Source organism: Arachis ipaensis, chromosome B10 (assembly GCF_059453495.1).
Source record: "Arachis ipaensis isolate K30076 ecotype BB chromosome B10, ASM5945349v1, whole genome shotgun sequence".
In the NCBI taxonomy this organism is placed as follows: Eukaryota; Viridiplantae; Streptophyta; class Magnoliopsida; order Fabales; family Fabaceae; genus Arachis; species Arachis ipaensis.
In genome coordinates, this window is record NC_142435.1 from 123,156,989 (window position 1) to 123,229,077 (window position 72,089).

Consider the following 72,089-nt stretch of genomic DNA (forward strand, 5'->3'; position numbering starts at 1 on the left):
AGACAAATTATTTAATAATAAAATTTAATTTTAATATACTAACGATCCAAAACATTTTATATTGTCATATAATTACAATTAAATTTTTATATAATTATTTACACAATTAATATAAAATATAATTATTTTTATTAATATAATATTATATAATTAAATATAAATATAAAATTATTTTATATCAATTATACATCAAAATTAAATTTTTAATAATATTTTAAAAACAATCAAAGTTTTAATTTCTTTCGATATAGTCAAAACTCAAAACCTGTCATATCTTTTTGTTTTATGCCAAAAGCATGAAACTGATGCTGAAGACCCCCTACTAAGTAGAACGTGTCCACTTGCCAAGTGGTCTTCACAGATTTGCTGATATTTGCATACAATAATAATAGGCAAATTCATTTCTTTAATGTTAAAAACTTTTATATAAAAAATATAAAAATATTATTTATACACTAAAATTAATCACTAAAATCAATTACTAATATATTTATGTATAAATATATGTGTAATTTAATTTATTTTTAATGTATATTTATATTTTAATATATATTTTATACTAATAACTGATTTTGGTGGTTAATTTTAGCATATACTTAGTATAACCCTAAAAAATAATAATTGAGATTTTAACTTTGAAAGGAAAAAATAAGAAAAATTGTTGTCCATTATTGTTTGCATTCGGTGGGCTTTGAAGCACAAGGAATTCAGATACCAGCTGCTCCAATAGTAAGGAGACAACCCATTCCCATAACCTGTAACCTCCCGCTCTTTCTTCTCACTAGCTCATAGCCACACCCATCACTCTCCTATATCTACACCCCCCAAACCCAAACAATTCTTTTTTAACACCTTTCTCATCTAAGGAAACAAAACAACACACTCCCTTCCCTCCTCCAGTCTTCCCTAAACCCAATCCAATTACCCTTTCCCCCTAAAAACAAAGACACCATGTCCATATACAGCATACACTAGTACTACCATCTCGGAAGTTGTAACTAACTCCAACAAAAAGGTTAGTTAGTTGGTGTGTTAACCGCTAATTGAATGGAGGAGTGCCAGTGCCACACGGTATTTGGCAAGTATGAAATGGGGAGGCTTCTCGGGAAAGGCACGTTTGCCAAGGTGTACTACGGGAAGCAAATAGCCACGGGTGAAAGTGTGGCGATTAAGGTGATCAACAAGGAGCAGGTGAAGAGAGAAGGCATGATGGAACAGATCAAGCGCGAGATTTCGGTGATGGGCCTCGTCAAGCACCCGAATATCGTGGAGTTGAAGGAGGTCATGGCCACCAAGACCAAGATCTTCTTCGTCATGGAGTACGTTCGCGGCGGTGAACTCTTCGCTAAGATCTCCAAAGGAAAGCTCAAAGAAGATGTCGCTAGAAAGTACTTCCAGCAATTGATCAGCGCCATTGATTTCTGCCACAGCAGAGGCGTTTCTCACCGCGACCTCAAGCCGGAAAATCTCCTCCTCGACGACGACGAGAATCTTAAGATATCCGATTTCGGACTTTCCGCCTTGCCGGAGCAGTTGCGCTATGACGGCCTCCTCCACACGCAATGCGGAACTCCTGCTTACGTGGCACCGGAGGTGCTCCGGAAGAGAGGCTACGACGGATCCAAGGCTGACACGTGGTCCTGCGGCGTCATCCTCTACGTGCTGCTCGCAGGGTTCCTTCCGTTCCGCGATGAGAATCTCATGACCATGTACAATAAGGTTCTCAGAGCGGAGTTTCAGTTTCCACCGTGGTTTTCCCCGGAAGCGCGAAGGCTAATTTCGAAGATCATGGTGGCCGATCCGGAGAGGAGAACCACGATTCCAGCGATCATGCGATCGCCATGGTTCCGGAAAGGTTTTCCGGTACCTTCCGCGTTGGAATTGGAAGAAAAGGAGAAGAAGGTTGAAGAAATTTTGGAAGATTCGAGAACAAATGACAAAGTTTCGTCGCCGAAATTCTTCAACGCGTTCGAGTTTATCTCGTCGATGTCGTCCGGATTTGATTTGTCTGGACTGTTTGAGAGCAAGAGGCGGAGCGGATCGATGTTCACTTCGCGGTGTTCGGCGCCGGCGATCGTGGCGAAGATCATTGCAGCGGCGAAGGGGATGAGGTTCAGGGTGGCGGAGGTGAAGAACTTCAGGATAAAGCTGCACGGGCCATCGGAGGGGAGGAAGGGGAGGCTGGCAGTGACAGCGGAGGTGTTCGAGGTGGCGCCGGAGGTTGCCATCGTGGAGCTCTCGAAATCCGCCGGCGACACCTTGGAGTACGTTAAGTTCTGCGAGGAGGACGTTAGGCCCGCGTTGAAGGACATTGTTTGGACTTGGCAAGGTGACGCCACGTGTAACGGTAACCTCACCGCTGGTCACGGTGGGGAATGTCAACAGCAAGAGGTCGTTGCGTAATTAATACATAGTTAGTTAGGATAATAACCGATATACCATAAGATAGAGTTTCTCTTTCAAGTTTTGGCCATTTTCCTTCACCTTTTTTATTTGTTTTTTCACTTTCGTCTTAATGCCCTCCTGCCTACCTGCCTGATTTTTTTTGGAAAGATTGGGCAGTTTGCTTCCCATCAACGTGAGGATGTACATAAATTGTAAGTAATATTGTGCAAAGTTAAATACGGAATAGTAGTTGATTTCGTCTGCACCACTATAGTGTTTTGAAGATGGGAGTGAAACAATTTGTTAAACCATCTTTATATTTGAATGTGTGACTAGTGAGGTAGTGTTCCCTACAAAGAAGAGTCTAATTATCGGGTTGCTATGGAATGGATTTTATTGGGGGGTTATTTTCGTAGATAATTGGTTTTCTTAAAAACTTCTTTTGATAAATTCTTATTACTTTTTATTTTAAATCATTTAACATTATTAATTTGTGTATTTGTTGAATGATCCATGGCGTTGCTGAAACCCCAAGTTAAATTAATTAGCCTTTTCTGCATTATGATTTATCTATTTTGGATGATCAAAATGAATGGAAGAAAGCCACGTAAAACTTAAATCCAGTTTTATTTAAGTTGTTATATTGTTATTCTTGTTGTACAGGGTGTTTTGTACAGTTAGTTTTGTATAGAATAGAATGCCAAAATTTAAAAGTAATAATATTATTTGTTTAGAGTAGGGTGTTTTTTTTTTTTTTTTTTTTTGGTGACCGTTTAGAGTAGGGTTAGGGGAATGCAGGTTAGGCCCCGAAGCATCAAATTCAAAGGAACCTGAAATAATAGTGTTAACTAATTAAGACGTAACTAATTAACCAAAAGTGGCCCACAAACCAGAAAAACCGGCGGAAGGGTCGAGACAGATAGCAAGAAATGGTAACATTACTTACATTAGGGTGTGATTTTTGTTTTTTTGTGACACATTAGAGTGTGTTTGTCACTATGGTTTGTGTTTTTATTTTGTTAGTATCTTGTCTTGTAATAAAGAAAATAAGAACACAACCAATGGAAAAATAAGAAACACTTAAAATAATAATAATAAAAATTTCCCCTTAAACTAAAATAGATTCTTAAGGGCACATTCACCTCGTTAGCTGGCTGTAGGTACCAGCAAGCATGTCGTTGCCGTCAACTCCTTCCTAAATTTAAGCATCTTCAATGAATATTCAAATTTGCATTTCTCTATTTGACCCTTTCTTTCTAAGGTTTTCTGTTCTATTCAAATCAGCTGGTGAGGAGCGCCAACCAACCCATTAATTATCAGTAATTTACTATCATTATTAATTTATTAATTATAGTTTATGAATAACCTGCGAATTGAATATGAATTGTGTGGGCCGTGGGGGGACGAGAAATTAGTAGAAGAGAGACTAGGTTGAATAATTAGATTTAGCCTAAAGTCTGATACAAAACTAATTGCAATAAGCAGACCCCACAAGACTAATTAACATAATCCCCTTCTTACACTTGGAACCATAACGTTAGAAAAAAATTTCCAGTATACCACACGTAACAAACTCTTATTTCCCACTCTCTCTCTATTATTGCTCTTTTCGGTTCTTCATTTTCATTCAATAATCAAGATATACACAAACTCCCTTCAATAATCAAGATGCAATCATTGAATTAAAATTTCTTGGTTAAACAGATTTTATCATCTGATCTGATATTTTAACACAGATAAAAAAAGATAATAAAACCTAAGAAATAAAGAGTAGTAAATATATTTTGAATGAGATGACTTAGACGAGTATGACTTAATTATATTACAAGAGAGTTTAATGATATATGTGAAAAATTACTCTGATTAATTAAGACGATTCCGTGTTTCTCTTTTTCAACTAGCAATTGCTTTTGGAACTACATGCTAAATGCTAATATACTAGTTAGGCATGATATACCATTATTATTACTTCTTTTCTTCTTTCTCACGTATACTGATTTTGATTTTGATTTTGTTTTTGTTTTGTCTGTTAACCGTATGTCTCATACTCATAGAGTCAAGCTTCCCTGAGTGGATCTTCGTTTTGAGTATAATATCACTCTACACATAATTTTTTTTTTCAAAAAAATGTCATTTTTTATTTTTGGTTATTTATTCAAAAAATAAAATATTTTTTAAAAATTTAAAAATTTTTAATCAGACCCAACTATTTAAATAATTTATTTAAACGATTTATATTATCGGTCTAAACAATCCCAATTTATTGTAATGTAACCGTTTACATGGATTATTTAGACAAATTATAATCGATTATAGATTTTTAAATTATTAAAAAGTATTTTGTCTTTATACAAATAGTTAAAGATCGAAAATAACATTAATTTTTTATATTATATGTTTGTATTAATTTGTAAAAAAAATAAATGATATTATCAAAGAGATGTGACAATATAATTTATTTTTAGTGTTAATACATTGTTGAAAAGAAAAGTAGTGTTGAATGTCAATGTATCTATTTAAATGGAGTTAATATTTAAAGTGGTTTTTGAACTTGTAATCGGATTTCAATGTCGTCTATGAATTTAAAATTGTCTTAAATTTATTTCTCAACTTAACAACGGTCGTCCTTGAAATATTTTTTGGTGACGAAATGATGACGTGATTGGACGAAGGCCAACTTAGAAGCCACGCTAGACTGATAAAATATTATCGTTTCATTTTTGGTATCCAAATAGAACATAAACGACATTTGTTTAAGGTATTTTGAGGGGTTTTAATATGTTGGAGTCAAAACCTTTCAAAATACTCTAAAAGACGTCGTTTATGTTCTATTTGGGCGCAGGTCTTTCTATTACCCATATGAACCTCACTAGCGGGTCTCATTCTGTACCTAGGTAAACGATCTATCTAATTAAGGTTAGTATATGCCTAAGTATAAAATCGGACTGAGGATGAGAGGAACATTTGTCAATCTGAGGTCAACTCCTTTCGGGTCGGAAGGCGGCGGGGGGAGGGCACTGGGCGGAATCTATCAGCGGGGGCCTGCACAAGTGGTGGAGCATGTGGTTTAATTCGATACAACGCGCAAAATCTTACCAGCCCTTGGGTGCCAAAAATAAAACAGCGATATTTTATCAGTCCAGTGTAGCTTTCATTTCAACGTAGTTTTTGTCTAACCACATCATTATTTTATCACTAAAAAATATCTCAGACATAATGATTGTTAAATTGAAGGACAAATTTAGAATAATTTTAAATTTAAGAACAATATTAAGACTCGACTACAAATTAAAAAACTACCTTGAATATTAATTCATTTAAATAATGTCAATAATTAGATAACATACGAATAATATAAAATATTATCTACGAAAAATCCGGTACCTTCTTTAATCATATAAACTATTTTTTTTATCAATTATATTACCTTAACATAATTGCATCTTTTTATGGTCCAAGTGACTTAATTAGTATTTTGATTGATTATATTGTGTTTTAGATTCTTTCATCATTAAGCATGCTACTTGTCTTTAGCAGTGCGAAAATTTAAATATATAGGATGTTGTATTCTATGTTAAAATTTTTTGTCATCAATATAAAAAGAAAAAGATTAAAAAAAGATTCCCTCAACAAGAGACACATCAACTTTGTCTTCATTCTAAGAAGATTATTCATTTCTTTAGGATGTGTTTTGAGTTTGGTTTTGAAGAGGTTGGAGAGAAGAAAAATATTTTGAAGAGTTAACTATGTTCACAGTTTTATTATTCATAAATGGTGAGAATTTTTGTTAGTCTTTTAAATTCCTCCAAAACCCCATTTTAAAGTTCTTTTAAAATTGGGATGTTTTCATTTGATTTTTATTAAATTTACTATTTTATCTTTAATTGTTGATGTTATAAAAATATTAAATCCAATATGTCATTATACAAATTAAAGAATAAATTGTGAAAATATAAGACCCAATTTGAATAAACAGTTCAATTAAGTTACTCTTGAAAAAATAGCTTAAACAATAAATAATTATATTAAAAGTAGTTTGTAAATAAGTTATTTTGTATTTAGATTTTTAATTCTAAAAGTGCTTATTTTATAGAAATATGATAAAAAAAAAAGTAATAGTATTATGAGAGAAGTTATTTTTTTAACTTCCTTATAAATTCCTAAATAACTTTTTAGAAAGTTACAATTTGATTTTGAAAATTGAACCATACATTAGTACTGGTTGATGTTACAATACTTCCCTAATGTTTAGAGTTTTAAAACTCTTTTACATTATTAATATTGTAATGTGTGTTGGTACAATATTCTAACAGGCATTTTATTAATAGAGTTTTTATTATATATTAATAACATCATTAAACAATTAATGCCAAAAAATTTTATTTTTTTAAAAATTTAATATTTAAAAAATTAACACTAACTTAAAATTATACTTTTAAATAAAAACCATAAAATAATCATAAAATATTAATCTCCCATCTTTACTTATTAAGCAACTTTTTTTTAAATTAATGTTTTATTAGTGTTAATTTTTTTTACTGAAATAAAATAAAAAAAATTATTGTTTTCCATAACAATTTTTTTTATCTTTTAAGATTTATTTTATTTTAGAATTTTATAAACTCATTACAGTACAATCTAGATCGTACTGGTATATTTTTATTTTTATTTAATCTAATTTTATTCACATAATTTAAAATTTTAAATTATAAAATTTTTAAATTTAAATTTAAATAAATATAATTAATTAATAACTTAATTTAATTTAATAAAAATAAACATATTCGTATTATTATATTTATATGATTAATTATATTTATTCAATTTAAAAAAAATAATTGTTTAAAATCGTTAATTATAAATTAAAAAATTAATATACTCATATTATTTTTAATACGATTACGTTTATAATACTCCTTAATAGTTTGGTGAATCAACGATCAATAAAATTTTTAATTATTTAATGAATCAATACTCTATATATTTTTATTTTTAAATTAGTTTTTTGCGGTTAAAATTTTTATTATTTTTTTTATATTTATTTTACCTCTTCTGCTTTAAATTAAAAAATCCTTTATCTTTATTTTACCTCATAACTCTCTTTCTCCAATCTCACTTCTAACCAAATTCATCACCGCCGTTCACCACCATCACCGATGTCTCGTTCAACGTTACATCTCCTTCATCATTTCTATCGTCGCGTCACCGTCTCGGAGCCACTTCGCCTCACTGGCTTAGTGTCCCGTAGGCCGCAACCGTACCCGCGTCATAGCTGTCTTCTCTTCACCATGGTTACTCTTTTGGTTGGATCTATTCTTTTATTCTGAATAAATTCTTAATCCTATTCTTCAAATTTTTGTTTCAAATAGAATGTTTTTAGGGTATTTTAGAATTTTTATCCCCTATTTCTATTTTTCTATTCTTCTATTCTAGATATGTTTCATTGTTTCTAAACTATCTTCAATTTTTGTCCCTATTTTAATTGTTCTGATCTTCTATTTTTGTTTCTATTTTAGTGTTTTAAATTAAAATTTAAAATTTTACTTTTTAACTCATTTAGTAATCTAATCCTAAAAGAACATCTTAATATTTAAACTTAATACTAAATAATATATTTGGTTCTATTAATTAAATTCAAATTCAAATTTTCGTGTTTTAGTTACCCAAGAAAAAAAAATTCAAATTCAAAATTTTATTTTTTAACTTAATAAAACAACTTTAATTATTTAAAGAATAAAGTATTGTTTTTGTTGTCTAACGTTTGGGATAAGTCTCAAAGTTGTCCCTAACGTTTAAATTATCATATTTAAGTGCCTAATATTTTAAAATTGGCTCAATGTTGTCCAGCGCTTAAAAATCTGTTAACAGAATTGACGACGAGACAAAATTGAAACGATTTTGAAACGTTAGGGACGTAAATAGAACGAAAACGTTGGAGACAAATATAATACATAAAAATAAATTTTAATTTTATCCTTCAATAATATCAAATTTTTACAGTATATAGTTGTTCAATTATATATTTATGTTTATTTTTATGAATTAGTGTTTAAATAAGAAGATACAAAACATAGAAAAAAATCACAATATAAGTGTGCTTTAGTATGTATAGTATAATAAAAATGAATTTTGAGTATAATGGAATGAACTAAGTATAAATAATTAAAATTAAGATACAAAATAATTAATGTAATTAATTTTTAAAATTAGAAAGAAGAACAATAATTAAATTTATTCTCTTATACGAAGTATTTATTTTACGTTATATAGTATACATATAAATTTAAATTTTTAAAATTAAAGTTAAATTCATAAATATTTTTAAGTAATTAATGGCATAGAATTTTTTTCCCTTTTAATATGATTACACAAAATAAATGATATTTTGGTCTTTTTATTTTAATACATTTAAATAATATTAATACTAAAAAAATATTTTTGTCTTTTTAATTAAATAAAATTTAAATTAAATAATTTTAATATTAAAGAGTATTTTTTTTAGTCTTTTAAAATTAATACTAAAAATATGTTTTGATTTTTTAATTTTTTAAACATTTTATTTTTTTTAATTATAATGTTATAATAATTTTTTTAAATGTTATAATAATCTAATATGAGTAATATTAATAAAAAAGTGTAATAAGCCCAAACTGACCTATAAGTCTATCGGATCCAATGTAAAATATTAATCCTAGCCCAAACAAATTTTAAATAAAAAAATATAAAATAATCATAAATGCTAACTTTTTTCTAACTTTTTAACAGGAGTTTTAGTACTCTAAAATTTTAAGAAATATAGAATCGCGTCCCATTAATACTATTACATTTTATAAGTCAAAAATTTAAAAAAAATTACTTTTAAAACTTTTCAAATGGACCTAAACCTTTTAAATCATTTTTCCTTATTTATTTTAAACTTGTGAATAAAAAAATATTTAAAAATCTTAAACCCTTTTTCTTTTCTTTTTATTTCCCCCTCCAAAACCTTTTCTCTCGCAATTTAAGAACACATCCTTAAAAATACTTTAAAAAAATAATCTGATAGATTGGTAATAAATTTGAATCCACAGAAAACAAGACTTATGAAAGATTTTATGTCCTTTTTTATTTTGAGTTCATAGTCAAACCAAAAGCTACTCGTCTTACGAGTTTTTTAAAACATGAATAACAGAGATTTAGTGGTAATATTGAGTAGTCAATACTCAATATATTATTTTTGAAATATTAAATGTAAATTTTTTTCTAAGTGATAAATTCATGGTTCAAAATAACCATTGTTTAGTGAAAGTATTATTATATTTAAAATTAGGGTAATGTACTCAAATAAATAAAAGGAGAGAAAGTTTTACGTTAGTGCAATAATTGAAACTTTCTTATCTGCGTGTCTTTTTTTGTTATTATGTAATCCGTGGAAGCTAACCACGGTTTTCTATTTACATGTAAACTGTGGCAGCCTGCAACGGTTTAACAAGGAGAAGTGTTGAACGTAAATCGTGGTAGGTCACAACGGTTTAGCAAGCAACGAAATATATCCAAAAAACTTTATAGCCAGCCACAGTTTATGAAAAAAATTATTAATGTTCAACAAATTAAATAGTGATGAGCAGAAGAATTTTGAAAAAACTTGAACACCATTTGATGTCAACTGCAATGTTATGATTTAACTGTAACTATTAGATTGAATAAACCTTATTAGTAGCGCTATAATTTAAAGCTATTTTGACCAGCATACAAAAATTAAATTGACTTCAATTAAGAGTAATAATAAATATAGCTGTTAAATATCAAATTCATTGGTTAAATATCAAATTCTTCAATAAAATTCAGATCCATGCTTGATTCGTCATACTCGAATGTACTAAAACATAGGTAAGAAATAAATAAAAATACTAAATTCTAAATTCTTAAAAAATAAGTTTAAAAAATAATTTAACAGTCAAAATAATTGTAAAATGTTATTTAATTAAACATTGGTTCTTCCTTACTAACTAAATATTGTAAATTTAACTATTTAGTTTTATTAATGAAACTTTGTTTCTTAAAATATATTGTTAGGATTTTTCTAACAGCTATATTTATTATTACTCTTAATTGAAGTCAATTTAATTTTTGTATGCTAGTTAAAATAGCTTTAAATTATGAGGAATGTTAGGGGCCAACAACTTTTGTGATTTGTAGCCATCAAATAATCATCAATGATAGTTTTAATGGTGTGAGATTGATGTGAGATTTCATACAATGATTCACTTTTCTTTGCTGGTTACATGCTGGCCAGAATTTAACAAAGTTGCTGGCCTATTACAATACAAAAGTGAAAGAATTGTATTGTGTATTGGTACTTAGTTTACAGGTACACACACACACATATATATATATATATATATATATATATATATATACTGGAGTACGACAGTAATACATAACAAATTACATCAGGTATAATATTCCCCTCAAGTTGGCAGATAAATGTTTATCATGCCAAACTTGGGAAATGAAATTATTTAACTGAGCTAGAGTTACAGGCTTAGTAAACACATCAGCTAGTTGGTATTGTGTCCGAACGTGAATGAGATTCAGACATCCTGCCATCACTCGCTCTCGAACAAAGTGGCAATCGATCTCGATATGCTTTGTTTTCTCATGAAATGTGGGATTCGTTGCAATGTGGATGGCTGATTGTGAGTAACAAAAGAGCATAGAAGATGGGATGTCAACTTGAAGTCAGAGAGAAGACCTTTCAACCAGGTTAATTCAGCTGCCACTGTTGTCATAGCCCAGTATTCAGATTCAGCGGAAGACCTTGAGACAGTGTGTTGCTTCTTTGATCTCCAAGAGATAAGGAAATCACCAATGAAAACGCAGTAACCAGTGACACTTCTTCTAGTGTCCGAGCAACCTGCCCAATCAGCATCAGCGTATGCCATAAGTCGCAGTTCTGACTTGGCAGAGAAGAGAAGGCCTTGTCCCACACTCCCTTTTAAGTACCTCAGTAAGTGGTGGAGAGCAGTAAGATGAATGGTGGTTAGTTTGGATACAAATTGACTCAATGTGGAGACAGCATATGTGATGTCAGGGCGTGATATTATAAGGTACATTAGCCTCCCAATTATACGCCTATAAGTGGAAGGATCGTGCAATGGGTCCCCATCAAAGGCACTCATCCTCAGATTTGTCTCCATAGGTAAGGAACTCGGCTTAGCATCAAGAAAGTTGGTGTCTTCCAATATGCTCAAGGTGTACTTTCTTTGGCTAAGGACAATGCCTTCGGATGATCTTGCAAGTTTCAGCCCCAGAAAGTATTTTAAATCACCTAAAACCTTGAGTTTAAACATAGATTCTAACAAGTGTTGTATCTTGCACATCATTTTCTTGGAGGAGCTTGCCAAGATGATGTCGTCCACGTATACAAGTAAGTAGACTATGCTGTCACCTGTGCCAAAGGTGAAAAGGGAGTAGTCTCTCTTGGATTGTTTGAAATTGTGGCTCAATAATGCTGAGGAGAATTTAAAGAACCATTGTCTGGATGCTTGCTTTAGGCCATAGATGGACTTATTCAATTTGCACACAAGATTCGACTCCTTGGTCTTGTATCCAAGAGGCAAATCCATATAGACTTTCTCAAAGAGGTCACCATTAAGGAACGCATTATTCACGTCCATTTGTAACAAAAACCAGTTATTGATGGCTGCTAGTGATAGAAGAACCCGAACAGTAGTTAATTTGGCCATTGGAGAAAAGGTATCTTTGTAATCTATCCCAGCTTTTTGCGTATATCCCTTTGCGACCAACTTCGCCTTGTATCTCTCTACTGATCCATCAGCCTTACACTTTACCTTGTATACCCATCTGCAGCCTATGGTGTGTTTTCCTTGTGGAAGAGGCACCAAGGTCCATGTGTTAGTTTCTTCCATTACTCGAAGCTCTTCATTCATGGCTTGTCGCCACTCTGGGTATTTCATAGCTTGGTGGTAGAAAGCAGGTTCAGGTATAGTGTTCACATTGGCTACAAAGTTCATGTATGGTTTGGTTAAATATTTGAAATTGGTTATGGTGGCAACATTATGGCATTGGTAATCATGAAGGTATTGTGGAGGGTTAGTTAGTCTAGTAGATCTTCTAAGGATAGGTTGAGATGGTTGAGGTTCAGGGATAACATCATGATTGTGATCAGGTGTTAAAGGTATTGTTGGCTGATGAGGGTTGAAAGAATTGGTCAATGATTGCTGAACTGGTGCTGAGCCATGAAGAGAAATGTCTTGGAGCACTGTAGGCATCACCACATCTGGGAAATTATCCACAAAAGGAGACTGATTAGCTGGTAACTCATTAAAGAGAAATACACTTTCATTGAATGTGACGTCTCTGGATATGAAGAACTTCTTTGCCTCTAAATCATATAACTTGTATCCTTTATACCCTGAAGGATATCCAACAAAAACTGCTTTTACAACCCTTAGAGAGAATTTGTTCCTCTGAGATATTAACGTGGATGCATGAACCAGACATCCGAAAACCCGCAGTGCATAATAATCTGGTTGCTTGAGGAATAATTTCTCATATGGTGAAATGTGCTGCAGGGCTGGACTAGGCAACCTATTCACCAAGAAGGTAGCAGTCAGAATACATTCTCCCTAGAATTTGATGGGCACCTTGGACTGAAAAAAGAGGGCTCTTGCAACATTAAGTAAGTGTTGATGCTTTCTTTATACAACTGAATTCTGCTTGGGTCTCTCTACACATGAAAATTGGTGAATTATGCCCTTCAATTACAGAAAATCAGTGAGTAATAACTCCTTGGCATTGTCAGATCGAATCTGTTTTACTTTAACACTAAATTAAGTTTCCACCATGTTAACAAAATTCATAAGAATGTTAGTAGCATCGAATTTTTGTTTCAAAAGATAAGTCCAAATAAATCTTGAATTATCATCTACAATTATGAAAAAATATCTCATATTATTGTATGTGAAAGTACCATAAGGGCCCCAAATGTCACAGTGAATCAATTCAAAGGCATTATTACAGAAATTATTTTGTGACTGGAAAGAAAGACGCTTAAGTTTTGCTAATGGACATACAGGATAATTTAAATGATTATGTTTGATGGATTTTAATGACAAAATAGGACTCAATTTATTCAAAATCTTTTCAGATGTGTGACCCATACGAGCATGCCAAATATCACTACTAACAAAGGACGCTTGATGACAAGAACCAGTAATATGTGTGGAAGGTGCTATGGAAGGTGATTGCAGCACAAACAAATCATCTAACTCATCACCTTTGCCAATCACCTTCTTGGAGATCTTGTCCTGTAAATAAAAGAGAGGTCAGAGAAGGTAACCATGCAACAAGACAATTTTAGTAAAGAACTTACAGAAATTAAATTCACTCGAAAAGAAGGAATAAAAATGACATTGTAGAGAGTTTGATGGGGTTAAGAATGACACTGCCAGTGGTTAAGGCCTTAATTCTAGTTTGATCTGGTAGGGCTACAAAATGATTACGTAATGGTTGTGGGTTGATAAGAGCAGAGAAGGAGTTGGTTATGTGTGTGGTTACCCCTGAATCAATGATCCAGGAGCTGGACATTGCCTTTTGATTCATGTAACATGAAGAAAATATTTCACATGCATAGATTTCAGGTTCTATGGCTTGCATTGCTTGCTGAGTCTGAAGCAACGCCATTAACTGATTGTATTGTGATGCTGTAAGTGAGAATCTGTTGCTTGTCTGAGAATCTTGATTTTCTTGACTTGGTTTGAGCTTGTCGACATGATTCACCTGAGTGACTTGGCGAGTATTTCTGCTCTGTGAGTAGCCCGGTGGATAGCCATGCAGTTTGTAGCACTTTTCTACTGTGTGGCCGAGATAGCCACAGTATGCACATTGAGGACGGTCTTTCTTGCCTTTCATCTTAGATCCAGAAGTTGCCATGAGTCTTGGAGCTTGCTTCACGGCAAAAGCCATGTGTTGAGGTGGTTGAGATGAAGTGAGTGCTTTCTGTTTCTCCTCTTGCAACACTAACGAGAAAACTTTTTCAATTGGAGGTAGGGGATCTGAGAGCAGAATTTAGCTCCTCACATTTGCCAAATTTTCATTCAATCCCATGAGGAATAGCATGACGTACTCTTGATCTAGATATGCTTGGATGACCTTCACTCCACTGCAAGAACAAGCAACAAGAGGCTTAAAGGTGTTGAGTTCTTCCCAAAGAATTTTCAGTTTTGTGAAGTACTGTGAAACAGTGAGAGATCCTTGAGTTAGTGTCATCAGTGATTTCTTTAACTCAAAAATTCGAGGCGCGTTGCTTTGGGAGAACCTAGCTTCCAGATCTTGCCATAAAAGTGCAGCTGAGCCAGCGTAAATCACGCTTGCTGCGATATCTTTTGAAATCGAATTTAGCAACCTAGTGACTATATCATTGGTGCATTGCCATGTTTCTGCAAGCACTGGATCAAGAGCAGGGTCTGGTTTTGGGAGGGAGCCATCAATGAACCCGATTTTGCGCTTTCCACTGAGTGCGAGACGCATCGATCGACACCAAGAAGCATAGTTATCTTCTTGAAGTGGTTGAGACACCAGTATGAGCCCTGGATGATCACTTGAATGAAGTGTATAAGCTTCAGGAACTGACGAATGTAGCATCGAAGCCGGAGGAGCGGCCTGTGACGGACCTTCATTTGAAAGGGTCGACATCATTGCTCAGAAATTAGTCAAGAAGAAATCAAAGAATAGAAAGAATCGAAAGAATCGATTGAGGAAAAGGAGAAATCTAAGTGGTTATGATGTTCATGATGAGTACGAGAGAGGATCGTGGCAAGAAAATTAGGAAATTTTCTCGGAAAGGGTTACCAAAGAGGAAAAAAGGGAAAAAGCGTGAAATTTCTGATCTGATACCATATTACAATACAAAAGTGAAAGAATTGTAATGTGTATTGGTATTTTTTTTTTTGGTGACTAAACAAGGAAAGAAACAAAGCAAAAACTATTCTAAATCCGAGCGGATGATTCGTTGGAGATCAACACCAGGCTCAGACCAAATAACATGATTAGAGTTACTCTTGGCACCATATTTAGCTATCCAATCCGCAGCTCTATTTGCTTCTCGGGACACCCATTCAACGTGAACAAGCCAAGGACGAGATAAAAGCTCCTGAATCTTGTGAACCAAATCTGTTACTTCAGATGGATACCCACTTGTAAGCTCATGCATGATGGGCAGAATGTCAAGGCAATCTGTTTCACATATAATATCCCTCAAACCGCAATCCCAAGCTAAAACCAGCCCCCTCCAAGCAGCAAATAATTCACATCTGATTATAGACCAAGGGGGAATGTTTCCAGAGCAGCCCGAGATCCAATCTCCCTTAGAATCTCTAATAATACACCCAAATCCCGCTAAATTTGAATCCATATACAAGCTTGCATCACAATTAACTTTAAAACTATTGCCTACCGGTGGTTCCCAACACATGCAATTTCGGAGAGACCTAAAGGCATTGCTTCGATTCCTGTAAACCTGTAAGTCCTTGGCGATAATTCTGGCCAAGGCAACAACCTTATGGTCTGTCCAAGGGTTGTCAGTGTTGAATATGTCATTGCACCTATGTCTCCATACCCACCAAAGCCCTGCACCAAAGGACGCCTCATTGTTAGCCAAGGCCTTCCGAAACCACTCTTCAAGAGCAGTACCAGCCGTCGAGTCCAGGATACTAGGATCCAACATATACCAAATTGCCTTTGATCGTTCACAGTCTCTAAGGCAATGCTCCATAGTCTCCTGCGCCTTGTTACATCTCTTACACATATCTGAAGAAGCTAAATGCCGCTTGAATCGAAATGTCTCAGTTGGTAGAGCATCATGTAAGCTAAGCCACATAGTAAATTTGAACTTCTCTGGAATGTTTGTGTTCCACAACCAGTTCCAATTACTGTTGGCATTCCAATTTAATGTTTTCTTTAATAACCATCTGTAACCCTCCCTTGCACTATACTTTTTTGTTGCTGCAGGCCACCACTCCTACTGTGGCTCCGACTCAGTCAAACTAGGATATCTCAGACCACAAATAAACTGCTTAATCTCATGCGGAATAGGCGTGGTAAGACTATCAACCTCCCAAGACACCCCTTTCCACAAGTCAGCCACCATGAAATCTGATTCAGAAATATGTACATAAGGAACAAGGTTGCAAAGCTTACCAAAAGGAGTCCACTCATCATACCAAACTGATTTGTGGACATCTTCAATATTCCAATGAAGCCCTTCCTTGAGATGCTCATAGGCACTAACAATGTTCTTCCAGGTAGCCGATGAAGAATTTCTACTGTTTCCGGTCATACCAGATTGATTCCTGAGATATTTATGCTTCAGAACCTGCACCCATAACTTCTCACTATTATTTAGACAATCCCATACCAACTTTCCCAGAAGCGCCATGTTAGCACAGGAAGTATCCCTAATACCCAATCCTCCTGCCTTTTTAGGAGTTATGGCGACCTCCCACCTGACCAGAGGCAGCCCTTTTCCAGTCGCTTGGCCTTTCCACAAGAATTGTCTCATCAAGGAATCAATTTTATTACATGCATACTTCGGGAGAAGAGAAATTTGCATTTCATAAACTGGGATAGAGGCCATAACTGATTTAACAAGACAAAGCCTCCCTGCCTTATTCAGTAGGCATCCTTTCCAACTGGAGAGCTTTCTCGAAATTTTTTCAATAATCTCCTGAGCCGTCTTCCTGGAAGCTCTGGCATGACCGATGTTAATTCCCAGGTATTTACCCAAATCATTGCAGAACCGGATGTTAGAAACCCCTGAGAGAACCTCTTTTCTCCTCTCCGACACCCTCTTGGAACACTGGGCCTTTGACTTATGAAGATTTACCTTTAAACCTGACGCTCTAGAAAACAAGTCCAAACAATGCATGACCTCTATTACTTGAGTTTTTGATGCCTTACAGAAAAGCAAAAGATCATCTACAAACATCAAATGAGAGAGTCGTGGTCCATTCCTAGAAACCGCAACTGGGTTCCACAAACCTTGGGAAACTCTATGAGAGATAAAGCAGGCAAGCATTTCCATACAGAGTACAAATAGATAAGGAGACATAGGATCTCCTTGCCTCAACCCTCTCTTCGGATTGAAATTTTGGAGCCTGTTCCCATTCCACAAAACTGCCAACGAAGAGGAAGTCACACAATTCAATATAAGATTAATGGTAGCCTTTGGAAACCCAAACCGGACCAAAGTAGCTTCCAGAAAACGCCAGTCTACCCTGTCATAAGCTTTTTCCAAATCAATCTTGAATGCCATGGTCCCTTTTCGAGACTTGGTGTTCCTCATGAAGTGCATAATCTCTTGAGCAATGATAATATTCCCTGTGGTTCCTCTTCCTGAAATGAACCCTCCTTGCAAAGGACCAATGATCTCCGACAGGAAAGGTCTGAACCTGTTAACTAGAACCTTTGTGACAATTTTATAAATTACATTACATAAGCTAATAGGCCGAAACTCCCGTAAGGAAGAGGGAACTTCCACTTTAGGAATTAGAACAATGAGAGTATCGAAAATAGCCGCATTCAGTGGCTCACCCTCAAAGGCTCGCTTGACCAGTCTACACACATCGTTGCTAAGAGAGTCCCAGAACTCTTTGTAGAAAATTGCTTGAAATCCATCTGGCCCTGGGGCTTTAAATGAACTCATGGTCATAACAGCTCTTTTAACCTCTTCAGACGTCACCGATTCCACTAACTTTTGACAAGCCTCAGTACTAAGAGACGGGCAAGGAAAAGGCCCCATGGTGTCCAGGTCAATATCCTCCCTTGTAGAAAAGAGCTTTTGAAAGAAAGAATTTGCCGCCATTTCTAGAGTCGTAGTCTCCGTGGCCCAAGACCCATCCTCCAAAAATAACCCATGAATTTTGTTCCTCTTTCTCCTGATAACTGTCTGCAGATGAAAAAATTTTGTATTTCTGTCTCCACATCTCACCCATTGTTCTCTAGATTTTTGATACCACAACAACTCTTCTTGAAGAAGGACAGCATTCAGTTCCTGATGCAAAAATTGCTCTTTGATCCTAAGCTGTTGATCCTCCCGACTTTCCAGAGTAATCTGAACGTCATTCAAAAGCCTCTCCAACTCCCTTTTCTTAACAAAAATATTGCCAAAAACCTTTTTATTGAAGCTCGTTGCATCTTTTTGAACCTCCAACAAACATTTGACTACATCCGGAGCTCCTCTATTCCAAGCTGTATCAACAACATTCCTAAAAAGAGGATGAGTCATCCACGCAGCCTGGAATCTGAACGGACGATGGCCTTTGGTAGCCCTCTTTGCCATCTTGCACCTAGTGAATAATGGGCAATGATCAGAGTGAAGGCGCGCCAGCACCTCAGTATAAGCCTCCGGAAACATTAGTCGCCAGTCCTGGTTGATGACTGCTCTATCAAGCTTCTTGGCCACCTGCACCCCACCTTTCACCTTCCTGTACCAAGTGAATCTTCTCCCAATAGCCCCCATATCAAACAGCCCACAATCCTCCAATGTTTCCGCAAATTGTTCTGCTCTGGCAAGTCTAAATTGCCCCCCTCTAACTTCACTCTGCAACAAAACATCATTAAAGTCCCCTAACACAATCCAAGGTCCGTGGATCATATTAGCAATCCTTGTCAAGTCACCCCCACAGTTCTTTACGCCGATGTATATGCGGATTAGCATACACCGCACTGCAGTAACTAGATGTATTGCCCATAGTGATTTCAAAACTGATACATTGATCAACTACATCCAATACTCTCACAGAAATATTTGAATTAGAACATAGAACCCAGATACCCCCACTATGACCATTAGCCTCAACAATACCAACACCCTGGTAACCTAGATTATTCCAAAAAGATTTCATCCTCTCGAAAGCAATATGGGTTTCAAACAGAATGAAAAAAGTAGGATGAAATTTATTCGCTAACTCCTTACTATGAACCCGGGCCAATTTATTAGAGGCACCTCTAATATTCCAAAATAGAAAGCTTAAATCTAAATAATCCATAAAATAATTTGTATTGTAAAAAGGACCAACCTCAGCTGAAGTCCCTAACGAGATGATGAAGATCCACCATCATATCCCCCTAAGCCTTGCTTGTCCTTGTCCGGTTGTTGCCCAGTTTGTCTGTGTCCCTCCACTGACAACCCTTCTAATTTGCCGATTTGCTGCTTGCTGGTGTCGCCAAGGCAGTCTGGAGTTGACGGCGAATTCTGCAAAGAAGAAGCGCGCAACCTCTTGTGTCCGTTTTTGATAATGGCAGTGAAAGTCGGCACCGCAACGGAGACAGATTTGCCCTTCACCCCTTGCTGTTTGGAAGATGCCATGCGTGCCTTAGATCCGCTAACCGACCCGGTCTTCACCCCTGATTCGGCTCCTCTCATACGTAGCCCAAAGTCACGGTTCTGGTCCAATTTCTGATTTGAGCGCACCGGCATTTTATCTTTAGATGTTTGTTGGGCTTTGTTTGATTGACTCAATTTTCCTCTCCTTTTACCGCTGACTTTGGTCCAGCCAGCCTCATTTTCCAAATGTTGGGACCCCACTTCCTTCCCATGCAACGTATCATCTAATTCCTCCCCAATTTCTGCAACTATCACTGACTCTTTGGGATTGCATCCAAATTCAAAAATTTTCTCTTTTAAAGCTTCTTGTGGCTGCACCACCTGGGCTGCCGTCTCGGTCACTGATGTTTCCTTTCGATCCACCCTTTCCGAATCTATTGGGGTCATTCTGCAGTCAGTTGCTGGATGCCCGAAACAATTGCACTTGTCACAAATAAGGTGTAAGCATTCATACTCCACCTTATATTCAAACTCATCGACAATCACACTCCGGACCACCGGCAAACCAAGATTAATTTGCACGCAAGCCCGAGCAAATTTTCCTCTTTCTGCCAACTTAGTAGCCAGATCCACCTTGACTGGTCTTCCCACAGCAGAAGCGATTCTCATCATGGCTTTATCCTGATAGTACCATATGCTCAAACCAGAGATTCGAATCCAAACCATAGTCTCCCCGAAAGTGTCCTCACAAGGTTTAAAATCCGGTGTCCATGGCTTGACCGCAATATAGTGACCGAAGATCATCCATGGCCCCTAGTAAAACCTTCTCTCGATCGTCCATGCGATCAAATTTAACGAGGAAGTACCCAAAACCCACATCCAATATTTCATATCCACCGGTGATCCTCCATACCCCTTTTAATTTGTGAAACATGGCCGTGTAACTAAGGTTTTTTCCAAGAACCTTAATCACAATTGCTTCCTTGTATGGTTCAGAAAGGATGTTCCTAGCCTCTTCGGAGAAGCAAACTCTTGGAGGCATAGGATCTCCTTGTTTTCCAGTGACCACTGCCATGGAATCCTCATCTAGAGCTTCAGCCCGATTTATCCCTGTGGCTACCGTAGAACCAATAACCTTGTCACGGAACGAAATCTTGGAAGTCAGCCTGGAACTAAGGTCGCCCTTACTTGATCCCTCCTTCACACCTGATGCAAACCCTCCCACACTCTCCCCCTTATCTCTTTCGATGGCATGGCCATCTTCTTCACCGTGTTTCACCCTCAAACGCTCTCTCCCGCTCTCTCCTTCTCTCATTCTCTCTGAGTACGGAGTACGTACTCTTTCTCTGCTAGGGTTTAATTCTTGATTGGTAGACTGTGTATTGGTATTTGGTTTACAAGTACATATATATATACACTGGAGTACGAGAGTAATACATAACAAATTACATCAGGTATAATATGGCCTTCTAGCCACTAATAAGGTTTAATCATAGTATTGCAGTTGACATCAAATGGTGTTTAAGCTTTTTCAAAACCCTTCTGCTCATTACTATTTAATTTGTTGAACATTAATAATTTTTCTCATAAACGGTGGCAGCCTACAGGAGTTTATGAGTTTAAAAAACCCTTCATAAGCCGTGGCTGGCTATAGAGTTTTTTAGGTATATTTCGTTGCTTGCTAAACCGTTGTGACCTACCACGGTTTACTTTCAACACTTCTCCTTATTAAACCGTTGCAGACTACCACGATTTACATGTAAATAGGAAACCGTGGTTAACTTTCACAGATTACATAATAACAAAAAAAAAAAAGACATACAGATAAAAAAGTTCCAATTATTACAATCACGTAAAACTTTCTCTCCTTTTATTTATTTGAGTACATTGCCCTTAAAATGAGATGATTATTATAATGTCTAAGAAGTAGTAGTTAATTTGCTAAAAAAAATTTAAAACGTAATATAAAAATAAATAATTTTTAAATATTTAATATTTATTTTAAAAAATAAGTTCGTCCAATACCAAATTAAAAATTACCATAGAATTTGCCTTAAAACTATTATAATGACTAATGAAATTAGTTTGAATGAGTATAATTATAATATTTTCTTCAATTTCACAGGAGGAATAGCATTGTAATTTTCTCAGACCTTATGGCTCACATTATTTTCAGAACAATAAAATAACTGAACAATACTGTTATATTAATTTATCTATTAAAAAAAAAAAAGTTACTGCCAAGTCATACTCTCTTCTGTTTTCATTTTTTACATTTTTTACAGAAATAAAACTAAACCATGTCAGCCTCCATGTCAATAAAAAATTAAGATTAAAGTCAATGTTGATGAAATTGATAGACATGACTAAGTTTTTAGTTGGAAAAACTAAGATTATAACGACACAACAATTATTAAGATACAGATTTACGAAAATTAGTAAAGAAAATATATCCCTTTTTTTTAGGAAATTTCGGTTTTTAAATGGTCTAAAATATTCTCTATAAACTTAGAATTAATATTTAAATTGACTCTGAAATTTATTTTAATTTTTAAATAATTATTAAAATTTTAATTGTCTCAATTTAAATACTCTAATGTTATCGATCTCCTCAAATTATTTATATTAACATCTTAACATTAATCATATAAAATAAAATAATATTGTATTTGTTAGTAATACGCGGTATATTGATATAAATGATAGTATTATATGTCATAATACGATTTGTCGACATGTTTTTGGTATGTTATTATTTTAATGGATTTAAATTGGCTTATAATTTTTTACTCATGACTCAAATTAAAATTTTTTTATTTAGATTAAATAAATATATAAATTATAAAAATATATAAAATATAAAGTAATTACATAAATGTATAACGTTACATATTTCAGATGCTAAAAGGTGAATTGAAAAATAAGTATATTTCGGTGACTGAAATTCTGTGCTGTGACAGTTGTACCATCATAACACAAGGTGTCAAAATCTATAATGTTACGCATTTATGTAATTCCTTCCTCTTTTATGTGTTTCCGTAATTTATGTATTTATTTAACTTAAATAAAAAACTCCACAAATTGGCCTATAAATTTTTTTGAAAGATTAAAGTGATTCATGAGTGAAATTTAAAGAATCCATTTGAGTATTAGCTCGTAATAATCATAAGAACGTAGACGTATAGGCTTACTGTTTCTTCTTGAAAGGATTTTGGGCCTTGAAAGGATAACTTATCTCTATAAAAAGAAAAGAGGATTTGTGCAAGACAATGTCAAATATGGCTCATAGCTCATATCCGATTGTCTTTCTTTTCCAGTTTTTGGTATAATTTTTTGTTTATGGTCTATATTATGTCATATATCTTAAACTGATTATCACAGTTCGGATTTCAGTTTTAGGCCCATTAACCCAATATGTATCTGAGAACCATATTCAACTACCCTCCAAATTGAAAAGAAAGAAAAAACCATCTAGGGGGTAGGGGCCGGGTAGTACGTCCTCTTTTTTTTTTTTTTTAAATTAAAATAAAAAAAAAAAGTAGATGAGCGGATTGAGAAATACTTACATATTTGTAATTATACTTAATGAAAAATTTTAAAAATATTTTTAATATTGTTATAAATAAATAAGTAAATAATTAATTAATTACAAATATAATTTTATTTTATATATTTCACCAATACTGCCACCGGTGAGTAATTTACAAAGTTGTCTCTATGCTGGACAAAAAATTAGATGAATGATTTTATTTATATCGGACAAACAGTCCCAGGTTATATATAGGTGTATGTTATGGTGTCTATATATATTTGTCTAACTTACTACAAAGAGATAAAAATTAATATTTAAATTAAAAAATATAAAAATAAATAATTTTTTAATATTTAAAATTTATTATAAAAAATAATTTCGACAATTTCGGTACCAAAATTAAAGAGATAGGAGAATTCACCTTATATATATAGTTTCATCTATGCCACTGTATTTTTGTGGCATTTCAGTCTTTCATGACTTAGGACCAATCAGATATATTGTAAGAAATTTGAACGAGTGATATTAAGGAATAGGGTGTGGTTGTAAAACTGTACGGAAGGGGTGCACGGTGGACACGCGCGAGTTTGTCCGTATTGGAGATGTCTCTTGTGTCTTAAGAACTTGTTTGGGTGAGTTTTTAGAAAAAGATTTTTTTTGAGTTATCTTTTTTTAAAAGATCTCATAAAAAAGTAAAAGTAATTTTTATGTTTAGTATCTCATGTAAAAAATTCTTTTTATCTATTAATTATATTTGGATATAACAATATAAAAATACTTTTTTGTTTATTTATTACATGAAAAATATCTTTTTTTTAAGAAAAAAAATCTTTAAAAAAAAAGATGTAAATTACAGCTTCTCAAAAAAGATATTTTTTTTTCTAATACTTTTACTTTTACTATTAGAAATTTGCTAAACACGCTAAAAAATAAAAAATAAATTTTTTATTGAAATTTTTTTTATCAAAATAATGACGCCTAAACAAACACTGAGACTCCTAACATGCCAAGTATTTTCTTTGGTATCCTTTGTGTGGACGCTCCCTATTTTGTTTCTTTTTTTTTTTTTTTAATTTGTAAGATTGATTAAATTAAAGATCACCAATTAAGATAATAACATACTTAGCATCAAGTCCATGTTATTAATAATTTTACTGAGTAATTGTAACGCATCAAAACTCTCAATATACTTAACGAATGAAGTGTTGAATTAGCCTTCTAAAACTTTTCATAGAAATAATAGAAATTATGTGAACTCCATCTTGAATTGCTTGATTAAGTGCTTCAAGCACAACTTCAATTTCTTTAATGTTTCATGGCCTTCCTTGCCTTCAATGCTAATGAATTTTCCTCCAATAATTTTACCAAGACGCCCACAATGACAGCACCAGTGAAGAACCTCTCCTACTCCAACAACAGTGTAATGTGAGAGTGAATTTTCTCTGATAGAAAAAAAATTGACACTGTCCAGTCTTTGATTTCAAACCTTGATAAAATCAACGATCCTAATTATAATTATAGTTATGACTATTATTTTCTCAAATTTTACAAACTCTTCTTCTCTTCGATTTCATTCTCCACGAGCCCCATTTTCTTCTGGTGCACTAACAACAACAAGAAGAAGCTCTCTCTTCTCAAATTCTTCAAACCCTTCTTCTTCTCTTTAATTTCACACTCTACTCGTCCTATTCTTTTCCCCAACAGTAACAACAAGAAGAAGAACTTTCATTTCTCGTCTTCTTTCTCCTGCATTAGCAACTCTATGAGTAGAATCTTAGCTATTGAAGACGAATACGAATCTCGCATCGAAATCGGAGGCCAGAATCTGAAAGCTCTATCTCCCGAAGTATGGCTACACAACACGACGAGCAAGAAGAGAGAGCTTTTGAGACCTAAAGTGGAATTTAAGGTTTGAGACATTTTCAAGTTCTTCTTTCTCTATCTCAATCACTAAATCCCTAAATTAATAATCCTTGTTGATAATAATTGGTTTAAATTTGTGTGGTTGGTTTTGCAATTAGACAGGTACCTAAAGTATTTGGGATATGAAATATCTTATTACTGATGTGGATGACAAGATGAGAAAAATTAGTTATTTTTTTCTTTCTCTTTGAATTGCCATAGTTTGGTTGTCTAAATTTTGGATAATGATGTGATATATATAATATTTTTCTTTCATTGCGATTAGATATTGAGAAAGGAACACAGCAATAGATAAAAAAAAATTCATTTGATTGTGAAAATGCTGTATTTTTCTTTCAATTCTTTTGATTTTTTTTCTTATTTGTGTTTGCTTCTGAAAATACTGTATTTTTTTTTAAACAAAATTATTTTTAAGATTATGTTTTTTGAATTAGGTATTTGGTGTCACTTTAAAATAAGTAGAGGAGAACAATGAGGTTCTGGAAGACATGTGCTGCAAGTTCTGCCTGCCTAAACAGTTTTATTGTTCCTGCAATCATCTTAAGGTTTAAGAATGTAATTTATAATGAAATTTGATGACTTTACTTGTTTGTAATGTTGGCCATTCAAGTAGTACTCTGTTTTTATTATTTAGACCTTAATAATATTTAGTAGTGATTAAATTTTGATTATATTCTCTTGTTATGCAAAGTAGCCACTACAGGAGTTTGGTATGACAGAATCTGAGTCTGCAATTTTTAAATTCTGTAGATAATTGTCAATTTTGTAGATCATTGCCAGAGCAAATGAGTTAGCGAAGATTCAATCAGTTTAACCGAACGCTTTTATGAAGAGTTCCACCAAGACATGAGACGCTTTGCGATTTTTTTTCTTTTTTAACTTTTCTATTTGCTTGTTGTTGTTCTTGCTCCACTTATTGTGTTGAGCTCTCCTATTAAAAAAAAAAACACTTATTTGTCTGACTTCTATGAAAATTCTGATGTTAAAGATGAGAAGCACATCTGTTCAAAATTGTAATAGGATATTGAGTATGAATTGGTGTAGGAATAAATTTATTGTGCATGAATTTATTGTTCAAAGTAATTATATATGTTCTGTAATTTGTGATATGGTATTATAAACATACTAATTGAAATAGAGAAAAAAGATTGTACACAAGTTTTAATCAATCAAAATAGTAAAATTACAATATGAAATTTCAAAATAAATATCCCAAAAAACAAATTATAAATAACAGATTCTTCTCCTCTTTTACACCATTCAATAATTTCATCAAATATTTTTCAAGATCAATAGCAATCCAAGTATATTTGGCATCAAAAAAGCTCTTTTAGTATGTATCTAAGATTCTACAAAAAAAAAAATTAATATAAAATTGTTATTAAGTGAAAGAAATAAATAAAGTATTACTATGCTAATTTGTTTACAATAATGTAAGTAATTATTTATTGAGATATTTTATAACTAAAAATTACCTTAAATTTTATAAACTCTCTTGACTGTTCACAAATATATTTGGTTGAAGAAATACATTCAACAGTTCCTATTAGATATAAATAATCATAATAATGTTAAACACCAATAAAAAAAAAGTATTACTATGCTAGTGATCAGTGCTTCTAACCTTATTATCTGTCATTCTTTCCTTAACTTTTTGTATGCTTTATTATGATCTTTATATTTTACTTGCATGTTTAATCTCTACCTTTTAGAAATTGGCCGACCTCTTTACCAACAATTTTGCAGCATCTAAGATATACGTCCATGATTCTGACTATCTTAGCACAATAAAAAAAAGGTCAACCCAAAAGTCTTTGTGACTACATAACGAGGTTCAATAAAATAGCGATGGAATTCTCCAACCTCAACTTTGTCGACAAATCGAAGACTTTAGTTGAATTCTGAAAAAAAAAAAAAAGTTGGATAGATGGTAATTGAAGAACTCAGACAAACTCGTCAGAGCAATAAACTAACTCATTAAAAAGAGGACAATCAAAAAGACCTTTCCGAAGATGTACTCTTTTTTCCATTCACAAAATTTTTTTCATACTAGGTTTTTCTTAAAAGGGTTTTAACGAGACACTTCATCCTGCACCTCCTGTGCTAGGATTGTAACTCTCAATAAATAATACATTATTTTCAACTTCATCATTCTTTATTTTTAATTATTATTATTCTTACCTTTAATTCGACTACTGTTTTTCCTACACACTACACATATTATGACAAACCAACATCAAATGTGGCATACAAAAACAAACCGACAATTATAAGTTGGAATCAGTTTAAACAAGCTGACACCTTAAGTTGGAATCAATGCAAATAAATCGGCAATCATAAGTTGGAATCAGTCAAAACAAACCAACACCTATAAGTTGGCGTCAGTCCAATAAACAATCACCTATATGCTCGTCCAAAAATATACTAATATAAGCAGCACCTTTTCAAATGACAAGCTTATCCAACTTTATTTTCAAGATTACCAAGTTGATCTTGGACTAATCCTCATACCTCCAAATTATTACATAATCACATCTTTGTTATATCTTATCAAGTCATAACTTGATTTTCATAAAGCTCAATCTACTTCTCTTAAAAATAAATAGGTTAAATTTGGGTTATAAACTAGAATTTTTATGGCTCATGAACAACCACCATTCACGTTGTTGCGTATAACTGGACCGTTATACCTATAAATTATTCATTATAATCTGGTCCATCCCATACTATTCGATAACTGCCACACTTATAATTTGGAGAACAAGTCAAATAAATATATATAATCATTCAAGTAAAATAGAAAAATAACTTCCTCATATATCATTTTTAATAGTTTGGAGAAGTAGTCAAAATAAATGTTGGTATTTCAAACATAACCACACTATAATTCACACACAGCTCACTAATATCTCGACAATAATTGAAGATATTTAAAAATGATTATATTTTTGTAAGTCTATATAAGGTAAAGCAAAATAAAAAATAAAAAATATCTGAAAATTTAATACTCATTTACATCACATTTATTCGTTTCTTTGAATTATTACTAAATTGAATATAAGATTCATCCTATTTAATATTTTTTGAAGTTCGACGTATACTTCATTTGTAGAAAAGATATAATAACATCTTTCTTTCTATGATAAACTATATCTCAAATAGACTAACAATAAGAACATATATATCTCATTAATTCTACAAAATATTTATGTTTATACTCTAATAATTTATTGCCCTAAATAACACCAAATAAATCAAGCCACACTGCATATTTTGATTGAATTGCGTGTTTAAATATATATAACCCCACCACTATAACGTACTTGACCTACGTTGACCTATAAAGATATGAAATTATGCCCTGGCCTATCAGGTAACCTCGAATTCGAAAGGCATTTGCTTTCCATAATATTGATGTTATCGTTATCATGTTAGGTTGCATACGGCATTACCAAACAAGTCAATAACGCAAGTTACCTAACAATGATCTTTTTATATATATATAGAGTATGGATTCATCTTATAAGAATTTGTTTGGGTGAAGTTTTAAAATTTTTTTTTGAATTATATTTTAAAATTTTTTAAAAATAATAAAATTAATTTTATATTTAAATATTTTATATAATTTTTTTTATTTATTAATTATATTTGAGTTACAATAAGATAAAATATTTTTTTATTTATTTATTATGTGAAAAATATTTTTTATTAAAAAAATTATTAAAAAATATAAATTGTAACTTTTTAAAAAAAATATTTTTAATTTTTTTATTATTTTTATTTTTACTATTAAAAATTTGTCAAATATATTAAAAAATAAAAAAATATTTTTTATTAAAAAAAGTTTTTTTTATTGATTTAATGGCGTCCAAACAAACACTAAGAATGAAATTTTTATACGAAAATATGAGAATGTATTTATAATTTGATTAATTTAAATGGTTAAAATTAAATATAGCTAAAAATAGTATACAAACAACGTATTTAATATAGTTATTGATTTCATGAGAGAAAATATATTTAATAGCCATTATATTTATGAATTATTCTCCACATACAAGCGTTTTTGCTATACAAGTCTTATAAGTCCATATACTCAATTACACATAACACGCGCCTCTTTTGGCACGTCTAATCCACGCGCCTCTTAACAGATTTTTCAATCAACGCGTGAATATATAACTTCCTTTTTCGAAAGGATTTTGTTTTCTTTTTCGAATTTCTTCTGCGTTTTCGTGCCTTCTCTCTGCGATCTCTTTCGTGCGTTTCTCTCTGCGTTCCCTTTTGGCGTTTACGTGCGTTCTCTTTGTTTGTTTTCTCGATTTCCATTGTTTCTGAAATCAAGCTCTGAAATCATTTTGAAATCAAGCTCTACTCTGAAATTGTTTTGAAATCAAGCTCTGAAATTCTTTTGAAGATAATGGATGATTTAACTTCAGATTGTCAGCTAAACCAGAGCGAAGTGAATTTTGATCCAATGAAGTCTCTGAGGTGTGGTTTAATTCCAGTTAATATTTTTGTTAGTAGTTTATGATTGTGGAGCTGATTAATGTTGTGAACCTTGCCTATGAAATTTTTTGTTCATTGTTCATTGTTTGAATTGAATGTAATGTACTAGTTCTGATGAATCTTCTGCATTTTATATCAGACTTTCGGGTGTAAATGAGGAATATTTGGGTGTAACCTGAGAAAGTTTGGGTGTATTTACAGGTTCTGACTTTTCAATTGACTGAGGGTGAATTGTCTTATTGTTTTAGTTGAATTGTTTTAGTTTCTGTTTGATGATGACTCATGAATATGAGTTTTGTTATTTTTTATGATGGTTTTATAGTTGTATTTGAAATCTATAGTTTTTGCTTGTTTTAATATTGCGTATTGTGGACTATTTTGGGTGTATTTTGTAGTTCCTCCGTGATGTTGATAAGCAGTTTGTTCCCAAGGTTGGGATGACTTTTAACACCCTTGAAGATGCTGCAAAATTCTACAAGAATTATTCGAAAGTTGTAGGTATTTCTACAAGAGTTCGGAGCATAAATAAGAAGGAAAACGAAATTAAGAATCAATTGATTAAATGTAGCAGAGTGGGGAAATGGAAATAAAAAATATCTCCGACAGAGAAGACAAACCCCTCAGCAGGATTAAATTGTCCCGCAATAATTTATATACACATATTGAAGAACATCGATATTTGGATCATTTCCAAGGTCGTGTTGCATCATTCACATCCTTGCTGTGCAAATCAAGCAGAGATGCTTAAACAATACAGAGAACTAAGCATGTCCGTGCGTCGTACAATAGAGAAGAACGAGGAAGCCGGAATCAGACCAAGCAAAATTTACCAATCATTTGTGACAGTAGCGGAGGGTTACCGCGAGTTAAATTTTATCGAAAAGATGTGAGAAATTACATCACGAGAGAAGTGCGGAATGTCATCAGAACTAGAGGATGCAAAAGAATTTGGGAAATACTTATTAAAACTGAAAGAGAAGAATCAGAATTTCTTTTTCGAGCTCGAACTCGAGGATGATCAGTCGATTAAGCTTGCTTTTTGGGTGGACGCAAGGAGCAGGGCCGCCTGTGAGTATTTCGGAGATGGTATTTCATTCGACACCACCTACAATACAAATAGGTAATATGCTGTTTTGGTTTATGATGTTGAATTAATGTTGTTTTATAAATCTGCACACTACAAGAAAAAAGGCCTATCGGCACACATTTTTCTTGCCACGCTTTTAAAGTGTGGCCAAAAGTGGTCAATGGGCACGCTTTTATGAGGGTGGCAGCTAATTTGTGATTTGGCCACTTTTTTTTGCCACACTTAAAAAGCGTGGCCATAGAGAGAAACAGGCATGCTTTAAAAGCGTGGCTAATTTGTCTTAACCCTGCAAAAGTGTACCGATAAAGTTCACCCCAAAATTTTATTTCCCACATTTTTTTCTAAGTTATCTTTTAACCTAGCTATAGAAGTGATATGATAACAGCTGATACACTTCACTGTTATTCCCAAATTCACTTTTAACCTAGAAGCAAGCTGCCGTCACACCCAGGAAGCTGCCGTTGCACCAAGTCGATCGCCATGACCCTCACACCCAGCATGCTCGCCTTCATGTTCATCTAACCCTCACACCCAGCCCTTTATCTAACCCTCACACCCAACCCACTCTCTGTCGCACCCAAACCCTAAATCACTTTCTCATTCACCACTCTCATCACTACTCCGTGATTAACTGTGCCTGGAGCTCCGCCGTCTTTATTTCACCGCGCCTCGAGCTCTGCAGTGCACGATTCACTGCGTCTCAAGCTCTGTTGTCTCTCCGTCTTGAGCATCACCTCCTTCGTCAGACCAGGGTCGCAGCCGAGCTGCCATCCCCTTCTCTATCGCTCCTAGGCATCGGCATGCCCTCCTACTCCCTCAGTGGTCTCTGTCTCGCAAACCCTCGTTGGATTCGGAATCCTCTGTCTTTGTCTCAATCGGCACCGTAAGCACTGGTAAGTCTTTCTTCCCTGATTCTCTGTGTCTCTATTTTGGACTAATTAACAGAAAGAGAAATCTTTCCCCAATTAGGCACTCCTGCCTAAAGTTCTTGGAAGTAGCAGAAGATAATTCGCTGAAAGTGAACGTTTGTGCAGCAATGTTATTGCTCCCTGTGTCTTTGTTTCCATCTTTGTTTAATATTTTAGGTTTTGTTTGTTGGCCTCCCTTTGACTTGTTCTGATAATTATTATTTAGTTAGTTAAATCCATGTTAAATTTGTAGATGAATCTTAAACTTATGTTACATTGGCATGTATTTTTTAGATGAATTTTGCAAAGGGAGTTGGAGGCGGTGGGAAGAGGTTGGTGGTGCTTGATGAAATGTACAAGAGGGATATTTTGATCCCTACAGCTGGTGGAGCCTCCATCACCATTAGAGGGGTCTCTGAGGACATTCGTTGTGATAAAGGGGATAGAATAAGGTTCAAATCCGATGTGCTTGAGTTCAACCAGGTCCTCCTTTTTCTCTATATCTTCTTCTCTGTTTCATTTGTAAGATGCCAATTAGTTAGAAAGCTTTGTTATATCACTATGTTTGGGTTTTAAGATCTTTATCTGAATCTTTTTTAAACTTTCAGATGTCTGAGTTGTTAAATCAGAAATCGGCAGTGCAAGGGAAAATACCTTCTGGCTATTTCAATGCTCTTTTTGATTTAAGTGGTAACTGGTTGAGGGATGCTGCTGACATCAAGTATCTTGCTATTGATGGTTATTTCATTTCGCTTGACTATTTACATCTAACAGCTTCTCCACTTGTGCTGCAAGAGGAAGTTAAGAAGTCTGTTCCTGCTCAATGGGACCTGGCGACATTGGCTAGGTAAACACCACGCCCCTACTATGTTTAGTAAGTAGAGTGGCGAATTCACTAAATTAATCTTTGTATTCCTGGTGTAAATATTGAGTGTCTTGAATTCAATTCGTTGTTGGTTGTTATACATTCATCATTTTGGCGATCCTACAAAATTTAGCCTAGTTGTTGTCTTATTGATGAACCGAACAGACTAATGAAAGAGTTTCGACATTGATAGCACCCATCTCATTTGATGTGGAGTGATCTTGACAGTTTGATATGGTGTTTAAGTTTGGGTTTCTATGTTGATTCGTATGTGATGCTGATGAATTTTGTTAGGCAGGTTCATTCAGACATATGGTACACACATAGTAGTAGGTATGGCTATTGGTGGTCAAGATGTAATCTGTGTCAAACAGAAGCATTCTTCAAAGATTTCTCCTGGTGATCTCAGAAGACATTTAGAAGATCTTGGAGATTTTCTGTTTTCAAATGTAAGGAGTCCTTCTTTACTACAGAGGCAGACAACCGATGACAAACAGAAGGTATTTTGCTTTATCATCTACAAATTTACCAGTTTCACTAGTTTGTTACTTTTAGAGCAAATAGTTATCAGAACAAAGCCTTAGAGCAAATAGTTACATTGGCATGTATTTTTTAGATGAATATTAAACTTATGTTAGTATTATAGAATACATTGGCATGTATATATTGTAGTGCACCAGCATATGACTATACAAGACAGGTTATGAAAGGGTAATAGGTTCTAGGGTATTTTACACCAACCTCACCTATGGTTAAATGATATTGTATAATGTACCGCTTGATTTTCATGCCTACACTAAACCTCCTAAGGTTACTGTAATTTGTTGTAAAGCACCACTACTAGATTATTGCATACAATTATAAAGTAAGTATATGGTATGAAGTTGATTATTATCTTCTGGGGTGACCAAATGTTTGCATCCAACTCCTCTGTAGGCCATCCATTATTTTGGTTTGAAAGGAACAAGCATGTTTGATGTTGATAACTTTCCTGGCTTTCAAATTGGTGAGTTTTCTTTTCAAATCCTAAATATAGTTCCAAGGAGCTTGGACTTCGGAGTTCGATGATAGCAGGCCCTACCAAGAAGGTTTTGAACGTGCTTAAGAAGAATGGTACATATTGCTCTTCTAAAACAGAAATCTGTTAACTTGATGTCTTAGTTTTAACTTGGTTCAACCGAAATCTCCTAAGTGGTCGAGAATTTCTCTATTTGCATGGCATGGTCGAGAGTTTCTATTTAGCTTGTTTGTTTCATATTTTCGATTTAGCTATTCATACAATTCCTTCATACTTGGTCGGGGCATATATGCCAAAACATTAAAACCTAATGATTTGTGATCAATTAAAATTCTTCTGCTTCTACTTAATGGAGCACCTCATATCAATACTTTTACTTCTGCTTCTACTTACTGCTATTATTATTATTTTTATCAGTGCACAAAGTGATGGCAAATCTGATCATGTAGGAGTTGAAAGCTAGAGGAATTAACAATGAGCACACTCTTGCTTATCAGGTTAGTTTGAACCTCATTTAACTTGCTTTTTAATTGCTGAATTGTTGGCTTACCTTTTTGAGCCTCTGTTTCTTATGGAATTGTTGGGTGAATTTCCAAAGTCGAGTGGGCCCGGTACAGTGGTTGAAATCATATACAGATGAAACTCTCGTTGAGCTTGGTCAGAAAGGTGTGAGGAGTCTTTTAGCTGTTCCAGTGAGGTACATTATTTTTGGACTTTTACCCCTGTTTTTAATTTTTAATCGTGTTTTTCATTAGACACTGTTGAAAGTTGTGAAATATCCTTAAGAGTAAAAGACGCTCCTCCTCCTTGTATCTCAGCTTTGTGAGTGAGCACATAGAGACCCCTGAAGAAATTGACATGGAGTACAGGAAGTTGGCTCCTGAATCTGGCATCAAGAAATCTGGCATCAATGACTCTTCCCCATACAAAGCTTCTGTGATCCCTTTCATTGACTCCAGACACATCCTTATAAGTAATCCACAGGTTCCCATAAAATTTTTGAACCATTAATTGCCTCACTTGTGTGTACGAATTGCACAGATACTGCCATCCTTTTCTCTGAATCTCACGCTGAATTTTTGGATATTCATCTAGTTGGAGATTAAACCGCACTTCTGGTAGAACCGGCCTCTTGCCAGTAACATCATAAAAGTGCTCTTCATGTAGTTTAGAGCGGAATCTTCTTGAATCATAGAAATAACAGAATAAAACAACAAAGTGACAACACCAAACTTAAAACTGTTGCTCGTCCTCGATCAAAATAAAGAAATACAAAGGGGAAGAAGAAAGGAGAGAAGAATTTTAAATAGAAGAAAATAAAAATCAATGCTAAAAGTTTTTTTTGAACGGAAATAATTAAACAGAAGAAGTAGGAGAAAAGAAGGGGGTTATGGACATAGGAGGAGGGCGTGAAGGGTTGCGGTCTTGAAAGGGAAGGGACTGGCTTGTGTGGTTGGAGAGGGAAGAAGATGTGTGTTTATAAGGTAGAGGGGGGCTGTGTCTATAACGGATGAGAGAAAGGAGGAATAGAGGAAGCTGGGAATGTAGTGAATTTATGTGTTTGTTATGAGGACGGGTTGAAGGTTGGTGGTAGGAATGGAAGGAGTGGGGTCGGTTTTTTATAGAAGAAGGGTTAGGTGAGGGATGGATCACGGGCGAAAATCTTGGTCAAAGGGGGGGGGGGGGGCGTTGGGGGTCACGTTATTTGGGAAAGGCTGAGGGGGATCACATGTGGGTATTGGGAAAGCAAGAGGGGAGGGTTGCAGTGTATGGGAAGTTGGGTTGTGGAATGGAATATATTGGGAAGGGGGGTGAGATTCGGTTAAGGGGGAAGAGAAGTCAGGAGGGGTTCAGGGGTTGGTGGGGTAGGCTTAGTAGAAAGTGCATGAAGGAATAAATAAATAGGTAAGGTAAAAAGGGAAAGGATCAATCAGAGGGAAGCCATGTGATATGGTTGGGATATGTGGGATCACGTTTGGCAAAAAATTAGGAACAATGAATCAGCTGGTGTCGAACTTGGGGATAGTGGCGTACGGCGTCGTGACTCACACAGTGGATATCTCCTCCCCACGCCAAACTTGAGGAAGCTCAAGTTTGGCGCCAACCCTTACTTTTTTTTTTCCGTTGAATTTCCTACGCCGAATGCCAGGGGAGCCAAGTTCGGCGTCCCCCTGGCAGAGAACTTTTCCTTTTTATGCGCAACAATGGCGCCAAACTTGAAGAACCTGAAGTTCGGCGCTATCTCTTCCCCTTTTTCTCTCCTTTATGTCATTCTCCACGCCAGACTTGGGATTTTCCAAGTTCGGCGTGGGCCTTCCAGAGCCTAATTCCTCTTGTGCACGCACACACGTCGCCGAACTTGAGTGGCCCAAGTTTGGCATCAAGATTACAGACCCAAATTACCCTGATTCATGTAGCACTCGGTGCCAACTTGGAAATCCCAAGTTTGGCGCCAACCAATCCAAATTAGCTGTCTCCAGAGCTAGCAAAAATTCTTCTAAGTGTCTAGTTCTTGTTCTAAAATTTCTGCATGATCAAAATATACGTAAAACAAGGGAAAAACAGTAAAAACTCAATAAATGTCAAACAAATAATAAAATCAACGCAACGAAAAATAAACCAAGGATACGAAATTATCGGGTTGCCTCCAGACAAGCGCTTCTTTAACGTCACTAGTTTGACGGTCAGTTCCACTAATTCAGTAGATGAGCGGACCTTTGGCGATCAATCTCGCCTCCAAGATAGTGCTTCAACCTCTGGCCATTCACTGTAAACTTCCTGTCAGAATTCTCTTCCTGAATCTCCACATGACAATACGGTGAAACTCTGGTAACCAAAAACGGTCCTGACCACCGGGATTTCAGCTTCCCGGGAAAGAGTTTGATCTTTGAATTGAACAGAAGCACCCTCTGACCTGGCTCAAAAACTCTAATGACAATCTTCTTATCATGTCATATCTTAGTTCTCTCCTTATAGAGCTTGGCATTCTCATAGGCTAAATATCTGAATTCATCAAGCTCATTCAATTGAAGCATTCTTTTAATTCTTGCAGCCTGAGCATCAAGGTTCAGATACTTGATTGCCCAGTAAGCTTTATGCTCCAGCTCAACTGGCAAGTGACAGGCTTTACCATAGACCAGCTGATAAGAGGATATGCCAATAGGAGTCTTATAAGCTGTCCAGTAAGCCCAGAGAGCATCATCAAGCTTACTAGACCAGTCCTTTCTTGAGACGCTGACGGTCTTCTCTAGAATCTTCTTTAGTTCCCTGTTGGAAACCTTAACCTGTCCACTTGTCTGAGGGTGATAAGGGGTTGCCACTTTATGACGGACTCCATATCTCTGCAGAAGTGAGTCTAGCTGTCTGTCATAGAAGTGACTTCCACCATCACTAATGAGTGTCCTCGGGATACCAAACCGGCTGAAAATATATCTTTGAAGAAAGCTCATCATCACTTTGGCATCATTGGTGGGTAGAGCCACAGCTTCCACCCACTTGGACACATAATCAACTGCCACTAGGATATAGTTGTTGGAATATGATGGTGGAAAAGGTCCCAGGAAATCAATACCCCACACATCAAATAACTCAACCTTAAGAATCCCCTGCTGTGGCATCTCATGGTTGGCAGGAAGATTCTTAGCTCTTTCACACCTATCACAGTGCTTCACAAATTCTCTTGAATCTTTGAAGAGAGTTGGCCAGTAAAAATCGCTCTGAAGGACCTTTGTAGCTGTCCTTTCACCACCAAAGTGGCCCCATAATCAGAGCCATGATAGTGCCAAAGAATTTGTTGTGTCTTCTCATCTGAAACACATCTCCGGATTATACCATCTGAGCATCTTCTAAAAAGGTATGGCTCCTCCCAAAAGTAGTACTTTGCATCAGTTAGTAGCTTTTTCACCTGTTGTCTTCCGTACTCCTTTGGAATGAAATTCATGGCTTTATAATTTGCAATGTCTGAAAACCATGGAGCCTGCTAAATGAGGAATAGTTGCTCATCTGGAAATGTCTCAGTCACAGCTGTGGGTGATTGTACTCCTTCTTCAGGCTCAATTCTGGAAAGGTGGTCAGCCACTTGATTTTCTGACCCTTTCCTTTCTTTTATCTCAATATCAAACTCTTGAAGGAGTAGCACTCATCTGATTAATCTTGGTTTAGAATCTTGTTTGGTTAGAAGGTACTTCAAAGCAACATGATCAATAAACAATAACCTTAGAACCAATTAAATAGGTCCTAAAGTTATAAAAAACATACAGCATCATTTAACACACGGCTAGCATAGTAAATGACATGTATAAGCTTGCCATGCCTCTGTCCTAAAACAGCTCCTATAGCAAAATCACTAGCATCACACATTAATTCAAATGGTAAATCCCAGTCAGGGGGAGCTATAATGGGAGCAGAGATAAGGTTTGCCTTCAGAGTTTCAAAATCATGCAGGCATTCAGCATCAAACACAAAAGGAACATCAACAACTAATAGGTTGCTCAATGGTTTAGCAATTTTTGAAAAATCCTTTATAAATCTTCTATAAAACCCTGCATGACCCAAGAAACTCCTGACTGCCTTAACATTAAATGGTGGTGGTAATTTTTCAATTACCTATACCTTTGCTCTATCAACCTCAATCCCCTTGTTTGAAATCCAGTGTCCAAGAATAATACCTTCTGTAACCATAAAATGACATTTTTCCAATTTAAAACAAGGTTTGATTCTTGACACCGTTTCAAGACCAGAGATAAGTTCTTAAGGCAGGATTCAAAAGAATTACCAAAGACAGAAAAATCATCCATAAATACCTCAATGAACTTTTCAACCATATCAGAAAAAATGGAAAGCATACACCTCTGAAAAGTTGTTGGAGCATTACAAAGTCCAAATGGCATTCTTCTGTAAGCAAATACTCCAAAAGGGTATGTGAATGCTGTCTTCTCTTGAATTTGAGGGTCTACTGCAATTTGGTTATATCCAGAATATCCATCTAGAAAACAATAAAAAGCATGACCAGCTAACCTCTCAAGTATCTGATCAATGAAAGGTAGGGGAAAGTGATCTTTCCTTGTAGCAGTGTTGAGCCTCCTGTAGTCTATGCACATTCTCCATCCTGTGACTGTCCTTATAGGAATAAGCTCATTCTTTTCATTCTTGATCACTGTCATCCATCCTTTCTTGGGAACTACCTACACAGGGCTTACCCAAGGACTGTCAGAAATAGGATAAATAATGCCGGCTTCCCATAGTTTTATTACCTCTTTTTGGACCACCTCTTTCATAGTTGGGTTGAGTCTCCTTTGTGGTTGCACAAACGGTTTAGCATCATCTTCAAGAAGGATTTTGTGCATACACTTGGTTGGACTAATCCCCTTTAAATCACCAATGGTCCACCCAAGAGCTGTTTTATGGCTCCTGAGCACTGTAATAAGTGCCTCTTCCTCTCCAGGCTTCAGGGAAGAGATAATAATCACTGGATATAACTCATTTTCACCCAAGAACACATATTTCAGAGAAGGAGGCAATGGTTTGAGCTCAAGCTTGGGGACTTCCTCCCCCCTTTTAGGCGTGTTCACCATTGTTTTTTGGGGTGGTGAATCATCAATTTCCACTAATTCATACTCAGAAATAGGATCCAGAACATCATCAAGTACCTCAGCTTCCAGTACCTCTTGAACAAGTGGTTCAACAACATCAACTCTCATACACCCTTCAGAATCATTAGGGTGTTTGAGTGCTTTAAATACATTAAGGACCACCTGTTCTTCATTGACCCTCAGGGTTAATTCACCCTTTTGCACATCAATCAAAGCTCTACCTGTAGCTAAAAAGGGTCTAGCAAGAATAATAGAGGATTTTGCATCTTCTTCCATATCCAATATAACAAAATCAGCAGGAAAAATAAATTGTCCTACTTTCACAAGTAAATCCTCAACAATACCCATAAAAAATTTAATAGAAAGATCAGCAAGTTGAAGAGAAATACGAGTGGATTTTACCTCCTCAATTTGAAGCTTTTTCATCACTGAAAGTAGCATGAGATTGATGCTAGCTCCAAGATCACATAAAACTCTCTGAATAGTGACATCTCTGATGGTACAAGGAATGACAAAGCTTCCTGGATCTTGCATCTTCTCAGGAAGGTTATGTTGAATAATAGCACTGCATTCCTTGGTCAACACCACTGTCTCTTGTTCCTTCCAATTCCTTTTGTTAGTCAACAATTCTTTCACGAATTTAGCATAGAGAGGCATTTGCACAAGAGCCTCTGCAAAAAGAATGTTGATTTGCAGCTTCTTGAAGACTTCTAAAAATCTAGAGAATTGCTTGTCCTTGGAAGCCTTCTGAAGCCTTTGAGGGTATGGCATTTTAGGCTTGTACTCAGGAGCCTTAGGTAATGAGGGATAAGTGTCAAGAGAGTCTGGGAATGGGTTGTCTGCACGCTTTGGAGGGACGTGCTCTACTTCTTCCTTCTTCTCCTCTAGAGCTTCTTTTTCAACTAGCTCCTCATTGAACTTGGTCTCAGAACCAGCTACTTTACCACTTCTCAATTGAATAGCATTGCAATCTTTTCTTGGGTTAACCACTGTGTCACCAAGAAATGTACTTGAAGACCTCTAAGGTATTTGCTTGCTCAACTGCCCCATTTGCACCTCCAGGTTTCTAATGGAAGCTCTGGTTTTCTGCATAAAACTATTCATCATGGTCTCCCAGTTAGAATTCTGCTGGGGTTGAGAATTTTCCTGCTGAGGTGGTTGTTGTTGATGAGACTAAAATTTGCAATTATTATGATTATTCTGCTGAAAACTGCCTTGAGAATTATTGTTGAAATTCTGAGATCTCTGAGGTTGGTCTCTCCACCCAAAATTTGGGTGATTTCTTCATCTCTGATTGTAGGTCTTAGAGTATGGATCATTATTGGGGTTTCTAGGACCATTCCCCATGTAGTTGACCTGTTCAGAAGAAGATTGAGCATAATCATAATTCTCATTTTGCATAAAATTACTTGTCATGTCATAAGAGGCTTCTTGAGGTGCATTCTGAGTGTTGACAGCTGAAACTTGCATTCCACTCAAATGTTGAGTAATTAGACTTATTTGCTGAGACAAAAGTTTGTTCTGAGCAAGAAGAGCATCAACAGCTTCCACTTCCAAAACGGCTCTCTTCTGAGGGGTCTCAGAGTTCATAGATTCCTGTTGGAGGATTATAAGTATTGGTTGTTAGCAACCAACTCAATAAGCTAAGTAGTCTCCTCTGGTATCTTCTTCATGTGCAAAGAACCACCTGCAGAATTATCTAAGTGCATCTTGGACATTTCACATAGGCCCTCATAAAAAATATCCTGCTGAGTCCATCTAGAGAACATGTCCAGAGGGCATTGCTTAGTTAGTAACTTGAATCTCTCCCAAGCTTCATAAAGGGTCTCACCATCTTTCTGATGAGCGGATAATTTATACACTTTTTGGTATTGTTTTTATATAGTTTTTAGTATGATTTAGTTAGTTTTTAGTATATTTTTATTAGTTTTTAAATAAAAATCACATTTCTGGACTTTACTATGAGTTTGTGTGTTTTTCTGTGATTTCAGGTAATTTCTGGCTGAAATTGAGGGACTTGAGCAAAAATCAGATTCAGAGGCTAAAGAAGGACTGTAGATACTGTTGGATTCTGACCTCCTTGCACTCAAAGTGGATTTTCTGGAGCTAAAGGAGTTTAAATGGCGCACTCTTAATTGCGTTGGAAAGTAGACATCCGGGGCTTTCCAAAAATATATAATAGTCCATACTTTGCCCGAGTTTAGACGACGCAAACTGGGGTTCAACGCCAGTTTTCTGCCCTATTCTGGAGTTAAACGCCAGAAACAGGTTGCAAAGCAAAGTTAAACACCAGAAACAGGTTACAAACTGGAATTTACCTCCAAGGAAGACCTCTACACGTGAAAGCTTCAATACTCAGCCCAAGCACACACCAAGTAGGCCCCAGAAGTGGATTTCTGCATCATTTACTTATTTCTGTAACCCTAGTAACTAGTTTAGTATAAATAGGACTTTTTACTATTGTGTTAGGAATCTTTGACTAGTTTTATGCTATTTGAGACCTTTAGGGAGGCTGGCCATTTGGCCATGCCTGGACATTGTTCTTATGTATTTTCAATGGTAGAGTTTCTACACACCATAGATTAAGGTGTGGAGCTCTGCTGTTCCTCATGAATTAATGCAAAGTACTATTGTTTTTCTATTCAATTCAAGCCTATTTCTTCTCTAAGATATTCATTCGCACACAAGAACATGATGAATGTGATGATTATGTGATGCTCATCATCATTCTCACTTATGAACGCGTGCCTGACAAACACTTCCGTTCTACATGAAAGCAAGCTTGAATGCATATCTCTTAGCTTCCTGATCGTGAGATCAGAGTCTTCGTGGTATAGGCTAGAATTATTGGCGGCTATTCTTGAGATCCGGAAAGTCTAAACCTTGTCTGTGGTATTCCGAGTAGGATCTGGGAAGGGATGGCTGTGACGAGCTTCAAACTCGCGAGTGCTGGGCGTAGTGACAGACGCAAAAAGATTATTGAATCCTATTCCAGTATGATCGAGGACCGACAGATGATTAGCCGTGCGGTGACAGCGCATTTTGGACCATTTTAACTGAGAGGACGGGAAGTAGCCATTGATAACGGTGATGCCCAACATACAGCTTGCCATAGAAAGGAGTATGAAGGATTGGATGAAGACAGTAGGAAAGCAGAGATTCAGAAGGAACAAAAACATCCCCATACGCTTATCTGAAATTCTCACCAATGAGTTACACAAGTATCTCTATCTTTATTTTACGTTTTATTTATCTTTTAATTATTAAAACTCTATAACCATTTGAATCCGCCTGACTGAGATTTGCAAGATGACCATAGCTTGCTTCAAGCCGACAATCTCCGTGGGATCGACCCTTACTCACGTAAGGTTTATTACTTGGACGACCCAGTGCACTTGCTGGTTAGTTGTGCGAAGTTGTGACAAAGAACTAAGATTATGAACGTGCGTATAAAGTTTTTGGCGCCGTTACCAAGGAATGAACGATCACGATTTCGTGCACCACTTTCTGTCTGAAAGTTTGAACCTCCACCCTTAGCTTAGTCAACTTTTGAGGTGGGAAAATTTTAGTTAGAAATCCAGTGACAACCTTATCCCAAGTATCCAAACTCTTCTTGGATTGAGAATCTAACCACAACTTTACTCTATCCTTTACAGCAAATGAGAAGAGCATGAGTTTGTATACCTCAGGATTCACTCCATTGGTCTTCACTGTATCACAAATCTGCAGGAAACTAGAAAAATAAATTGATTTGGGTCTTCCTGAGGGAGTCCATGATATTGACAATTCTGTTGCACAAGAGTAACTAGCTGTGGCTTCTGTTCAAAGTTGTTTGCAGCTATAGGAGGCACCACAATACTCTTGCCATAAAGATCTGCATTAGGAGCAGTGTAAGAACCAAGCACTCTTCTAGGTTGCTCATTTCCATTCAGATTTGCCATATTGGCATTAGCAGCATTATTATGATCCATGGTGGACTCTGCAGTATTGTAAAGTCTTGCGTGTTGCAAACGCCACCTCAAAGTCCTTTCAGGTTCAGGATCAAAGTCTAATAGAGGTTCTTTGTCCCTGTTCCTGCTCATAAACAGACAGAAGACAAGAAAAGATGAGATTCTCTACGTCAGAGTGTAGAGAATTCCCAGTGAGGTAACCTGTGTAAAGAAGTAAAATAAAAATACTAAACAAATAAAATAGTAAAAATTCAAAAATGACGACTGAAATTAGAGATAAAAATTCGAAAATTAATAGGCAATTTAAACAGGAAAAATAAAATCAACTAGGTAACACCAAACTTAATTTCAGAAATTAAGGAAAAATATTAGTGCTAATTTTCGAAAATATTAAAGCAAAAATTTAATAAAATTAAAACTAAAATGCCTAATCTAAGCAATCAAAAAATTAATAGTTGTTAATTACAGTCAATCCCCGGCAACGGCGCCAAAAACTTAGTGTGGAATTTAAAGTCCACAAACTAACCGGCAAGTGCACCGGGTCGTACCAAGTAGTACCTCAGGTGAATGAGGGTCGATCCCACAAGGATTGATAGATCAAGCAACAATGATTGAGTGATTGGCTTTGTCAGACAAACAGAAAATAGTGTTGAGAGTTCAAAAGCATTAACAGTAAATTCAGAGAATTAAATAAGTAAGCAGTGAACAAGTAGTGAATAATATATGGAGAAACAGTTAAGACTTCAGATTTATCTATTTTCCGGATTGAATTTTCTTACTAACTATTTTAATCATGGAAGATTCAATTCATGGCAAACTATATGTGACTAAACCCTAATTCCTTAGACCTTTTTAGTCTCCTCTAACCTTCATCAACCGCCAATTCCTTGGTCACTTGATTCCAATTAAAGGGTGAAGTTCAATTCTAGTTTATATGCCATAAAAACCCTAATTACCCAAATATAAGAGGATTATATGTCACTTATCCCGTTAAGTCCAAATAATCAGAAATTTAGGAGAAATTATTTTTAAGTTGTTGTTCAAGTAAAGAGCTTTTCCAAGTTATACAAGAACTCAATTAGAACAAGGGTCATACTTCCATTCCACTCAAATTCATAAGATAAAGAACAAAAATAATTCCTAAAATAGAAATCAATACATGAATTAAAATAGAAAAATAATAGTATCAATCCATACAATAGAAAGAGCTCCTAATAACCTTAACAGTGGAGTTTTAGTTGCTCATGGTTCAGAAAGAAAACTAGGATTCAGAAAAATAATAAATTGCAGAATGAGGTAGAAGAGAAGAGAAGAGCCCAAAGGGCTGATTCTTTTCCCTTTTATATCTAATCCTAATTAATGTAAAAATATATTTTCTAAAACTAAATAATATCTTTTTCTAATTATAAATAAAATAAAATTTAATCAAAACTGAATGAATGATTTGTGCGAGCCTTTGGACGAGGTTGGGGACCACTGGCTTCATTAGGGTTGGCACCAAACTTGGAAGAATCCAAGTTTGGCGTGGAGGAGGTAGAGAATTCTTCTTTTGCTTCTTGGCCTGTGGCGCCAAACTTGACAATGGTCAAGTTTGGCGTGGAGTGATGCGCACAACTTTCCTTGCATCCTTTGAGTTGGCGCCGAACTTGAGTTTCCATTGATTTGGCGCCGAACTTGAGTGAACTCAAGTTCGGCGTGGAGATGGCAGTGTGAATTCTCCTTGGAGCTTCTTGGTGGTGCCAAACTTGGAAAAATCTAAATTTGGTGTGGAGGTTGTGCGTGGAGCTTCCTTTGGAGCGTTGATGCTGGCGCCGAACTTGAGTAAACTCAAGTTCGGCGTGGGGATGGCAGCAAGCTGATGAGCGGATATTTTATACGCTTTTTGGGGTTAATTTCATATAGTTTTGAGTATGTTCTCGTCAGTTTTTAGTCTATTTTCATTAGTTTTTAGGAAAAATTCATATTTCTGGACTTTACTATGAGTTGTGTATTTTTCTGTAATTTCAGGTATTTTTCTGGCTGAAATTGAAGGAGCTGAGCAAAAATCTGATTCAGGCTGAAAAAGGACTACTGATGCTGTTGGATTCTGACCTCCCTGCACTCAAAGTGGATTTTCTGGATCTACAGAACTTGAAATGGCATGCTTCCAATTGCGTTGAAAAGTAGACATCCAGGGCTTTCCAGCAATATATAATAGTCCATACTTTGCACAAGGATAGACGACGTAAACTGGCGTTCAACGCCAGTTCTCTGCCCAATTCTGGCGTCCAGCGCCAGAAAAGGATCAAAAACTGGAGTTGAATGCCCAAACTGGCACAAAAACTGGCGTTCAACTCCACAAATGGCCTCTGCACGTGAATTGCTTAAGTCTCAGCCCCAGCACACACCAAGTGGGCCCCAGAAGTGGATCTCTGCATCATCCATCATAGTCCACTCATATTTTGTAACCCTAGGCTACTAGTTTAGTATTTAAACGACTTTTAGAGACTTATTTTTGTATCTCATGACATTTTCAGATCTAAACTTTGTATTCTCTGACAGCATGAGTCTCTAAACCCCATTGTTGGGGGTGAGGAGCTCTGCTGTGTCCCGATGAATTAATGCAAGTATTTCTGTTTTTCATTCAAACACGCTTGTTCCTATCTAAGATGTTCATTCACGCTTAACTGTGATGATGGTGATGATCTGTGACATTCATCACCTTCCTCAAACAACGAACGTGTGCCTGACAACCACCTCCGTTCTACATACGATTGAATGAGTATCTCTTAGATTCCTTAATCAGAATCTCCGTGGTATAAGCTAGAATTGATGGCGGCATTCATGAGAATCCGGAAAGTCTAAACCTTGTCTGTGGTATTCCGAGTAGGATTCAAGGATTGAATGACTGTGACGAGCTTCAAACTCCTGAAGGCTGGGCGTTAGTGACAGATGCAAAAGGATAGTAAATCCTATTCCAACCGGATCGAGAACCAACCGGTGATTAGCCGTGCTGTGACAGAGCGCGTGAGCGTAGTTTTCACTGGAAGGATGGAAGGTAGCCATTGACAACGGTGATCCACCAACACACAGCTTGCCATAGGAGGACGTGCGTGCGTGAATCAGAAGACAGAGGAAAGCAGAGATTCAGAAGACAAAGCATCTCCAAAACTCCAACATATTCTCCATTACTGCACAACAAGTAACCTTTAATTTATGCTCTCTTGGTTATTCACAATTCAACTGATAAACATAATTGACTTCCTGACTAAGATTTACAAAATAACCATAGATTGCTTCAATCCAACAATCTCTGTGGGATTCGACCCTTACTCACGTAAGGTATTACTTGGACGACCCAGTGCACTTGCTGGTTAGTGGTACGAGTTGTGAAAAGTGTGATTCACAATTCGTGCACCAAGTTTTTGGCGCCGTTGCCGGGGATTGTTCGTGTTTGAACAACTGTCGGATTATTCTGTTGCTTAGATTAGGAAAAATCTTTCTTTTTTGGTTTAGAGTCTTTCATTATTTATCCCTTGTTAAAACACTTTAAATTTATAGCTCAGTTAATTAGAACGTGGTGTTTATGTTCATGATAATTGGCTATCATATTTTTTAAAACCTTTTTCAAAAATAATTTTTTCTCTTAAATCCTGTGCCAAACTTTAAGTTTGGTGTTTTCTTGTTGAGTTCCCTTTGGTTTTCAAAAATTTTGGTTGGGTTTTCTAAAAATTTTAAGTTTGGTGTTCTTTCTTCATGTTCTTGTGTTCTTGTGAGTCTTCAAAGTGTTCTTGAGTTTTCCTTGTGTCTTGATCTTAAAATTTTTAAGTTTGGTGTTCCTTGGTGTTTTCCCTCCAAAATTTTCAAAAACAAGGAGCATTAGAGCTAAAAATTTTAAATCTTGTACTATCTTATTGTTTTTCTCTCTCCTCACTAAATTCAAAAATATCTTTTCAAAATATCTCTTCTAACTTCCTAACTTCTTATCTTTTCAAAATCTGTTTCAACTAACCAACTAACTTTTTGTTTGTTTCTTAACTTTTTCAAAACTACCTAACTAACTCTCTCTCTCTCTAATTTTCGAAAATATCTTCCATCTTTTTCAAAAATTTCTTTTTTTTATTAACTAATTAATTTTTATTTTTTTTACGAAAAAAAATTTTTTTTTATTTCAAAATTCAAATTCTTTTTAGTTATTTTATTTTATTTAAGTATTTACTTCTTATAAAATAAAATAAATAAAAAGATAAATCAGTCCAAGTTATATCCATATATCCATCATGGACATAAGTGGAGATGGACAGTCCAGGAGGACTTTGGGGTCATATTCTAACCCCTCTACTGCTTCATATGGGAGTAGCATATGCATACCCGCCATTGGAGTTAGTAGCTTTGAGTTGAATCCTCAGCTCATTATCATGGTGCAGCAAAGTTGCCAGTATTTCGGTCTTCCACAAGAAGAACCTACAGAGTTTCTGGCACAATTTTTACAAATTGCTGACACAGTACATGATAAGGAAATAGATCAGGATGTCTACAGACTATTACTGTTTCCATTTGCTGTAAAAGATCAAGCTAAGAGGTGGTTAAATAACCAACCTAAGGCCAGCATAAGAACATGGGAACAGCTGACAGAAAAATTTCTGAATCAATATTGTCCCCCAAAAAGGATGACACAGCTAAGGCTGGACATCCAAGGCTTTAAACAAGGAGATAATGAATCCCTTTATGATGCCTGGGAGAGATACAGAGAGATGCTACGAAAATGCCCCTCTGAAATGTTTTCAGAGTGGGTTCAGTTAGACATCTTCTACTATGGGCTTGCAGAAGGAGCTCAGATGTCTCTAGATTACTCAGCTGGTGGATCTATCCATATGAGAAAGACAATCGAAGAGGCTCAAGAGCTCATTGATACAGTTGCCAGGAATCAGCATCTGTATCTAAGCAGCAACCCTTCCATGAATGAAGAGGTTAAAACAGTAACTGCTGAATTCAGTACTGTAAAACAAGCTGCTGAATTCAATCAGCAATTGGATTTTCTAACAAAACAGCTAGCTGAATTCAAAGATAGGCTACAGGAGACAAGGATAGCTAATATACATATGGACGAACAGTTTAAGCAAACAAAGCAGCAGCTATCAAGGCAAATAGCAGAAGAATGCCAAGCAGTTCAATTAAGAAGTGGGAAAACATTAAATACCCCACCTCAAGGCATCAAAAATTCAAGAAATGAGCGACCCACCAAAGATTCACCTAAGGACAGTAAGAGCCCAGGGAAAAATGATTCTGGCACTAAAACGCCAGAAAATGGGTGGAAGGCTGGCGCTGAACGCCCAGACCATGCCCAAAACTGGCGTTCAGCGCCAGAAACAAGGCAGGATTGGCGTTCAACGCCAGAAATGGGCAAGAATCTGGCGTTGAACGCCCAAATGGGGCATAATCCAGCATTGAACGCCCAAAATGGTCACATTTCTGGCGTTCAGGCGCCAGGAACAGACAGTGAGTTGGCGTCTAACGTCACTCCAGCTTCTGACTCTGGTACTCAATTGCCAGTGAGGGATCAGACACACACAAGTGCTGATAACAACCCCTCTAAAAAGGCTTCTTTAACCACTAAGGTTGAGGAATATAAAGCCAAGATACCTTATCCTCAAAAACTCCGGAAAGAGGAGCAGGATAAGCAATTTGCTCGCTTTGCAGATTATCTAAGAACTCTTGAAATAAAGATTCCATTTGCAGAGGCACTTGAGCAAATACCTTCTTATGCCAAGTTCATGAAAGAGATATTGAGTCATAAAAAGGAGTGGAGAGAAACAGAAAGAGTTCTCCTCACTGAAGAATGCAGTGCAGTCATTCTGAAAAGCTTTCCTGAAAAGCTTAAAGACCCTGGGAGTTTTCTGATACCATGCATATTGGAAGGTGATTGCACCAAGACAGCCTTATGCGATCTTGGGGCAAGCATCAACCTAATACCTGCATCCACTATCAGGAAGCTTGGCTTAACTGAAGAAGTTAAACCAACCCGGATATGTCTCCAACTTGCTGATGGTTCCACTAAATACCCATCAGGCGTGATTGAGGACATGATTGTCAGAGTTGGGCCATTCGCCTTTCCCACTGACTTTGTTGTGCTGGAAATGGAGGAGCACAAGAGTGCCACTCTCATTCTAGGAAGACCCTTCCTAGCAACTGGACGATCCCTCATTGACGTCCAACAGGGGGAAATAACCCTGAGAGTCAACGATGACGAGTTCAAGTTGAACGCTGTCAAAGCCATGCAGCATCCAGACACATCAACAGACTGCATGAAAGTTGACCTTATTGACTCTTTGGTAGAAGAGATCAACATGGCTGAGAGTCTCGAATCAGAGTTGGAAGACATCTTTAAAGATGTTCAGCCTGATTTGGAGGATTCAGGGGACATGAAAGAGCCTCTGAACTTTCTTCTGAAAGAGGAAAAACCTCCAAAACCAGAGCTCAAGCCACTGCCACCATCCTTGAAATATGCATTTCTAGGAGAAGGTGACACTTTTCCAGTGATCATAAGCTCTGCTTTAAATTCACAGGAAGAGGAAGCACTTATTCAAGTGCTAAGGACACACAAGACAGCTCTTGGGTGGTCCATAGGTGACCTTAAGGGCATAAGCCCAGCTAGATGCATGCACAAAATCTTATTGGAGGATAATGCCAAACCAGTGGTTCAACCACAGAGGCGGCTAAATCCAGCCATGAAGGAAGTGGTGCAGAAAGAGGTCACCAAATTACTAGAGGCTGGGATTATTTATCCCATTTTTGATAGCCCCTGGGTGAGCCCTGTTCAAGTCGTCCCAAAAAAGGGAGGCATGACAGTGATTCATAATGAAAAAAATGAACTGGTTCCTACAAGAACAGTTACAGGGTGGCGCATGTGTATTGACTACAGAAGGCTCAATACAGCCACCAGAAAGGATCATTTTCCTTTACCATTCATAGACCAGATGCTAGAGAGACTAGCAGGTCATGATTATTACTGCTTTTTGGATGGCTACTCAGGCTATAACCAGATTGCAGTAGATCCCCAGGATCAAGAGAAAACAGCATTCACATGTCCATTCGGAGTGTTTGCTTATAAAAGGATTCCCTTTGGGCTATGCAATGCACCTGCAACCTTCCAGAGATGCATGCTCTCTATTTTCTCTGATATGGTGGAAAAATTTCTGGAAGTCTTCATGGATGACTTCTCAGTATATGGAGACTCATTCAGCTCCTGTCTTGATCACCTAAAACTTGTTCTGAAAAGATGCCAAGAAACCAACCTAGTTTTAAACTGGGAAAAGTGTCACTTCATGGTGACTGAAGGAATTGTTCTTGGGCATAAAATCTCAAACAAGGGAATAGAGGTGGATCAAGCAAAAATAGAGGTAATTGAAAAATTACCACCACCTGCCAATGTTAAGGCAATCAGAAGCTTTCTGGGGCATGCAGGATTCTATAGGAGGTTTATAAAGGATTTTTCAAAAATCGCAAAACCTCTAAGCAATCTGCTAGCTGCTGACATGCCATTTGTGTTTGACACAGAGTGCCTGCAGGCGTTTGAAACGCTGAAAGCTAAGCTGGTCACAGCACCAGTCATTTCTGCACCAGACTGGACATTACCATTTGAGCTAATGTGTGATGCCAGTGATCATGCCATTGGTGCAGTATTGGGACAGAGGCATGACAAGCTTCTGCATGTCATTTATTATGCCAGTCGCGTTTTAAATGATGCCCAGAAAAATTACACAACCACAGAAAAGGAATTACTTGCAGTGGTTTACGCCATTGACAAGTTCAGATCCTACTTAGTAGGATCAAAGGTGATTGTGTACACTGACCATGCTGCTCTTAAGTATCTACTCACAAAGCAGGATTCAAAACCCAGGCTCATCAGATGGGTATTGCTTCTGCAAGAGTTTGATATAGAAATAAGAGACAGAAAAGGGACAGAGAACCAAGTAGCTGATCATCTGTCCCGGATAGAGCCAGTGGAAGGGACGTCCCTTCCCTTCCTTGAGATCTCTGAGACGTTCCCTGATGAGCATCTATTTGCCATTCAGGAAGCACCATGGTTTGCCGATATTGCAAACTATAAAGCTGCAAGGTTCATACCCAAGGAGTACAATAGAATACAAAAAAAGAAACTAATTACTGATGCAAAGTACTACTTGTGGGATGAGCCCTATCTCTTTAAGAGATGTGCAAACGGAATTATCCGTAGGTGTGTCCCCAGAGAGGAAGCACAGAGAATCCTATGGCATTGCCATGGATCTCAATATGGAGGCCATTTCGGAGGTGAGCGAGCAGCCACCAAGGTCCTCCAATGTGGCTTCTATTGGCCCACACTCTATAAAGATTCCCGAGAGTTTGTACGTAATTGTGACAGTTGCCAAAGAGCTGGTAATCTGCCTCATGGTTACGCCATGCCTCAACAAGGAATCTTGAAAATAGAGTTGTTTGATGTATGGGGAATTGACTTCATGGGACCTTTCCCACCATCATACTTAAACACTTATATTCTGGTGGCAGTTGACTATGTATCAAAATGGGTTGAGGCTATTGCCACACCCACCAATGATACTAAAACAGTGCTGAAGTTTCTCCAGAAACATATCTTTAGCAGGTTTGGTGTCCCTAGAGTGTTAATCAGTGATGGGGGCACTCACTTCTGCAATAAACAGCTTTACTCTGCCATGGTTCGGTATGGAATTCGCCACAAAGTGGCCACTCCATATCATCCACAAACCAACGGGCAAGCTGAAGTCTCTAACAGAGAATTAAAGAGAATCCTGGAACGGACAGTAAATACCCGTAGAAAGGATTGGGCAAGGAGCTTGGATGATGCTCTGTGGACTTACAGAACAGCATTCAAGACCCCTATAGGGACCTCTCCATACCAACTCGTGTATGGTAAGGCATGCCACTTGCCCGTGGAACTGGAACATAAGGCCTACTGGGCAACCAGATTCCTAAACTTAGATGCCAAATTAGCAGGAGAAAAACGATTGCTCCAGCTAAATGAGCTAGAGGAATTCAGATTCACAGCTTTCGAAAATGCCAAGCTTTATAAAGAAAAATAAAAAAAATGGCATGACAGAAAGCTGTCATCTAGAATCTTTGAACCAGGACAGAAGGTCCTGTTGTTTAACTCTAGACTCAGGCTATTTCCCGGGAAACTGAAATCCCGGTGGAGGGGACCATACGTGATTACAAGTGTGTCACCATATGGTTACGTGGAGCTTCAAGATATTGATTCTGATAAGAAGTTCATTGTCAATGGACAAAGAATCAAGCATTATCTTGAAGGCAACATTGAGCAAGAATGCTCAAGGCTGAAGCTAGATTAAAAGCTCAGCAAGGTCCAGCTAAAGACAATAAAGAAGCGCTTTCTGGGAGGCAACCCAGCCATGGGGCATTAATCCTCTAAGCATTTTGCCCTATTTTTCTTTTTTATTTGTTTATATAAAGTTTACTGACACTAAGGTAAAGGATCAATTGCATAAGTTTATAGGGTTACAGAAGGAATTTGCACACAAAACAGAGATTGGAAGCTCAATGGCAAGAAAACGCCAGTAAAGGGGCATTTTGGGCGTTCAGCGCCCGAAATGGGCATCCACTGGGCGCTGAACGCCAGTAATGGCAGCAATTGGGCGTTCAACGCCAGAAATGGCCACCCACTGGGCGTTGAACGCCAGGAATGGCAGCAACTGGGCGCTGAACGCCCAGGAGATCAGCATTTGGGCGCTAAACGCCCAAAACAGGCAGTGTTTGGGCGTTCAAACGCCAGGAGGACAGGGAGGAGCCAAATCCAGTAATCCCACACGTATTTCCATTTTAATTTCAAATTTTATGCTTCAATGCATGATTTTTACATGAACATATCAAGAACCCTGATTTCTAAAATCCTTAATTTCTAAAAATCCATCTTTCCAAATTCAATCCAACTCTTTTCAAAATCTTTTCTGAAAACAAATCTATCTTTTTCACTCAAAAATCTTTTCAACTAATCCATATCTTTTTCAAATATCCATATTATCTTTTTCAAAATTCAGAGTTATCTTTTTCAAAAATCTATCATATCTTTTCAAAATTAAACTCTATCTTCTATCTTATCTTTTTCAACTCAATCTTTTTATCTTATCTCTTCCAATTTTTCGAAAACCCACCCCCCACCCCTTTAAATTGGGTTCGGCCTCCCCCCTCCTTCATCAACAAGTGCTACTCAATTTCCTTCTATCCCTCTCCTTTCTTTTCTTTTGCTTGAGGACAAGCAAACCTCTAAGTTTGGTGTGTTTATCCGAGATCACTACTAAGATTATGGCTCTCAAAGGAAAACAATCCACTCCAAGAGGCAAGAAAGAGAGCGTTCCAAAATCACTTTGGAATCAAGGGAAGTTCTTATCTAAAGAACATTCAGACCATTATCTTAAAGTAATGGGTCTGAGATCAGTAATCCCGGAAGTGAGATTCGATCTGAAAGAAGATGAATATCCGGAGATCCAGGAGCAAATTCGAACCAGGAACTGGGAAGTCTTAGCTAATCCTGAAACGAAAGTAGGAAGAAACATGGTCCAGGAGTTCTATGCTAATATGTGGCAGACTGACAAGCAAAGACTATCTGGAACAGCCTGCTACGAATTTCGGACCATGGTCAGGGGAAAGATTGTTCATACCACCCCTGACAAGATCAGAGAGATATTAAAGCTACCTCAGCTAAAGGATGATCCAGACTCCTTCAACAGGAGGATGATGAGAGTAGACATTGGCCTGGATAAGATTCTAGAGGACATATGTATCCCTGGAGCCAGGTGGACCACCAACACAAAGGGCGTCCCAAATCAACTCAAGAGAGAGGATCTCAAACCAGTTGCCAGAGGATGGCTGGACTTCATTGGGCGTTCTTTGTTGCCCACTAGCAACCGTTCTGAAGTCACAGTTAAAAGAGCAGTGATGATTCATTGCATCATGATGGGAAAAGAAGTGGAGGTTCATCAGCTGATTTCAACTGAGCTCTATAAGATTGCTAACAAAAATTCAAAAGAGGCCAGGTTGGCTTATCCAAGCGTGATTTCTCTGCTCTGCAAGGACGCTGGAGTCAAGATGGGAATAACTGAATATATCCTAATTGAAAAGTCAATCACCAAAGCATCAATGGAGAGACAACAAGCACAGGAGGATCTTATCAAGAAGAGAGCACAGGAATTCCTCCCAGAGATTCCTCAAGCGGAATATTGGGAATATCTTGAGACGTCTGTCACTAAGATACAGGAAGCTATGGAGCAAATAATAAAACAACAGAAGGAACACAGTCAAATGCTGACCCAGATGTTTAAAGAACAAGAGGAGCAGGGACGTGACTTAAGGGAACTGAAGCGCCAAAAGTCTTCTGTCATACCAAGCCTCCCAAGGATCAGAGGAACCCCCATACCCCCAGAATAAAGGTTGTTAATTTCCAATTTCTGCCTTAACTCTGTGACAGTGTCCTTATAAAAAGTTTACCTTAGAAGTCATATAATAGTAATTAGTATCTATTTGATTTTATCTCCAATTAAGCTGTAGTTTATTTTTCTCATCATCATTAAACATGAATAAAATAGTAGATCTTTTGAATAAGAAGCAATAAAATTTCGAGTTTAATAAAAGAAATTCTAATTGGTTAAATGTGGTGGCAATGCTTTCTGTCTTCTGAATGAATGCTTGAACAGTGCATATGTCTTTTGAATTTGTTGTTTAAGACTGTTAAATATGTTGGCTCTTGAAAGAATGATGAACATGAGACATGTTATTGATAATCTGAAAATCATAAAAATGATTCTTGAAGCAAGAAAAAGCAGCAAAGAACAAAGCTTGCAGAAAAAAAAAAAAGAGAGAAGCAAGCAGAAAAAGCCAAAAGCTCTTAAAACCAAAAGGCAAGGGCAAATAAAAAGGATCCCAAGGCTTTGAGCATCAGTGGATAGGAGGGCCTAAAGGAATAAAATCCTGGTCTAAGTGGCTAAACCAAGCTGTCCCTAACCATGTGCTTGTGGCGTGAAGGTGTCAAGTGAAAACTTGAGACTGAGCGGTTAAAGTCAAGGTCCAAGCGAAAAAAAGAGTGTGCTTAAGAACTCTGGACACCTCTAATTGGGGACTTTAGCAAAGCTGAGTCACAATCTGAAAAGGTTCACCCAGTTATGTGTCTGTGGCATTTATGTATCCGGTGGTAATACTGGAAAAAAAGTGCTTAGGGCCACGGCCAAGACTCATAAAGAAGCTGTGTTCAAGAATCATCACACTGAACTAAGAGAATCAATAACACTATCTGAATTCTGAGTTCCTATAGATGCCAATCACTCTGAGCTTCAATGGATAAAGTGAGATGCCAAAACTGTTCAGAAGCAAAAAGCTACTAGTCCCGCTCATCTAATTAGAATCTGAGCTTCATTCAAAAACTCTGAGATATTAATGCTTCTCAACCTATTAGTCTTCTATTTTATTTGTCTAGTTGCTTGAGGACAAGCAACAGTTTAAGTTTGGTGTTGTGATGAGCGGATATTTTATACGCTTTTTGGGGTTAATTTCATATAGTTTTGAGTATGTTCTCGTCAGTTTTTAGTCTATTTTCATTAGTTTTTAGGAAAAATTCATATTTCTGGACTTTACTATGAGTTGTGTGTTTTTCTGTAATTTCAGGTATTTTTCTGGCTGAAATTGAAGGAGCTGAGCAAAAATCTTATTCAGGCTGAAAAAGGACTGCTGATGCTGTTGGATTCTGACCTCCCTGCACTCAAAGTGGATTTTCTATAGCTACAGAACTCGAAATGGCATGCTTCTAATTGCGTTGGAAAGTAGACATCCAGGGCTTTCCAGCAATATATAATAGTCCATACTTTGCACAAGGATAGACGACGTAAACTGGCGTTCAACGCCAGTTCTCTGCCCAATTCTGGCGTCCAGCGCCAGAAAAGGATAAAAAACTGGAGTTGAACGCCCAAACTGGCACAAAAACTGGCGTTCAACTCCACAAATGGCCTCTGCACGTGAATTGCTTAAGTCTCAGCCCCAGCACACACCAAGTGGGCCCCAGAAGTGGATCTCTGCATCATCCATCATAGTCCACTCATATTTTGTAACCCTAGGCTACTAGTTTAGTATTTAAACGACTTTTAGAGACTTATTTTTGTATCTCATGACATTTTCAGATCTAAACTTTGTATTCTCTGACAGCATGAGTCTCTAAACCCCATTGTTGGGGGTGAGGAGCTCTGCTGTGTCCCGATGAATTAATGCAAGTATTTCTGTTTTCCATTCAAACACGCTTGTTCCTATCTAAGATGTTCATTCACGCTTAACTGTGATGAAGGTGATGATCTGTGACATTCATCACCTTCCTCAAACAACGAACGTGTGCCTGACAACCACCTCCGTTCTACATACGATTGAATGAGTATCTCTTAGATTCCTTAATCAGAATCTCCGTGGTATAAGCTAGAATTGATGGCGGCATTCATGAGAATCCGGAAAGTCTAAACCTTGTCTGTGGTATTCCGAGTAGGATTCAAGGATTGAATGACTGTGACGAGCTTCAAACTCCTGAAGGCTGGGCGTTAGTGACAGACGCAAAAGGATAGTAAATCCTATTCCAACCGGATCGAGAACCAACCGGTGATTAGCCGTGCTGTGACAGAGCGCGTGAGCGTAGTTTTCACTGGAAGGATGGAAGGTAGCCATTGACAACGGTGATCCACCAACACACAGCTTGCCATAGGAGGACGTGCGTGCGTGAATCAGAAGACAGAGGAAAGCAGAGATTCAGAAGACAAAGCATCTCCAAAACTCCAACATATTCTCCATTACTGCACAACAAGTAACCTTTAATTTATGCTCTCTTGGTTATTCACAATTCAACTGATAAACATAATTGACTTCCTGACTAAGATTTACAAAATAACCATAGATTGCTTCAATCCAACAATCTCTGTGGGATTCGACCCTTACTCACGTAAGGTATTACTTGGACGACCCAGTGCACTTGCTGGTTAGTGGTACGAGTTGTGAAAAGTGTGATTCACAATTCGTGCACCACAAGCATTCCCTTGGCTTTCTTGTTGTGGCGCCAAACTTGGGGAATCCAAGTTTGGCGTGGATGAAGCAGCTTTGCTTTCTAATCTCTCCCTACTTGGTCTTTGGCTCCAACTCTATCAGATTTGTCCAAAACACTACCTGAAATAAACAGAATTGCACACAACTCAAAGTAGCATTCGTAGTGGCTAAAATATATCAAATCTTGATTAAACTTAACAATTCAAGTGAAAATTCACTAGGAAAAGATAGAGAAGATGCTCACGCATCAGCAACCTAGCTACTTGGAAGAGGGAGGAAAGACGCAGCTCAACCGACGACAGAGGAAGCAGCAACAGTAACGACATTGACGGCAGAGACAGAAGAAAAAGTTCTGTTTCAAGCCACAAAACAACGTTAAGGCGAGTCCACACACTCTTTGGAGGAGAATGGAAGTAGTCAGCACTGGCAGAGAGTAGCCGGAGGGACTACTAAAAGTAGTATCAGGAGAAACAGAAAGAAAGAGAAGAGTGATAAAGAGAGAAAGGATTTTCGAATGTGAGGGGGAGGGCCGCGCCTTTTGAATTTAGAACATCCTTACCATTGAATTGACTGGTGGATAAATCTGACAGTAACGTATTCAAGTTCACAAAACGCAATATTCCACTTAAAGGGTTTTTCGGCAGATTTATTTGCCAATAAATTCGCACCTAGATTTCGCACCTATTATTTTATGTTTTCTTTAAATTATTACCGACAAATTTATCGTTGGAAACAAAAATCTGCAGAAAATGCTTTTGACTTGCCGAATTTGTCGCCTCCGCCGCTATTAAAGCCATCGCTAACGTACGATGCTAAATCCGACAAAAAATTCGACGATATTCAATGTTTTTCTTGTAATGGTAGCCAATTATTATCACAATTTCTAATCAGACATCCAAATCCAGCTCTTCTAACATCTTCAAAAATATTCCTGTTACAATTTAATTTGAGATTCAACACTTCCATTACACTTAATTAACTTAAGCTGCGTTTGGTTTTGAGAACAAGATAAGATAAGACACTGAGAATAAGACACAAAGATTAGAGTTTTTATATTTTGTTTGGTGATAAATTGAAACAAACTATAAAAGTCTAATTTATTTTTTTTATTTAAAAAATTTGTGATATAAAAAATAATAATAAAAAAATATAATTATAATAAATTAACAAAAATAATGAAAAAAAATAAAAAATAAAAAATAAATTGTGTATCTTTTTAATGTTTCTGTGTCCTTTTTATTAGGATTGACACAAAATATACTAATTCAATATCTTTGAACAAAATATCTATGTCTGTCAAACATAAATTTGTATCTTTATATTCCTGTCTTAGTGTCTTATGTCAAATGTAGCCTTGTAGACATCCAGAAAAAAAAAAAAAAAAAAAAAGAACACATATGAATAATTATTACACTTACAAGACCCACGATAGTTTGCAAGGGAAGAAAAAGGGGGAGTATGGCCATGTTCGGATTATGTAAGCTGGGTGATCTCATTCTTACTCCACCATATATGAATTGTGGTAGTTGCAAGACTTGACTTAGCTCGTAGACCAGTTTATGGTCTTCCCAGATAAGACGAAAATACAAATTGGGTGCATCTAGCTAGTTAGCCCCATCAACTTTTAGATCAAGCATATTCGACCGTTCATCGTGATGGATAATGTTAATGCATAAATCCTCTTTATTGTGTATTGATAAGAATGTGGGCAAAAGGTGCCACACTATGATTAATTAACACTTTAATTTTGTGCCCTGTAAGATTGCAAAAAAATAAAAAATAAAAGTGAGATTGATCAAGTTCGTGATGATAGATATCTTGATTTTTTGGTCAATAGAATTTGAAAACGAAAAAAGAAACTTCGTCCAAATATATTTACTTCTTTTTATACGAGATTTCAATCTCATTAGTTGGATGCTGCTAATTCGAAAGAATTTGCAGAAGGAAGGACGTAAGTAATGCATCTATTTTAAAATTCCTACAACCGAATTTTTTATATAAAGGAACTTGAAAGAAGACTTCAATATGTCGTTTAGTAAAAGACGTTAATCAAATTAGACAAACCGATTTTTCAGTTTTTAATAATGGGAAAGTGACGGAATAATGTGGAAAAATGGAACATATAAGACAAGCTAGCTGCATGTGACAATGATAGGTTTATCACTTTATTGTAATGACTAGAGAAGCTCTAATAATAAAAAATATTATTTGTTAGATAAAAATAATTATCAATATATTTGTATATAAATATATGTATTATTTAATTTATTTTTAATATATATATTTTAATATATATTTTATATTAATTTTAATGTATACGTAACATATAATTACTTAATAAATAATAATTAATCGGTTAATGAACGATTTAATATTTGATTACTTTAATTTTAAGGGTGAAAAATAGAAGATTATGTGGGATATGATTGTGACGACAACGAGAAGTCCAAATAATTAATCAGTTCATGGGATAGATGAATGTAATATTTGGTTACTTTTAACTATGAAAAAAAAAATAGAAGTTACTGTGGATCGGGAATACGAAGATTTTAGTTTCGTTAAGGTTCTGAATTTTTTTTTTTTTCTGTTTATTTAAACTTTTGTGTGTTTATGTATAAGTATGTATTTCTTTTTTGGAAATAGCTACGTCAAATATTATGAGTATTTGTGGAAGATAAATACTTAGCGGAATAGATAATTTTAGAATTCAAAATTTAGGATTGAAATTATGTTATTTGCATTATTTTTTTAGTATATGTTCTATTCACTAAATTCAAAATAATTTTATTTACATACAGTGAATTAATGGTTAACAAGAACATATTTAAATCATTTTAAAATTTACATTTTTTAATACAATTATAGCGTTGATTTGATAAGTATAAATACTATACAAAGTATAATATATATTGGGACGACAAATAATTACATAAATAAATTAAATAATAAAATATATTTTTTATTTTTAATCTTTGTGTTTTTTTTTAAAAAAAAATATCCTTAAATTTGTTAGAAAATTATTAATTTTTTTAACCTATGTATGCGAAATACATATATCAATTATAATCGTAAATTAAATTATTTTATAATAAATAATTTATACAACGGTGATTTTATTTATTATCATAAATATTAAATTAAATAAATTATGATTATTTTTTATTTGAAATTAAATGAGAATAAAACTGGAGATACTATTTTATTTAGACTTTAAGGTTTAATAAATATCACATTCAAATATAAATAGTGACTTTAAGATTTCGATCCCCAACACACCAAAATTGCCTCGCAATTCTTTTCCCATCCGGAAAGTTGCAATTCAACCACGCTACTAGCGATACAGAAGGTTTTGGTTAAAGAAGATTGAGATAACTCTTCTGTCACTTTTATCAATACAGGTACACTTCTAAATTATGACATATATTTTTAATAGTTTAATATGAATGATCTAAATTATAAAATTATTTGTTCTAACAAAGTTTAGTTTCATTTAATTTTGTCCGTAATGTTTTTTATTTGCATCAAAATTATCCGGATACTAATTTCATCTAAATAGTTAGAGATAAAATTGAAAACATTTAAGAATATTTTGACACAAATTAAAAATATTAGAGATAAAATTTGATGAATTGCAAACGTTAAAAATAAAAGTAGTCTTTTTTACATAAATAAATTTTTAGAGAATCAATATACATATTTGTGTAAAAATTAAATATACATATTTGATTTTTGTTTAGAAAAATCATGTGAATTTGATTCTCTTGTAATTTATGTATGTAAAAAAAGTGTACTTTTACCCTAAATTAAATGAAATCAAATGTTATTCGTTTATAATTTTTTAAGATAGATCACATTTTCGTCCTAGTTTGTTTCTGTATAATTTGCTGGAAGTTTTAGCGGATTACAAAATAATACAAAAACCATGGGACCTTAGAAGAATTTACATGCAAACAGAAAAAAGCGTAAACCATGGGAGGCTCCAGCAGTTAATGTGCAAAAATAAATAAAACTAAATCATCGGAGACTCCAACGATTTATTAAGAACGAGCCTTGAATTATCAAAAAAACAATTCCTTTTTGCTCCCAAATGTTAGGATTCAACAGTATACCACCATGTTGAAGACCGAAGGAGATATCCTAATATTTGAGTGCACCATTTCTGTCGATGATATTTTCCATGAAATCAACCATGTTCTTATCTTTTACCAACATGAAAGGAGCCTTGAAAATATTTAACCTACTCATCATCTCTTGCACAATTTCTAGGTATCTTATAATGGATAAAAATAAAAAAGTAATGCTATATACAAATTTTTTTTATTAAATAAATTCAACTAAAATATGTTTAAAAAATTATTTTATCACTTTGATTGGACTTAATTCATAAAATAATTTATACATATAAAATTTTTCAAAATAAAATATATTTAAAAAATAAATATTATCATGTAGTTTAAAAAATAAAAAGTTATATATATAAATTTCAATCGTATTTATTATACGTGACTCTTTTTTAAAAGTTATTTTATATACGTGTATAGTTGGAGGATAAATTTCGTTTGATTTCTCAATCATAAAATCTAAGAAGACATTGACCTTAGCTTTCCTTCAATCAATACATTCTCAAACATCTTTGCCAAAATAATTTTTTATTGAACTTAATAATCAAGTCACCAAAACAATATATGCTAAAATAATTAAACTTAATATTAACATTTTGTCCAAAAATATGAGTGCAAATGTGCAATAAATATCCTCAACTAACGATAGGAATAAGTTTCGGACTTATGCGGCACGTATTCATTATTAATGAAATGAGACGCAAACTTTGAGTTTTAGTGCATTCAAATTTCAAATGTAACTGCTCTTCATTTAAAAATTGTCTTCGATGACAATTGTAACAACTAATTTTGGTTGGTTAAAAATGTCTTTAATGAGAATTTTCATGCTCCCTTTTGATGGGGATATATATATATATATATATATATATATTTTTTTTGGTCTAGAAAAGAGATTCAAAGACCCCAAAATACAAAAGAGAAAAAACTGACTACACTCTCTGAGAATGGAAACAACAGAACAGTTGTAATCAAGGTTTGAATGGTTTTGTGGGCCCCCCGGGGGAGAGGGTTGGGGGGGGGGGGGGTCTCAAAGGTGTGAAGACCCATGGGTGGAGATTGTCCATTTTTTGCCAGGCGATCGACACAAAATTAGCTTCTCTCATTGAGTGCTTATGGGTGCCAGGCAAATAGCCAAGATGCTGATATTATTGACTAGGAAGCACATGGGTTTGGGGGAATCTTTTGGTGATAAACTTGATACTCGCCAAAGAAACCGGTTCCACAACAATGTTGGTATAGTTCTTTGAAGATGCAAGTTGGAGACCATGAATTATACCTCAAAGTTCTGCATATATGATAGAGCAAGTACCCAAGTTACAGGTTGTTGAATTTAAAGAAATAAAAATAATTATTTAATAATGGCTAAATAATATTATCTTGGGTTAAAAGTCTAATTATGTGTGTGATTGATTTGTTTATTGTGCAAAAAATTATAAAAAACAAAACAAGCCTAATAACAAGTTGATAAGGCCCAATAATAGTTCAGCCCCATAAACACTCAACTCACTTATTCATGGCCTAAGAAAATAGTCGTTGATCATTAACCATAACAACGCATTTCTATTTGAACCAAAGCTAATGTAACTGAATTCAATCTCTCTCTTCTCTCTTCTCTATCCACATAATTACTTCCAAGAGTAAGCAAGAAAAAGTAGTTTCGATTAGGGTTCAAATCAAGAAGAAAAAGTAATTGCCAAAATAAAAAAACAAAAGAAAAAGAAGAAGAAAGTCAGAAGTTAGGACACAAAAGCAAAGAGCAAATTAAGAGGTGAATCAGAAAATTATTTTTATTTCTGTGTTTCATTGTTGCTTGTTGAAGATGCTTTTCTCCTACATGCATTGAACAGAAAATTTGAAGAAAATAAATGTTATAGAGATCTACTACAAATCAAAAGTCAAGAACCAAACTTGGAGTAAAAAAATTGATGAATAGCTCAGATCCTTAAAAAAATTTGAAAAAGGAAGAAAGAGAAGTAACTAGGTAAGAATGCATGTTAAATTTAATCACTGTTATTATCCCATCTCTCTTTTGCACTTCTGTTGTTGCTGTGTTATTTGGGAAAGAAGTCAAAGCTTTTCAAACTAAATTTCAAGCTCTGGAAAGCTTTACTCCTCTATTAAAGGGATAAACGGCCAGAGATTGGAGAAATAAGTGAGCACACAAGTTTGGATTTTCATAGCTTTTAAACAATCCATTCTTCTCCTTCATGAGTTTAATTTACATTAAATTTTCTGTTTTTCAATATTCATCTTTCGATGTTTCTTTTCAATGAAAAAAGGCATTAAGTGAGGAATCAGTAAAAGCTATTGAGAGAAAAGACAAAGAGAGTTATAAGAAAAAGTCAGAAAATTATGTCAAAACTCTTTTGTGTGTTTTTCTGTTTTGTACATATGATCTTGAGGGGATTTCCTTGCTAAGTTGGGTGAGCACTTAGTGATTGAAAGTCTAGGGAGTGAACCTAGCCAAATCTAGCTTGGGTAGAAGCTGGGTTTATCCCAGATAGGATTGGATTGAATCTTAGAAAAATTGGTGTTTGTAATCATTGTAAATGATAGTGAAAATTCTACCACAATTATAGAAGAGACTAGATGTAGGTCACATTGCACATGGTGATTGAATCAGGATACATGGTTATGTGATTTTCTCTTCTTTATTGTTCTTCTATTTTTCTTAGATACGAGACAAAATAAAAGTGTCTCCTGCATTGCCTATTTCACAGAAGTCATAGATATTCAAAAGCAAAGTGTTGCTCCATTTCTGGTCGCATCGTAAAGAGACAAAATAAAATTGTCTCCTAAAATTTCAACTTGACAGACTTAACAGCAACTAAGTTCCAGATCCAGTCTGAAGCAAAAAGCAAAGAAATTTAAAAGGATACCATAAATTCAACCCCCTTCTTTAAGCCATTCATAAACCTTCAATTGGTATCAGAGCTTAGTCTCAAAGAGATCAAACTTCACAGCTTGAAAAAAAGATCCAAATGGCCAACAACATCGGTTCGAATGTAGTGCCTTACACTATTACTGAAGGTCAGTCTAACAATAGACCTCCTTTCTTCAACGACAAGAACTACAATTACTGGAAGGTATGAATGTAGATAATTGTCTAATTCATTGACTACAATATCTGAAAGATCATCATGAACGGTCCACAAATACCAACTAAGACAAGTGCAAAAGGAGTTGTGACACCTAAAGAAGAAGTTGAATAGAATGATGAAGATAAGAAAAAGGTGGTGCTAAACGCTAAAGCTATCAACATGATACACTACTCAATTAGTTTTGAGGAGTACCGGAAGGTATCAAGGTGCAAAATAATAAAAGAAATTTGGGATAAACTCCAAATCACATATGAGGGCACAGAACAAGTGAAGGAAACAAGGATCGATATGCTGAGAAAAGAATATGAGATGTTTGCTATAATAGAAGGAGAAACAATTGATGAAATGTTCGAGAGGTTCTCTGTCATCATCAATAGCTTGGATGCTATCGGGATGACTCACACCGAATAAGTGCTAGTGAGAAAAATACTTAGAAGTATTATCAAAGAATGAAAAGCAAAAGCAAATGTCATTGCTGAGAGTGGTAACCTGAAACAGATATCATATGATGAGTTGCGAGGAAAATCCCTTGCCTATGAAACCACCCACATGAACCGTGATCTTAAAACGAAAGGAGTGACTTTGAAATCTACTGTTGAGTCATTGGAAGATGATTCTGATGATAGTTTATCCGATAACAAAATTGTATTTTTTGCTAGGAGGCTAAGAAGGCTCATGAGAAGCCAAGAAAGGAGCAAAGGATCAAGCTCGAAGGAACAAAAGAGAAACCTCAGCAAGATAATCTGTCATCACTGTAAGGAGGTTGGTCACTTCAAGTATGACTATACAAAGTTCAAGAAGGAGGATAGAACAAGAAAGGACAAGAAAAAGGTTCTGATGACGTCTTAGAGACTTGGAAAATGACTCTAAAGAAGAAGATTCTAAACAAGAAGCTCAAGTCTATTTCATGAGTGACCATGGTAGTGCTAAAGAGGTAAATGGATAAAATGATTGATGATTTAACTGGACATGTGAGAAAAGTTTTGAATATATGCTATGAAATTGAACCTAAAAATGATTCTTTGAAAGCTGAAAATGCATACCTTAAAGAAAAGTTGAATGAAACCGAAAACTCTGTTGATTTACTTGAAGAAAATAAGCGGCTCAAAGCTGAAAATGAAAAACTTAAAGAAAAATATTCAGTTATTGATTTAATGGTCCGAATAGATGAAAATGAAATGTTGAATAAAGTAATTAGAGGTTTAAATTAAGAGATAGCTAAATTTGCTCAAAGTTCCAATAGCTTAGACAAATTACTAGCTAGTGAAATACCATTGTTTGAAAAATCTGAATTGGGATATTTTGATAAACATAAAACCGTTTTTGTAAAATCAAGTGTTAAAAATGAAGCCTTAACTTCCAAAATAAAAAATTTCAAACCTCACATTATTTTGAAAAATCAGCAAAGAAGAATCATTGTCAAACTTGTAAGAGACATGGACATTCATCTCATCATGCTTTATTTTTGAAAGAAAAATTGAAAATAAAGTGTACAAAATTGTTAGAGATTTCAATACTCTTGGGAAATCAAGATGGCTTAACATCAAAAGATCCAAATTAATTTGGATACCTAAGATCACTTAAAAGTGTTGTGTAGATTTGTCTTGCATCCACGAAAAAGATGGACATGTGGTACTTGGATAGTGGATGCTCAAGGCACATGACCGGAAAGTCAACATTCTTCATCAAACTCAATAAGTACGATAGAGATTTTGTGACTTTTGGTGATGATGAAAAAGGAAAAATCATAGCCGTAGGTAAAGTTAGTAAGAATTTTTCTACATTCATTAATAATGTATTCTTGGTTGATGGTGTGAAGTACAACCTTCTAATCATTAATCAACTTTGTGATTTGGGATATTGGGTTACTTTCAAAAGGTTGGAATGGTTAGTTGTTAATGAAAATTCTGGTTATCTTTTGTTTGTTACAAGAAGATGTAATAATGTGTATGGTCTTACTTGGAGAAACTTAAAGAATAAAATATAGCATGCTTTACCTCCATGGAATCCAAAAAGTAGTTATGGCACAAGACATTGGGACATGCTAGCATGTTTTAAATCTCTAAGCTTGTCCAAAGGAACTTAGTTAGAGGTCTTCCTAAAATTTAATTCGACAAAGACATCACTTAACGCTTGTCAAATGGGAAAACAAACTAAAAGTTTCTTTAAACCCAAGGAAGATGTTTCAACTAGGAGACCTTTGGAGTTGCTACATATTGATCTATTTAGTCCTACTAGAAGTTTAGAACTCAAAGCTTAGGAGGTATACACTATAGCTTAGTTATGGTTGATGACTACACTATATTCAGTTGTGTTCTTGATAAACCATTATTTTATGGTTTATTTTGTGCTCAATTGATTGGTTTATCAAGTCCTTGCACACTTATTCATACAATTTGCATGATTTTTACAATCCCTTCCCAATTTTGTTCTATGGTTGAAAACTTTCTTCCTAAGCCTTTAAATTGTATATTTTTAATCCCCTTTATATCATTCGATGCCGTGATCTATGCGTTAAGTGTTCTCGGGCTTTATAGGGTAGGAATGGCCTAGAGGAAGGAAAGGAAGCTTGCAAAAATGGAAGAAACACAAGAAATAAAAGAGACAACCAGTGAGAAGCGACACACACGCATGGCTCACGCGTGCGCGTGAATTGGAGTTTTGCACAGCGACGCGTGCGCGTGCCTGATGCGTACGCGTGATATGCAAAAATGACCAGCGACGCGTATGTGTGACTGACGCGTACGCGTGACATGCGCTACCTGCAGAAATCGCAGAAAATACTGGGGGCAATTTTGGGCTGAGTTTGGACCCAGTCTTCGGACCAGAAACACAGACTAGAGTCAGAGGACAAGTAGAGGCTCAACACACATTCTCATTCGCATAGTTTTTAGTTTTAGATTGGAATCTTAGAGAGAAATCACTTTCCTCTAGGTTTTCTTCACATTCATAGTTCTAGTTTTTATGCTTTTTATGCTTTTGCTTTGGATATTGAGAAGAGTCATTTACCCCCGTTGAAGTTGCCATTATTCTAGTTTGCTTTCTTATTCCTTTACTCTTTTGATTATTTATTAACCCTGTTCAGATAGGTATGTTATGATTTTGGGATTTATTAATGCAAAGAACTACTTTTATCTTTAATTAATTTTCAGTTATTATTTTATTTAATTCACCATGTTTTCTTCTTATTCCTTTATGAAAATTACATTCATGTCAATGGAGTAGACTCCCAACTTGGCTTGGGAGTTGATTAAAAGGAGACCCTTGAGTTGAAATACTCAAGTGATTAGTTTAATTGGAAGTTGTTGGCTAACTCTCTATTTACTAACGCTAATCCTTCCATAAGGAGAGGATTAGGACTTGCGAATAAAAGTTAACTCAATCACTTGACTTTCCTTTATTTAGTAAGGGTTAACTAAGTGAAAACAACAACCTCTTGCTATTACACTTGGGAAAATCCAACAAGGATAGAACTTCCAATTAATCTTCCCCCGATCAAGGCTTCTACTTTTATTATATAGATTCTCTTGCTAATTTCCATTGCTTTAAATTACAATAATTTATTTTTCTGTTCTCCAACTCTAAAAAATTCTCGAAAAACTCCTGACTAATGAAATAGTACTCTTTTGTCAACTCGTTGGGAGACGACCTGGGATTCCTACTCCCAATATTTTTATTCTAATTTTGTGACAACCCCTTCTAAATTGATAAGCAGATTTTCGTCGATTAGGAACTGCACTCGCAACGTTATTTCTATATTAATTTCTTAATTGGCTAATTTTCGCATCCATCAGTTCTCTTTCTAGCTCACAAGAATGACACTTTTTCAGCTTTTATTATTTTATGCAAGAAGATTCAAAATGAAAAAGATTTGAAGATTGTATCTATTAGAAGTGATCATAGAAAAGAATTTGAAAATCAAAATTTTGAACAATTTTGTGATGAATTTGGTATATCACACAATTTCTCTTGTCTTAGAACACTTCAACAAAATGGTGTTGCAGAAAGGAGAAATAGAAGTCTTCAAGAAATGGCTCGAGCTGTGCTTTATGAAAGTGATGTACCCAAATTTCTTTAAGCTGAAACTGTGAATACAACTTGTTATATTTTGAATTGAACCATCATTCAGAAGTTTTTAAAGAAAACCCCCTATGAGCTATGGAAAAGAACTCCTCCTAACCTTAAGTACTTTCATGTCTTTGGATGTAAATGTTTTGTTTTAAATACAAAGAAAAATCTTGAAAATTTTGATCCAAAGTCATATGAATGTACTTTTCTAGGATACTCAACCACTATCAAAGCCTATAGAGTATACCTTAAAGAACATAGGATCATTGAAGAGACCATACATGTTATTTTCTATGAATCTAACTAAATTTCAAGTGTTGTAGAAGATAATGATACAGGAAATCTAGCTGAACAAAACCTAAGTAGGACCCAAGTTCAAGACAAATCAGAATCCTTGCAAGAATTTCCTAACTCTGATTCTGCAGACCAAATTACAGGAGATAAATTTATCTCCTACAACAGCAGAAGATTCTACAAATCTCAACAATCTTGAATCAAACCAGACCGAATCTGCTCTTGCATCACCTAAACAAAAAAAAATGAAAGTTCTTGAAGAACTATCCACAATAATTTATAATCGGAGATCTATCATAAGGATTCACCACAAAATCTTCAAATAGAAGGAGGATAGAACAAAATGACCTTGGCTACATTTCTCGAATCGAACCACAAGATGTGGAGAAAGTCCTTAAAGATCCAAATGGGTCAAATCTATGGAAGAATAATTAATTCAATTTGAGAAAAATAAAGTTTGGACATTGGTGCCAAGTTCTAATATGAAAAAGGTGACAGGAACTAAGTAGATCTTTCGGAACAAGTTGGATGAAGATGGTAGTATTGCAAGAAACAAAGCAAGACTCATGGCTCAAGGGTATGATCAAGAAGAAGGAATTGAATTTAATGAGTCTTTTGCTCCGGTCCCCTTTAAGGGTTTCCCTGGTCGATGTTTACAGAGAGATATGCCATACAGAGAAGCTTCCACCTCCTGTCCGATTAAGAACAAGAAAGCTAGAACTCGGACAGAATATTGTGAATATCATAAGCTATACGGGCATTCAACTAATGAATGCTATGATCTCAAGAACATCATTGAAAAATTAGCCAGGGAAGGCCAACTTGATAGATACCTGGCAGACAGGTCGGACGACCCGAGGAAAAGAAGAAGGGATGAAGAAGGAGGACGACCAGAATGCCCTCCTCACACTTCTGAGCGACATATACATATGATCAATGGTAGATCCACAGGAGGAGGAATATCAATATCCTCGCGGAAAAGACACCTCAAGAAAGTATATCAAGCCGGACAGGACGATCGATCACTCGACCTGTCCACCATCTCCTTCACTAAAGATGATGCTCAAGGCATAGTACCCAATCACAATGACCCAGTAGTAATAACCATGATCCTGGCAAATGCTAACCTGCACTGAATTTTAGTGGATCAAGGCAGCTCCGCGGATATCCTGTTTAAGCCCGCCTTTGATAAACTCGGGTTAGAGGAAAAGGATCTAAGGGCATACCCGTATGGCCTCTTTGGATTGGGAGATATTCCGATCTGACCTCTAGGCTACATCTCATTGTACACCACCTTCGGAAAGGGAGCCACGTCAAGGACACTGAGTATCGACTTCATTGTGGTCAACGAACATTCAACATACAATGTCCTAATAGGTCGACAACCCTTAATTGACTTGTAGCCATCGTTTCCACCCCACATCTTTGCATGAATTTTTCCACACCTGAAGGGGTTGCCACTATTAAAGGAGATCAAAGGCTAGCAAAAAATGCTATAATGAAAGTCTCAGTTTGAAAAGCTCAGAAGGCAAAGAAGTTAATACAATTAAGTTAGGTGGAGTCCGAGTTTGAGAAGAACTACAACCCTAACTAAAAGGAAAAATAGAAGAGATACAAATCAGAGACCACCTCAACAAGACAATGAGCATTGGGGTAAACCTGGAAAAAAGCCTGACGAAACAGCTCGTAGTATTATTGAGGAAAAACTCTGATCTCTTTGCCTGAAAAGTGACGGAAGAAAAATGTCGGTAAAGGAATTTCAAAAAAATGTCGCATTGCAAGTATAGTTCTAAACCAACAAATTATCCTCGGTCAATGTTTAAATTATTTGACACTTAAGCAAACCCAATAAAATTAATCAAAGTATTTAAACCTCGTGTCGTCTCTCAAGGAATTACAGGGAAGTGTATTTATTATTGGTTATGAAAAAGCATATTTTTGGGTTTTGTAATAAGAAACAAGAAAGTAAAATGGGGAGAAAATAAATTAATAACTAAGAAAGCTCTTAGCGGATTGAGAATTAGAAGTTTCATCCTTATTATCATCATCAATTGTGATGGTAAATGTGAATTGCCTTCACTTAGTTAACCTCTAACTAATGGAGGAAGGTTAAGTGCATACAATTAACTTGAGTTCATAAGTCCTAGTCAACTCACAGTGAGAGACTAGCTTTGGTGAAGTTCAAGCTAACCGGCAATCTCCAATTACCATTTAACAAAGGACTTTTGATAACTCAAGAGTCTCTAAATAATCACTCCAAGTTAAGAACATAGAAATCTAATTTAAAATCCAACCAAGAATTTTATCAAACACTTGGAAGACATAAAATAAAAACTTAGAAAACTAACAAGGAAAATTAAATCTAAACAACCAATTACAAGCATCAATGACTAACAATTAAATAGAATAACAATAAACATGAAAAACATAAATTGCATTAATAGAAATCAAATGTAAAAAGAGCTCATAAATGTAAAAATGGCGAAAAAGGGAAATTAACAAGAGAAGAAGATGAACTAAAGTGCTTAAACAATTAAAAGTAAGACAAAAACTAAATTAAAGGAAGATTGAACCTGAACCTAAAGAAAAATTTGAAGAAGAAACCCTAAACCTAGAGAGAGGCTCCTAAAACCTAAAATTGAATGAATGTGTGAATGAATGATTCCCCCATTCCAGCTCCACTCTGCAGCCTCTAATCTTCACTTTCGGGCCTGAAACTGGGTCCAAAGCAGCCCAAAAATTGCCTCCAGCATTTTCTGTAAATTGCAGCAAGCGACGCTCGTCACGCGTACGCATCAGCCACGCGTACGCGTCGATTTGAAGATTCATTGGTCACGTGTACGCGTCATGTCACGCGTACGCGTCGCTTGGAGTATGGCGCGATCACGCGCACGTGTTGTTTATGCGTGCGCGTCGGCATCAGCTTCTCAAATCTTCATTTTCTTGTGTTCCTTCTACTTTTGCATGCTTCTTTTCCATCCTCTAAGCCATTCCTGCCCTAGAAACCTGGAAAACACTTAAAAAACATATCACGACATCGAATGGTAATAAGAGAGGATTAAAATTAGCAAATTTAAGGCCAAAGAAGCATGTTTTCAGTCATAGTACAAAATTAGAAAGGAAAATGTAAAACATGCGAAATATATGCATAAGTGTAAGAATAATGGATAAAATCCACTCAATTCAATACAAAATAAACCGTAAAATAGCGGTTTATCAGAAAGCCTGTGACATGCCAAGTATAGATCCCGACTTGATGTGTCATAAGCTTGCTGTATACCCAGGTTCCCGATCTATTCAGCTAAAGCGTAAGAAGCTCGGACCAGAGCGAATGC

At 35.7% G+C, this 72,089-nt stretch overlaps 4 protein-coding genes and 2 pseudogenes across 4 annotated transcripts; 3 read left to right on the forward strand and 3 right to left on the reverse strand.

Moving 5' to 3' along the window:
• Positions 1–637: 637 nt before the first annotated feature.
• LOC107623311 (CBL-interacting serine/threonine-protein kinase 25) lies at positions 638–2,650 on the forward strand. Its single transcript, XM_016325524.3, has one exon. The coding sequence runs from the start codon at positions 1,048–1,050 to the stop codon at positions 2,401–2,403; it is 1,356 nt and encodes a 451-aa protein (XP_016181010.1). The 5' UTR covers positions 638–1,047; the 3' UTR covers positions 2,404–2,650.
• An 11,807-nt stretch (positions 2,651–14,457) lies between these two features.
• Positions 14,458–15,084, reverse strand: LOC107620915 (uncharacterized). The gene has a single exon (XM_016323004.1). The coding sequence runs from the start codon at positions 15,082–15,084 to the stop codon at positions 14,458–14,460; it is 627 nt and encodes a 208-aa protein (XP_016178490.1).
• A 2,427-nt stretch (positions 15,085–17,511) lies between these two features.
• On the reverse strand, positions 17,512–19,292 carry LOC148581564 (uncharacterized). The gene is made up of 4 exons (XM_088492565.1): positions 19,223–19,292; positions 18,402–19,122; positions 17,663–18,158; positions 17,512–17,562 (listed from the first exon to the last, which is right to left on the reverse strand). Exons 1-4 carry the CDS (start codon positions 19,290–19,292, stop codon positions 17,512–17,514), a joined length of 1,338 nt encoding a protein of 445 aa, XP_088348691.1.
• A 188-nt stretch (positions 19,293–19,480) lies between these two features.
• LOC148581565 (uncharacterized) lies at positions 19,481–21,029 on the reverse strand (annotated as a pseudogene).
• Positions 21,030–32,024: 10,995 nt separating this feature from the next.
• On the forward strand, positions 32,025–34,678 carry LOC110268458 (MACPF domain-containing protein At4g24290-like). The gene is made up of 7 exons (XM_088492572.1): positions 32,025–32,195; positions 32,282–32,520; positions 32,837–33,038; positions 34,006–34,053; positions 34,174–34,253; positions 34,375–34,540; positions 34,652–34,678. The coding sequence occupies exons 1-7, from the start codon at positions 32,025–32,027 to the stop codon at positions 34,676–34,678; spliced, it is 933 nt and encodes a 310-aa protein (XP_088348698.1).
• Positions 34,679–40,911: 6,233 nt separating this feature from the next.
• Positions 40,912–41,013, forward strand: LOC148581566 (small nucleolar RNA R71; annotated as a pseudogene).
• The last annotated feature ends 31,076 nt before the right edge of the window (positions 41,014–72,089 follow it).

Bases quoted from the DNA above. Each gene is read 5' to 3' on its own strand.
- LOC107623311 (XM_016325524.3), top strand. From the start codon at position 1,048: ATGGAGGAGTGCCAGTGCCACACGGTATTTGGCAAGTATGAAATGGGG.
- LOC107620915 (XM_016323004.1), bottom strand. From the start codon at position 15,084: ATGTCGACCCTTTCAAATGAAGGTCCGTCACAGGCCGCTCCTCCGGCT.
- LOC148581564 (XM_088492565.1), bottom strand. From the start codon at position 19,292: ATGAAATCTTTTTGGAATAATCTAGGTTACCAGGGTGTTGGTATTGTT. The intron at 18,159-18,401 runs GTATCAAAAATC...CCCGTCTCTTAG, and splicing joins CTTCAAGAAGAGTTGTTGTG to TACTGAGGCTTGTCAAAAGT. The intron at 17,563-17,662 runs GTAGACTGGCGT...CTTCGTTGGCAG, and splicing joins TGGAAAAAGCTTATGACAGG to TTTTGTGGAATGGGAACAGG.
- LOC110268458 (XM_088492572.1), top strand. From the start codon at position 32,025: ATGTACAAGAGGGATATTTTGATCCCTACAGCTGGTGGAGCCTCCATC. The intron at 32,196-32,281 runs GTAAGATGCCAA...TTAAACTTTCAG, and splicing joins TCTTCTTCTCTGTTTCATTT to ATGTCTGAGTTGTTAAATCA. The intron at 34,541-34,651 runs GTTCCCATAAAA...ATATTCATCTAG, and splicing joins TCCTTATAAGTAATCCACAG to TTGGAGATTAAACCGCACTT.